This window comes from Cupressus sempervirens, chromosome 9, assembly GCF_028749045.1.
Source record: "Cupressus sempervirens isolate cs-2001-9-10 chromosome 9, ASM2874904v1, whole genome shotgun sequence".
In the NCBI taxonomy this organism is placed as follows: Eukaryota; Viridiplantae; Streptophyta; class Pinopsida; order Cupressales; family Cupressaceae; genus Cupressus; species Cupressus sempervirens.
In genome coordinates, this window is record NC_143126.1 from 740,126,876 (window position 1) to 740,198,964 (window position 72,089).

Here is a 72,089-nt window from a genome sequence, read left to right on the forward strand (position 1 = left end):
AAGCTCAGTTAACACTAAAAATTTTGCCAAATCCTTTGATGCCCGAGTAAACTCAATAAATACTGACTTTCCTTCATTAACCTTGTGAGCTTGATTAACACTGATTTCTATCACAAAATCCTTCGATGCTCGAGTGAGCTTAGTAGACACTATCTCCACAAAGTAATTTTCAGGAATGCTTGGTAGACTATAAAAATTTCTTTGCTAACCAACTAAGCTCGGTAAGCATTGTCTTCCAACTGATATGATATTTCTATAACATCAAAGACAACACATACTTAAACAATTGTATCCAAAAATCTCCCTCTTTGGAATTGATGGGAACAAAACATGTCATAGCACAATGAAATTTGAAAACAGTCTTTTTTTGATAGAATTTTCTCCCTCTTCGATTTTATGCCACAAACTTCTTCAATGCAATAATCTCCCTCTATGAAGGAGTTACATAGCTTCTTCTTCAAACAATGAACTCTCCCTCAAACAAATTCAAATTTTAGAAATATATTATAGTAAACTCTCCCTCTTTGACAACACATACCATAATGAGTAATAGTGTACCTTGAGTAGTGATTCATATGCAATGTTTTCATGACTATGCTGCACCAACTAATAGATTTTCAACTTGGTGCCTGTTGATGCATCACTAAAACTTTATTTTAGTGATCTTTAGATAGGGGAATGACCCCCAACTTACCTCTTAGATACAAGAATTCATCCTTGGGTAATGTCTTGGTGAATATGTCAACAATTTGTTCTTTTGTATGGACATATTCCAATCCAATCTCCTTATCCTACTCCAATTCTTTGACAAAGTGATACTTTATAGCAATTTGTTTAATTTTGGAATGCATCGCTAGATTCTTTGATATATTAATTGCACTTGTATTATTAAAAAACATAACAACTGGTTATTTGATCTCAACCTTCATGCCTTCTAATAACTATTTAAAACAAACAATATTATAGTAGTTCACTACTACTACAACATACTCTACTTCAGCTATGGATTGGGATGTACAATTTTTCTTTTTACTTGTCCAAGATACCAACCTCTTTCCAAGAAAGAATGCTCCACCACTTGTACTCTTCCTATCATCAATGTTTCTTGCCCAATCAACATCAGCAAACACTTTCAAATCCAAATTTCCTCCAAATTTATACCATAATCCATAATCTTCTGGGCCTTTCAAGTATCTTAAGATCCTCTTGATTGCCATTATGTGATTCTCTCTAGGTTTTGCTGAAAATCTTGCCAATATACCAACTGCAAAAGCAATATCAAGCCTTGTATGAACTATATATTGCAATTTTCCAATCATTGATCTAAATTAAGGTCTGATCTACCTCTTTTGAATCATCATCTTTGGTAAGATTTAGTCTAGTACAAATGGGAGTTCCAACTAGTTTTGAATCTACCATACCAAACTTTTTGAGTATTTACTTGATGTATTTAGGCCGAGTGATATAGATACCATTCTTGCTCTACTAAATCTGAAGACCAACAAAGAATTTAATTTCACCAAACATAGACATTTCAAATTCCTTGTTCATTTTCTCTGAAAATTAGTTGCATAGATCATCATTCCCTATAAACAAAGTATCATCCAAAAATATTTCTACCAAAACAATCTTGTTATCTGGTCCTTCCTTGATACACAAGCTACTGTTATCATTAGTTTTTTGAAAACCAATCTGAATAAGATAGTTATGCAATCTTTCATACCATTCTCTAGGGGCTTGTTTCAGACCATACAATGCTTTGTGTAATTTGTAGACCATATCCTTATTTTCTAGATAAAAAAAACTTTCAAGTTGTTCAATTTAAACTTTTTCATCTAGAATACCATTGAGAAATGCAGATTTGACATCCATCTAATATACCTTAAATCCTTTGTGTAGAGCATATGCAAGTAAGGTCTTGACACCTTCCAATCTTGTAACAGGAGCAAAAGTCTCTCCATAATCAATTCCTTCCTCTTGAAAATAGCCTTTACACACTAGTCTAGCTTCGTTCCTTGATACTTTACCATGTTCATTCAACTTATTCCTGAATACCCATTTAGTTCCAATCACATTTTTATCTTTAGGCCTAGGTACAAGAGTCCATATTTTTTTCTTCTCTATTTGTTCTATCTCTTCATTCATATCCTCAATCCAACACTCATTTTCCAATGCATCTTTGACATTTCTAGGTTCAAAATCAGCAAGTAAACAAGTACTTTTTAAAGCTTACTTCTTGTCATAATACCTTCAAATTTGTCTCCAATAATTTGATCTAGTGCATGATGTCTCTTGACATACTTGGCCAATACAAGTTCCTTTTCTTTTGAATGAATTGCATTGTCATCCTCTTGAATTTTAACTTCAAGTTCTGGTTGCTCAGACTTGGTAGGCATTAGTTCGGTAGCATCATAATGTGACTTGGGTTCCTGCAACTTGGTTTGAACTTCTTGCAACTTGGTGACTGATGAAGACTCGGGAGTAGAAGTATCTTGATTGATAGATGTATCTGGCACTATATCAAGTTCAATGAAATACAATCTCCTATAATATTCTAGTTCATTTTTGCTTTCTTCTTCAATCCTTTCGGAAAAATCATCAACTTTCACATGTGCACTTTCTATGATTTTGTGAGTAGACAAATTCAAGCATCTATATGCCTTACTTTTGCAAGAATATCCCAAAAATATACCTTCATCACCCTTCACATCAAATTTTCATTTTCTAGATTCTTTCAAGATGTAACATTTACTTCCAAATACTTTTAGGTTACTTACATTGGGTTTATAGCCATACCATAACTCATAGGGGGTTTTGAATGAGTCTTTCTTCAACTGTACTTGGTTCAAGGTATGAACTGCAGTGCTAATAGCTTCCTTCTGATATTTGATAGTAATATTCTTTTTAATCATTAAAGTCCTTGCACAATCCTTGATAGATCTATTTCTTCTTTTAGCTATTCCATTCTTCTCAGGAATTCCAAGGGTTGATACCTATCTCTTGATTCCTCTTTCAATGCAAAAGTTATTGAATTCATGGGAAATGAAGACACCACCTCTATCTAATCTCAAACATTTCAGTCTTTTCCCTATTTCCTCCTCTACTCTGGCCAAATACCATTTGAACTTCTCAAATGCTTCTGAGTTCTATCTTAGATAAATGATAGTCATCATTCTATAGTAGTCATCATAAAAAAGAATGAATAAATTTTCTCTAGTATAGCTCACAATTCCAATAGGTCCACACAAATTAGTATTCACAATTTTAAAAATTTCTTCAGATTGATATTTTTACTTTTGAAGCTAGTCTTTCCCATCTTACCAATTTGATAATTGTTGCATAGACCAACATCAGATTTCTTTATACTAGGAATGCCTCTTACTTTTCTGAATTTTTTTAATCTTTATGATGTTATCAAAATTTACATTACATAACCTTCTGTTCCATAACCAACTTTCTTCAACTTGAGCAATAAAACATGAGCATTCACCAAGTTCAAGATAAAACAAGTTACCTTTTGTTTGTATGCCAAATCCAGTTAGATTTCCTTTGTCATGTAGCAGTTTTTCCTTTCCATGCATGAATTCCACTTTGAATCCAATATTTATTAATTGTGCCACACTCAACAGATTATGTTTTAGTCCTTCAATCCAATACGCATTATCACAGACAAGCTCTTTGGTTAGTGAGATTCTTCCTCTTCCTTTTATGCAACAAGGTTCATTATTAGCAAACCTCACACTACCACCATCATAGTCTTCAAAGTGTTCAAACTTTGTTTTTTCACTAGTCATATGATGAGAACAACCACTATCTATGATCCATGTATCATTTTTTCTTACATGAGAGATAAGTGTCATCTTATCTTCCTCATGATTATCAAATTCATCTTTCATAGCAATGTAAACAATTTCATCTTCACTATTATTAGAATCCTTAGTGTCCTTAGCCATGAAATTTTTTTTCTTACCTTTGTCCTTGAATGATTTGAAATCTTTCTTGCCATTGCACTTGTGACCTTTCTTCTCATCCTTGTTTTGCTTGTTTGGGCACCTAGCAGTAATATGACCAATTTCCTCACATGAAAAATAGATTAGAGAAACCTTACTTTTGTATTTTCCTTTGCCTCTAGAATATTTCCTTGCAAGCAGAGCTTCAACTAACTCAAGATCACTATTAGAACTTTCTTCTAATTCTTCTTCACTTTCTAACTAAGAGTCTTTTATTTTCTTGCCCTTTTCTTTGAGTGAAAGCTTGGCTTCAAATGTTGATTCAATATTTTTATAAGCTGGAACATAATTATCATAGTTATCTAGCTCAAATGTAGCCAATCTTCCTACCATGGCCTCCAAATTTATCTTATGATTTGCTTCACATCTTATTTCTTGAATTGCATACATTCTAATTGCATAAATGAGAAGAAATGTTCTAAGAACATTACTTACAACTATTTCTTCTTATATATATCCTCCAATAGCCTTGATTGTAGTAACATTTGCTTTGACTTTTTCAACATATTTGGAAATGTTTTCACCCTCTCTCATCCTCATCTAATCAAATTTTCCTCTTAGACTTTTGCTTTGGCTCTCCTCACATTATCATAACTTCCATAGATTTCTTTCAACTTGTTCCACATTTCAAAGGTAGTTTTGTAATTCTTGATATCATCAAATTCTTTATAGCTTAGGGTAGATGCAATGTCTATCATCATGGTGTTATGAATTTTTTCTCAGAAATGTCATTAATAGACAATGTACTAGTAGGAGTTGTATATTCTTCATCAAGATATTTCAATTGTGTATGTCTAATGGAATCTAGATGGAGTCTCATGAGACCTTGCCATGCTCAAATTTTATCCCTATTAAGCCTTCGAATTTCCTTCTGGCAAGACATCCTAATCTTTAGCTGAGATGCTTGAAATCCTTCTTGCAAGCACCAAAGCCTCTAATACAAATTTTTGAAAATATAGATAGAGTAATTGAGCAGAAGGGGGGGGGGGGGGGGGGGCGCTTGAATTAGTTACCATAAAAAAAAAATGCATAGATCCCTTAGATGTCTTATAAAACTAGTTACTACAGTTACTTGGTAACCATATAGAAAAATGTTATAACTTGGTAGATGTAGTGTATCTTAACTTTAACAAATCTTTAAGCATTTATAGTAAAAACTACCAAGTAACACCAGATTTAATGTGGAAACACAATATGGAAAAAAAACTACCAAGTAACTAACTACTAATTTTAACTCTTATAAAGTGAGCCTTGTTAGGAGCCAACCCTGTTAAAGGTTACAAAACATACTATCAGGTGTGACCCTGTTAGAGGATTTAATCACCCTATTAGAAGTGGCCTTACAAAAGGCCTTTGGAACAATTCAATAGAACTGTCACCTTGTTGGAAGATTTACAAAATGGTTGTTAAACAACCCTATTAAGAGATTTAGGAATCATTGCTACAATGGTGAGAAAGTAACAATGAAGTGACCTGAATGAGATGTAACTGAATTGCTAATATAGATCTTTGTTCTACTTCAGTAGATCATCTCTGATCTAATAAATATTTGCTACTCCTTAAGGATATCTAATCCTCCTCCAAAGTTTGCTCACACTTTCCTCTTCACATAATCAATACACTTGCATGCTTGCTCATTACACTTTATAATTCACAACTTGACCTTTCATTTATACCTTACAAATTGTTAAGTTGCCTCATTTATAATTTACAATTACCAATAATAATAAAACTTTATTTCCAAAACAATAAAATCCTTCATTGGTCAACCCTGCATGGTAAACACTACTACAGAACTAATTTCCAGTGTTAACCAATCGAAGCTTAGTTAACATTACAAATTCTACAAAATCCTTTAATGCCCGAGTGAACTCAATAAATACTAACTTTCCTTCAGTAACTTTGTTAGCTCGATTAACAATGACTTTTTTCACAAAATCCTTTGATGCCCAAGTGAGCTCAATAGACACTATCTCCATAAAGTAATTTCTAGGAATGCTTAGTAGACTCTAAAATTTGCTTTGCTAACCAATTGAGCTTGGTAAGCACTATCTTCCAACTGATATAACATTTGTGTAACATCAAAGACAACACATAGTTAAACAATTGTATCCAACATTTATCTCCTGAAAACATAAAGTGATTCAAAAAATTGATGGAAAAATAACCACTTTTGATGCCAGATCTCAAATCAAGGCAAAGGTAAAAATCAATTAAATGGCCTCTAGAATCTAGTATAATCTTTTCAAAATTGTTTCCTCCACATTCATACTTCATAGGCTTTTATATCTGCCTCCTAGCTAATTTTGATGCTCCATGATGAAGTATGCTCATTTTGCTGAGAATGCCCCAAAAAATAGAAATTCACTTATAAACTAAACCGAAGAATAGTTGTGTAAAAACTAACTCCATATTCAGAAAGTTTGATTCCTCCCAGTTCAAATGGTAGACTAGAGTCCATATTTCAGATGAAAATTGCCACTATTATGCCCCTTTGAAAATTCAGGCTCCTGTTATGGCCTTGCACATTAAAAGAATGAATTTGAATTTTTTTAAAATTCCATAGTTAAAACTATAGAAATCCATTTTTTCAAACCAATTTTTTCAATCTTAGACTAAACATGGGACCCATTTAAAATTTAAAATTCTTTTATATCCCCTCAACCTCTCAAATGGCACCACTTGTCATCACGTTATTGATTCTCTAACTGTTGCAGGTCCTACACATCTTTCTCAACTCCTCGCTAGATTCTTTGATTTTTTGGCAATGTGGCATGTTGCATGACAGAAAAATCATCCCATTTTCTTGTGGCAACATGGGGACCACTAGAATCTAGTGACCTTTTCCAATGTCTTACCTCAAACCACTCACAGGGTGCCACTTGGTGGCTTCTGGTTTGTCCCCATTAACCTGACACATCACTACACCTGGTTCCACATCACTATGCCACCTAGGTAGTTGCTATGTCACCATGTTAATTTTCATGCATCTTTTCCTTGGTGACATAGCACCTACTATAGGATCATCCACATGACATCATCTAGTGCCTCTCGTTGTTCACACTTGCCATGTCAGCATCTTCAACTCGTGGATTTGCTTAAAATTTACCTCGATGTTTGTGCCAATTTCCTTGTCATCTGGCTAAGTCCACTCCTCCTCTTCCTTCATTTCCTTTCAAAAGGTTGTGCCTTGAAGAGAGTAAGCTTATTGCATGTTCTAGCATTTAAACATTTTAGAAACTGCCTCCACAATGAATGTGGGACAATTTTGTTATGACTATTTTTCTACCCTTTTCAATGGTACAAATTTTTTGTGGTTTACAAGCTCCCTTGCTCTGCCATTTGGACTATTTTTAGAATGCCCTTTAGTGTTCACTTTTTTAATTTTAGTGAATCCTTGGGTTTCACCTTTATATTGTTACTTTCAGATTAAAATACACTCTTACTAGGTGCCTTGACTTTTAGAACTCCTTTGTCATCTACTTTTGTGGTAGTTACAATATTTGGTTGTTTAGGAGGGTAGACAATGTCAGTTAGTCCTTGAGATTGAGAAGGTTTAGCCTTTTTGTTAGTTTTTGTAGGTAGTCTAGATTTTTCCTTTTTTGAGGCTTCACCTTGCTTTGCATATTGTATATACAATAAGGGGCCAAGGATCTCCTTGTGGAGTTTTCTTTTGATATTTCAAAGCATTCCATAAAAAATCCTATCTTCCACCCCTACACTTGCAGAACAACTTTTCCAAACCTTGCACATTTCCAGGCAAGTGCCCACCATATTATTGTGATACTTCCTCAATGAATGATAATGCTCTTTCCTCTACAAATACAATAATCCTTCTCTATATTAAGCCACTATGGGTGAGCATAACCCACCTTTCAATCTATTGAATAGTTTAGTCATGGAACTATTAAAATGAAATGCTTCTCCTCCAAGATGTTGATTTAATGTTTAATTGAATGATTGTCGACCCATATTAGGAAGATATGCTGCAAGATTTTACCTTTCCTCCTCCATCAAGACATCATTCCATGTATCCAAAGATAATATTTTCTTTAGGTCTAGGAAGTCAAATAGGTCATAGGGCACTAAACATGTCTAATCTCCAACCATACATAACTCAACACCTACTTCAACAACATCTGATTCATCTATAGTATCTGAATCTACACTAGAATCATCTTGATATAGATGGTTTCCTTTCAAATGAAGCTCATCATCAGTGGATGACCTCGACTATGTTTGAGAATGGTCGCTATTCCTAGAAAATTTCACACCACTCCTAATAAGGCCCAGTTGAAAGTGATAGCTTTTGTAAAATTGACCAAACTCGTCAGAGATTGAGGACAACCACTGCTTTCAAGTAGTGCAACTAATAATTCTCTAAAGTAACTATATTATTGTAGGAAACACATTTGTACTCTCTTTTCTGCCTCAAGCAATAAAAAAAGCCATCCTATGCCTTAATCATGGAATAGGTCACCTTATTGAGAGAATTGTTCTTGTATAGCACCTCATTGTTTTTTATTGATCCATGTGGTTCAACACACCACAAGAATGAACCATGTATTTTGAAGACTTCTATGACCATACAAAGCTTTATGGCAAATCAAGCTAAAATTTTTACAAATTTGATGGAATGATTAAAACCCAAATTAAAGATACACTTATTTTCTACACCCATAATCCAAGGGTTACAAGAAAAAAATAAGCATATGACTCTCATGAGTACATATATTTAGATGATTGAATGCCAACTCCATTAACATATCCATTCTATCTGTAACTTCATCCAAACTCTGCTTACCATCAGATGACTTTGCAAATTGAATACTTGCCTTGCTCCATGTCTGTCTACACATATCATTTATCTTCAACATATTTTGAATACATGATAAACTTTTCAAACTGACTTACTCATAACACTTTCTAGCTTGACATCTCCTTAGTCTAACAGAATTTAGTCAAGCCCCTAAAGTGGGTCCAGCTATTTATTTTGTCATTTTTGAAAAACTAAACTGTCAAACTAATCCATTGAACCTAACATTGACTGGATTCAAATTTGATCAGTTCTTTTCCATTAAAAACCCATTTCATCATTAATTTGCAAACTTGTGATTTTCAGCTAACAGGGCCTGTCAGCTAGCTTTAAAAATTGACCCAAATAGATAATTGTGCTCTAAAACCAGACACACTATTTCTCTATTGTAGACTCTTGCACCCTATCAAATCTCATCTCATGAATAATTCACAATCAAAAGATATTGATTGTCGAAGTTTCCCTTTCAGAATTACCTACAAGAAAACATGTCAGAAAACAATAAATCATGTTCAGATTTGGCTTCAACAACTAGGTAAATTGACACTTGGGGAAATGAAAATTGGTTCATTGGTTCACTATCACAAGGAAAATATAAATCTACAATTTGGGATCATGATGAATAATAGGGTGCAAATGGAAAGCAGTCCAAATAATGTACTTAGAATTTATAGACTAGGAACAATGGGAGAAAGCAATTTTTTCGAATAGAATGGACTTGGGAAAGTGTGCAGATGGATTCATCATGATTTAAAAATTGGTACATTTAAATTATTTTCAGAGTAAAAGATAGTGGTACAATCCATTTAATCTTATCTATAATGGATTTTAGGTTATGACATCATGAATAGGGATACTAACAAATCTGCAGTTCTTGACACAAGTAGAAAGTTAGAAATTATATTTGGAATCGCATTTGAAAACTGATCAGATAGATACTTCATAAGCTCAAAATTGAAACATAGCAAGTCTCTAACTTCTAAAATGTAACACAAAAGTAATTTTCTCATTTTGATCAACTGGGTCGAAGTTATAACAAGTCAAATAGGGCTTCCTATAATTCAGAATTAATTGCATTAGCATGACAAGATTAAATGACCAATTTTGAGGGATTCAAAACCTAGTCAAATGGATTCAAAATAACTCAAAATCTAAAACATAGGCTGTTTGGTATAGACACTAGACACTCCCAAAGTGATGAGTCATGAAATAGTACTTGGTGCAAGATATTCAATTGCAAACAGATCCTCCCGTCTCTGTTTGACATAGGTGAAAATGCAAAATTGTAAATTGCTCAAAACATGACTTCATGAAATGACTCATAATGACAATTTACCTTCATGGAACACATAGGCATACTAAATGTAAGGTTCTAGAAGCATTAAATATCTCTTCAGGCTCAAAATTATAGTTGGGTACATATGTATCAAAAGCATTTAAAAGGCTTGATTTTTCAATGGTACTCAAAGTTGGGGCTTTGATTTTGTATCCCAATAGTGGCTCTATTTGGGGATGCATGTCCCTTGTGGGCATGGAAAGAATTTAGATCTTTTGAAGAAGTAGACCACACTCCTAACAACAAAAACTTCCTCTTGAATAGCTTTATTGAAAACAAGAAAAGAACTACTCCTACTATGTACAAACAATGGCCCCAGGCCACTGAACTTCAACAAAAACTTTTGCCTCTATCATATATCTCATTTTTCTTTGAAATTTCAAGAGGAAATCTAAAAAAATTATTCATTTTAGTCTCACCAATCAGATTAGCATCATGAATGAACTCACTTGGCAAAACTGAATCTACAACTTGACTTTCACAATGCATATAAAAACTAGCTTCACTTTCAACTACTTGTTCATTATGAAAGTTCTGATCAGCATGCTTACAAATATTAGAGTCAAACTGAAAATTCCATTCATCAAATGAATCATGCATGCTATCAGTCTCGAATATGAAAACTTCATACTCAACTTGGGGAAAAGGATTACACATACCTTCATATTGTATATCCTTGTGCAGAACTAGATGGTACTCAAATGAGCAATTAGATTTGTACACACAAATATTGTCAATGTCAACATATGAAACTAATCCAAAATCTTCAAATGGTCCTTTGAAATCAAAAAATGGATAAGTCATTATATTAGAGCATTCATCATAAAACTTAGCACAAGGTGCATGCTGATTTTCAACAACAACTTCATCAAACACCTTGTCATCCATCTCATAAGATGCAATCTGATCAGATTCGCCATCATACTTAGAAGAAGAACAATCTAACCTCTTACAATATTAGGATAATGTATCATCATTAAGATCATCCTCAACTAAATCTGAACCTTCCATGTGCTCTTCAAAAAGTGGGTTGATAATTCCATGCAAAGCTCCTTTGTAGACATTATGACAAGTGATGTGTTGATCAACATCAAACTCCTCACCATAAAATGGATTAGTGAAAACTTTAAAATGATTTCTAACATCATTTTCATGGTCATTTTTAGCTTACAAAGAAGAAAAATCAGAACTATATGAAGACTCTCTTTCTACTCCATCAATGAGGCATGTAGAATATAAATCAAAGTTACTTTCATTGTCTTCATGAAGGTAATTCAAATGTCTTGCAAACCAATCATCATTAGGTGCTAATGCATTAACCTTAGAATCATTTGTATGTTTTTTATTACTAATGCATATATCTTCAAGACATTCATCTATACAATTAGGTAATCCATTTTCATAGATAATCTCTTTGTCTTCATATTGTGTAGATAACTCATTTTCACCACTTTTAGATTTAAGAAATAACTCATACTTCTACTAGCATAATAGTGACAACTTCCATCATTTCTTTCTTCTTCCCAATTTCAATCTGATTCATGTGAAGACAAACATGTACTAGCACTATTGTCTTCTTGACTCAAGCAAAAAATATGATCATTGTCTTCACATGATGCTTCTTCACAATACATTAGATCAGCAACTTCACGTTCATCACTTGATACATCACTTTTAGCTTCTTTGTCCTCATATTGAGATGAACACCTTTCAACTTCATGATTAGTTATGTTTTCAACATAGAGTGAATTATCGATAGTAGAATGAATGACTAAATTTACATCTTGCATGTATAACTTTTCAAATGAATCCACTTTATCATCTATTGTTGTGATATCACAAACATGTGTCCTATATTCAACAAGAATGGACTTAGCTCCTTTGTGCAACAAAGAGACTTCATGTTCACATGTTCTTACTTTTCAATTTTCAATGAAATTACTTGCAATGGTAGGGGTATCTATTTGCTAATTTGTGTAGACACCTAAAAACCTTTAGAAAATAAAGTATTTTTATTTTCTGAAAAAAATTTGATGACATCATCATTTATTAATTAATTTATTTATTTTTATGCCATTAAATCCCTTTCTCTTAATTAAAAATATTTAATTAAAGAATCCCTCCCAAAAATGTTTAAATCTTATTTAAACATTATTTCTTTATTTATTAATTATTTAATTAATAAATTGACCAAAAAACCCAAAATAAATAAAAAATTTATTTTTTGCCCAAAACTTGCCCAATTTCGTTAAGACCACTAACCTCTTCCAAAATCTTCTAATCCTTCTTTAATTTTGATTAAAGGCTAATCCCATCATTTCCTACCCCTAATCCCAACTCAAAATATTTAATTAAGATTAAATATTAATCCTCATGTTTATTAAAAAAGTTTTAATAAATATCTCCTCTATCCAAACCCTTGAAATAAATAAAACTTTATTTATTTCCTAAAAATCTAATTTATCCTCATCTTAAGAAGTTCTAGACTCTTCTAGAAAGTCTTCATCCTCATCCTAGGAAATTCTAGACTATTCTAGAAAGTCTTTATCCTCATCCAAACTCTAGACTCTTCTAGAAGATATCTTTAAAACTAATCCTAATCCCCTCCTAACCTTGTCACATTCCCTAAACATGAGTTAAAACTTCCTAACCCAAGCCAAAGTTAACAAATATCTCCTCCTTCACCCACCCTCATTAAATGCCATCCACTTGCCTATCCCTAAGCTAATCCTAAACCATCCTAATCCATCCTCTAATCATTTGCACAAGCCTAAGAAAGCTTAAAACCCTCCTAATCAAGCCCAAGTCAAAATTGCTCTCATCTCCCTCAAAATATCTCAACCATAAAACTTTATGAAGCCCACTAGGCCATAAATGACTCTTCCAACACTTGAGCCTCCTTTGTTGACTCATCCTTTCCCTTTCCTCCATCCTCTCACCCTCTGACATGTGCCACTCCCTGATTGGCTGTAAGGAAGCACAATCCATGTGCTCTCTTCTCATGCAATCTGAGCCCTCCATAAGCTTTTTCCCATCCTTGCATCCTAGCCCTTGATCCCTCAAGCCTCTTGCCTATAAATTGGATCCTTCCCCTTTGCAAAACAACACAATCCATGAAGTAAAATCATATGCCATTTTAAGAAGCCATTTTACATCAAAACCATACACTCACACCCAAATTCCAACTCCATTTGAAGCCTTTTTGAAGCATAAGCTTGAGCATACATCCTATCTATTTAGACAAAGCCATTCAACAAGAGAGCTTCTCATTGAGAGAGCCCATTAATGGCTCATATTCTGAATTGAGAGCTCATCTTAGTCTATCTTGAAGTTTATGAATTTTGTTTAGTTTGTAGAAGCTTTATTTAAATTTGGTTTCTATTAGCATACTAATATTTCTCATATACATTTTGGCATGCCTGGTGGGACCCTGCATGGGTCATCTTCATTAGCTTTTTTAGTCAAGTTTTGTATGTCATTTGCTAATTTTGGCTAATTTTTTTATTTTTGTGATTGGTAGGATTGTATAAATTGGTTTTGTAGGTTCACATGAGCATGAAGAAGACAAAGGAAGTCATAGTCTATCTCATAGTATTTGCAGATTTTTCAAGCTTATAGGTGGACAAAGCAGTTGGAATTCTTCTTCCTCTTCTTGTCTATATTCTTATTATTCCATCTACTTCTTCTTGTTCTTCTTGTGGGAGATGTTGACCATTTTTTTTTGAAGGAAGAAAAATCATACACACTTCTTTTTAGTGCTTAAAATGAACCCCTAAATCATACTTAAATCCATTAAAAACTAAAAATTTGCAAAAAAAAAAAAGCCTTTTAACAAGTGAAACTAAACCAATACAATCATTTGCATCCTTGCAACATCAAGGTTTTAGATGCATTCATGAAAAGTTAGGAAAACTTGATTTTTGGAAATTTAAAAAGAACTTCAATTTTCCATTTAAAAAGGTTCAAAATCAACGCTAAGTGCACACTAAAATCTAAATCAAACTCAAAGCATTAATCAAGGATAAAATGAACTTCATTTGCAAATATTTTAAAGTTCTTTTAAAAATCTCATGAAAACTAAGAGTCCTAAATGGTTGCCAAAAATTGTCTTAAAAGATTTGTTATTTGTTCCAAACAAATGTCTTGCTGCAAAATCTTGAATGTTTCTTAGGTTTTTCATGCATCAAAACAATCTAGGAATATCATTTTTGGGCTTAAAATATGCGAACTAGAACACAAAATCTTGAATGAAAACCAAAGTCCAAAGAGTAATTTTCACTTTTGAGTCCAAAAAAATCTTGAATGATCTAAAGTTAAAACAAAGCACTTCAAAGTTCTTAAAACAACACACAAAATCTCAATCTTGAATGCTCAAAGGAAAAAACTTGAATGTTTAATAACTTGTCTTTGAATGCATGTTGCTAAACACACTCTTGAATGCCATGGATTAAAATCAAATTTTTCTTGAATGCATGATTAAAACAAAAAATCCAATCTTGAATCCCAAGGATCAATTAACCATTGCAATATCAAACACTTCATTTGGAGCTTCTAAAATTGAACAAAACAAATCTCTTTTCCACATGCAATTTAGGTAAAGTTTGATTTTTGGACATTTAAGAAACTTTGTTAAGTTAAATACAAATTTTCAAAAATCAATTTGAGTAGTTCCTTGGACTCACCTCTTTTCTAATCACCCATCAATTCAACCATTGGTTGCAATCTCAGCGCCATTTATGGGGATGGGTCTACTTGAAAAAGGTATTAAATGTTCCACAATCTAACTCACTCACTTGGTCTTTGAACGTTTGCTTTAACTTTTTCAAAAATTTTAAATGACCAAAACTCCAGATTAAATCAATTACACTTCAAGTTTGGGCACTAAAATTGAACAACTATTGACGTGGAGGGCCTCCAGGCACGCGCTTGACAAATCGAGTCTGACACATCTTTTCTTTGGGCTTAAAAAAAATTCACACCAACTCTTGAATGCTTTAAAAGAAATTAATAGATACTTGACGTGGAGGGCCTCCAGGCATGTGAGTTTTCTTTTGTTGACCCTAACTCTTCTTCTTATTTGCATTCTTCAATCGATTTACTTTTGTTGGCACTTCAAGTTGGAATTGAACATTGTCTCTTAAACATGAGTGCTTGCAAAGTCTAGATTAGCACACATAAGAGTTAGTTGGTAAAAGAACAAGCGTGTTTTTTTTAGCCCAAGGTCATCCAAGTCTTCTCTCCCCTTGTCGTCTTTTGAGGCTATCTTGGGTGCATAAGATTAGGATCCAAACCCTTGTTTCTTTTTAGGAGGCTTTCTTGGGGATTTCATCACCCCTTGGATGACCTCAACTCCAGCATTTTGGCGAAGTATAAGAATTAGGAGGTGAATCGAAAGACACCTCTCTTGGAATCAAGATTTTTGTCACTCGGGCTAAGCCTCAAAGAACTTTATACCCTTGAGAAGTGAAAGAGGAGAAGTGGGTTACCGCTCCTCTCGACTATGTGACATCTTGTTGGTTTCATCTACAGATTCGGGCCTCACGTACCTTTGGGTATATCGAAGAATCCCTAGCTAAACCACATGTCAGCCTTGTAGACAACCATCTAGAATGTTAATGTGTTTGAAGTGATTGATCGAAACATTTGTAAAACATACACACTCCTTAGCGCAAGTATCACATTCTTAGAATCAAAAACTTCTATCTGGTTGTTCCTATCTATTGCTTGCTTTTTTATTTGTTGAATGAATGTTTGCCAAACTTGGTCAATCCTAGCTTAGGGTACACTTAGCGTAGTCACTATCTATTCCAGAAGTTGAACAAGTTGAAGCAAAATAATCGAGGTCTCTCAAAGCCAAGTAGATTCAAGAATTGATGTCAGAGCAACCCAAACCCAAACAAAAGTTTCACAAAATTAAACTCAAGCCATCTCAGGCATACCAAGAACTTTCATCCAAAAGAAAAGAAATAACACCAAGCCCGCGAATTTCCAAACTCCACAAAGTAGAGGACAAAGCTGCTAATGAAGCACTTCAAGAGGCTTGGTTAGAGCACACCATCAAATTTACCCAACATCCAAGAGTTAATCCTGCTTATGCCTTACCAACTAGGCATGATTTCTATGATTAGACACCCTTGTTTCTCCACATCTTCTTGGATAAGCTTCACTTTAGAGTCATCTTTGTAGACAAGACAACCATCTTAGGTTATCCCCTTAAGCATTATTATCTCATCCATCTCATTTAGAATCAAACCATCTAGCCAGCAATCCAAAAACTACACATCTAAGCTTTCAAAATTGTTGTCACCTTGCTAAAAGTTTGCCATTCCTAAAAACTTTCAAAACCACCAATCTCACCAAGGTTATCCCTTTTGACAAAGCTTTGTCTAGGGTAATCTAGCTTTGCCACTTGTTATCCCTCATCACCTTGAGCTAAAGGTTGGGATCTATAAGTGGCCAATCTCGTGTTCTTCCTAAAGGATCATTAGTCTATCCTTAAGTTGACACAATCACCACCAAGCTTGCACATAGGAAAGTAGACCTTTTGTGCTTTGGCAACATATCTTTGAAGTTAGAATCCCCAACCCAATCCTCCTTAGGTTTTGTCATATAGCTTTGTCTCAACCTAGGAAATCATTTGCATAGAAAAGCCTTCCTCCCTTTTGCATCCACTAGAATTTGTTGCATCTCATCCCTAGGAGCATTTTTCATGCCACTCGTCACTCACTAAGCCAAGAAGAAAGAAACAATGGAGCCCTATCATTTGGATCGAATAGCCTCACCCCCATTGAGCACTCAGCCATCCTTTAGCCCAAAGAAAGCTACGCCATCATCTACTGACATTGAAGCTTTCATGAACCAACCAAGAAATGTAATATTGGTAAATGTCATTATAGACAAGAACAAAGAGACAATAATGGCTAATTTTTGAAGGGACAATGTAGGAACCTTTGACTTTGGAAGACCCCCTCCATTATCAGATCCATCTCATCCATTTTTTGGGTAGCTACCACCACCCATAGGCTCTTATGATCCAAATTATCCTCAATATATGCCAAAAGAAGAGCCTCCAACCAATCCATATGATTCAATAAACCCAAACATACCATCATCCGCCCAAGTTGAAATCTCCATGTTGAAAGCCAACCCAGCCACCACCACTCCATCCTTGGTTCATACCTCTCCACTCCAAACCCCTTTTACCCAAAACACCTCACCATTCACCCCCTTCACTATTGTTGTTGCTGCTCCCCAACCTAGCCTTCCAAATCCACCCATCTCCCAAATCAGTGCTAGCATCTTTGGCCAATCTTAGCAATATACGACAAGGATGCCGCCCATGGGGCCAAGTAATCAGCCTTTCATCACCCCCAGCTTGTTCACCACAGCCCAAAGCACAATCCCATCATTTCCATTAGGTCTTGGAAGCTCAGTGCCATCAGCCACAAATCCACAAGCTACTACCCTCACTCCACAAAGCTATCAAACCCCACAAGCTACTACCAATGTTTTTCCTAGCTCTCAAGTGACCCAAGCTCTTGCCACCACTCTACCAAGCTTCCAAATCCAGCCACCAAGCTATCAAACCCCATCAATTCTATTTCCTAGCTTTCAATTCCAACCACCTCCACCACCAACTAATCTATTACCTCCTATTAGCAACTACTTTTCAATGCCACTTCTAGGAGGTAACCCACCAATCCAGCCAACCACCAATTATTTGCAGGTACCATCCCAAATGGGGGCGCAGCCCACATACCTTGGTCAAACCCCACAAGCCCCTCAATCCTTTCCCCAAGCTTCACAACCATCTTATACCTTACCTCCACAAAGAAATTCATTTATCCCACATCCAGCTTATGTTCCTCAATCCCAACCTCAAATCTCATATCAACAGCAAGCCTCACAACACATGCAACACTATGCGCCACCTCCCCCTTAGCAAACCGTCATCCACCATGCAGCTGCCCAAACAATGTACAATCCCTATGAGCAAATCCCTTATAGCCATCCATATTTAGTGGTCCCATCTAGTGCATACCTACCTCAAGGAATTCCTACATTGGGGGCACCCCAGCCATCACCCATTAATTCAGAATGGGAAGCCATGAAAATAGCTTTGAAGAACATCCAAGAGGGAAATGATCAAAAAAAATTTCAAGTTTGAGAATGTGTGCCTTTACCCATTTGATAGAGCCATTACCATGACACCATTCCCCAAGCATTTTGAGACACCCAAATTTGACAAATTTAGAGGAAAAGGAGACCCTGTCACACACATCAAAGAATTTTACATGCACTGCCAAGAAGTGGAATACGATGACATCTTCCTCTTGCATCTCTTTCCCATAAGCTTGGCCAGACTAGCTCTTGAATGGTTTTATAGAATCCCCTATGGCACAATTAAAAATTTTGCTAAATTATCTGAGGCATTTGTAGCCCAATATGCCCATCTTATTGAAATAGAGCTATCAATAGTTGATCTTGTCCACACCAAGTAAAAAGGTGGAGAAAGCCTTCCTGAATATCTACAAAGATGGAAAACCCTTACCGCCCGCATATCTTGCACCTTGCCAAAGCGCCATTTGGTGAAAATGTTTATTGATAATGCCCATCCTAGCTTGGCTCACCACATGACCATGAACTATTTGCAGACCTACAAAGATATCAAAGAGAAAGGAATGATCCTTGAGCAAGGACTCATTAAAGATGGTGTGGTCAAGATTTACAAGGAAGCCAACCAAAATCAATCACATTCCAATTACAAGTCTAGGTATTGGAAGAAAAACAAGCATGTTGCAACAGATGGCGTCACTAACACCAAACATGTGAATATTGTTGGTCCTTCTCACAACTAGTCCAACCCACACTATCAACCAAACAATCAGCAAGCTATCAACTACCAACGACAGAATAACCACAGCTATCAAAACCACAATCCAAGACCAAACTTTCAAGGATCTAGCAATCAAGCTAATGCCATCAATGTAGTTGCAGGACAAAAGCCCAGATTCCAACCTACACCTAGAAACTATACACCCCTTGGTGAGCCATTGGATGTCATTTTTGAGAAATTAGTCAAGGAAAACCTCATCAAATTTCCTCCTACCCAACAAATTGACCCAAGCCAATCCAAAGCTGCATGGTACAAAGACAATGAGCATTGCAAATTTCATAGGGTAAAAGGTCACACTACCCTCAGATGCATGAAACTAAAAGACTATGTGTAGGACCTCATTGATCAGAAGGAAATCACTGTTGGTGCCCAAACCTCTCCCAATGCAGGCTTACAGATCTATCAAAATGCTTTTCCTCCTCACAACAATCAAAATCCTAGAAAAGCACCTATCCAAACCAACAACAACAACACCAACAACTGTCAGCCAAACCAACAGCATGGGAAGAACAATGACCATACTTCATCCTATATAGACTATGGTAGCCTTATAGGTTGTGTATATGAGAAAGAGCCTTCTATCAATGTTATCAATATCTAAGGACCAAAAAATGAGTATGCAGTCACCACTCGAAGAGCCCAATTTAACATCATAGGCCCACCCATTTCACCAGCACCATCAGCTCCATCAAAAAGCCAGTACAATATCTTGGAACACCTTGGGAATATGCCAGCCAAAATCTCCATTTTAGACCTTCTTCACACTAGTCCTATGTACAAGAACATCCTTGATAGTGCTCTCATAGAATCCTGTGTCCCTTCTAATATCAATGCTACTGATTTTTGCAATCTTGTTGGACACCTTTCATCCTCATGTGCCCTATCGTTCAAACCCACCGACATACCCGTTGTCGAGCCAGATCACACCCTTCTGCTTCGCATAGCCATCATGGTATCCAATTTTTTCGTGATAAGAGTAATGATAGATAATGAATCATCCTTGAATATTTGCACCCTAAAATTCATAAAACAAGCTGGGTATATTGAGGCAGATATCATCAGTGAGGTTATCACCATCAAAGCTTATGACAACTTGGAAAGAACCACAGAAGGAACTATTTTGCTGCCAATCAAGGTTGGGCTAGTCATCAAGAAATAATCTCCCATGTTATTGATCTAAACCTACCATTCAACATCCTCCTCAGTCACCCATGGATTCATGCCATGAAAGCCGTTCCATCCACTTACCATTAGTGCATCAAATTTCTGCATCAAGGCACTAAGGTAACCATCCATGCCGATCCAAAACCCTTTGCTTACTGCAATGTGGTTGAAGCTTCATATACAAACCATTGCCCTGGAATTGATATCGGCACATCCATCACCAGCTCATCCCACACTTGTAATGACCCAGAAACCATCCTCGCCTCTACCCTGTCTACCGTGAAGATCAATAACAAGGGCTGTGGAGAGTATAGTCTGTCAGATGCATTTGTTGTCAGGGCACTCCCACCTGATCCACATGCCCATGGACAACCAATATAACACAAAGCTAAGGAGATTCCACCTCCTCGATACAAATAGTTTGGCCCAACAAATTTTGTATCCTCAAAAATCCCTCTTCATGAGGAGCTCACTCAAGATATCAACAATTCAAAGGAATTAGGAATGCCTTGATCACTTCAGCCAGAAGTATCCCCAAGAACATAAGCTCATCACTGAAAAATGGAACTATCAAGGTGGTGGTCTAGGACCAGAAGAAAGAGGCATGCAGTGCCCCATCGATGCACACAAGTGGGAATCGAAGTCAGGTCTTGGCTTTGGCATACCCACAATTGAGGGCACCAATACGGACAATCATGCTTTTTTGAACATTCACCGTGACCTTGTCGAAATTGAAGACATTCCTGAGGAAGTTGAAAAGAGAGCCTACGACAATATCCTAGACCAAATCTCACTCAGAGACTCTGTTCTCCAAGAACTATCCATCCACCTCATTGACCTACCACTCGCCCATCCAAAACTCATAGATTGGGACCAACCAAGCATCATACACATTGATGAGTTTACATCAGAGGAAACGCTTCTGAGATTCATGGGAGCTGAAACACCTCACAAGATAACAAAGCTAGATTCTGCCTATATCTACAAGCTAGATCCCAAGGGGTATTTTGGAGAAAATCCCCAACCCAGTTTCGATACACCCAAAACTGGAACTAAGGTGAATCTGAGACTAGCTAAGGTAGCGAAGAGAACCCCTCAATAAGAACATCTAGAGCCACAAGCAGAGCATGAGGATTTAGCATTACCTCCTCAAGATAATCAATCAGAGATATCTTCTATTCTAATTGAGGATACTAGGGAAGTCAACATCGGCTCTTCAGAGATCCCTAGGCTTGTTCACATTGTTGCATCCCTATCACAAGACTAAGCTGATCTTCTCTTTGAGGGCTTAAAAGGGAACATTGGCCGATTTGCATGGTCATATCAGGACATGCCAGGGTTGGATCCAAAGCTTGTAGTTCATCATCTTGTAGTCAATCCATAGATCAAGCCTGTCAGACAAAAGCTTAGAAAAGTGCACCGCAAGGTGGCATTACTTGTCAAAGCTGAGTTAGAAAGAATGTTAGCTACTAAGGTTATCTAACATATCGACTATTTAGAGTGGATCTCCAATATGGTCCTCGTCACTAAGCCTTCTGGTGACATTAGAATCTGCACTGATTTCAGAGATCTTAACAAAGCTTGTCCAAAAGATGATTTTCCCTTGCCCAACATAGATATGATTGTAGATCTTACAGATGGACATGAAATTTTGTCCCTCATGGATGGATTTTCTTGGTATAATCAAATCAATATTGTAGAAGAGGATCAACATAAGATAGCATTCACTACCCCTTGGGGAACCTTTTTCTACAACATGATGCATTTTGGCCTAAAGAATGCTGGGGCTACCTATCAAAGAGCTATGAAAACCATTTTTCATGATCTCATCCATAGAATTTTGGAGGATTATGTGGATGATATCTTGGTCAAGTGTCATACCTTCATGGATCATCTTACTGACTTGGAGAAAGTCTTTGATAGGTTAGCCAAATATCATCTCATGCTGAATCCCAAGAAATGTGTCTTTGGGGTCACATATGGCAAGCTTCTATGCTTTATAGTTTCTAAATGAGGTATAGAGATCGACCCCAAGAAGGTCAAGGCTATCTTAGACATGCCTCCTCCCCAGACACTGCAACAGCTTTGTTCTCTTCAGGGAAAGCTTCAATCTATTCGACACTTCATCTCCCAGCTTGCAGATAAGTGTACACCATTTTCACATTTACTAAAGAAGGATGAGAACTTCAAGTGGGATCCTTTATGTCAGCGTAGGTTTGACCATCTCAAGCAGTATCTCATCAATCCCCCTATCTTGGTTCCACCAGTTCCTGGCCGTCCCCTAATTTTGTATATATCAGCAACACCTACTGCTCTAGGGGCACTTCTAGCATAGCTTGATGACTACAGCAGAGAAAGAGCCATCTACTACATCAATAGAATCCTAGTTGGTTATGAACTCAATTACACTCCTATGGAAAAAGCTTTTTTGGCAGTTGTTTTTTGAACTCAAAAGCTTCGCCATTACATACTAAGTAATACCATCCAACTAGTCTCCAAGATTGACCCTCTCAAGTATATGCTCTCCAAAACAACACTTACAGGCCGTTTGGCCAAATGGGTTATGATCCTTAGTGAATTCTACATCCAGTATGTGGACAGAAAGGCAATCAAAGGGCAAGCTATAGCAGATCACCTAGCTGATGCACCTCTAATAGATGCTTATCCGTTGATCACAGAATTTCCAGATGAGCATATCTGTCTAATTGAAGAACAACCCCCATGGAAACTTTATTTTGGTGGCTCATACACATCTCATGGATCAGGGGTAAGAATATTGTTGGTCACACCTCAAGGAGATTACATTCCAAAAGCCTTCAAGCTAAAATTCCCTAGCACCAACAATATAGCTGAATATGAGGCCCTCATAGCAGGATTAAAGATAGCTGTAGAATGGAACATTGCTGAGTTACAAATCTTTGGCGATTCTTAGCTCATCATCAAGCAAGCCCTAAATGAATATCAAACCAAAGATGAAAAGCTATTACCCTACAAAGAGCTAATTGATCGGCTAACCCAACATTTTACAAAGCTTCAGTTTACACAAGTGCCTTGAATACAGAACAAAGCAGTAGATGCTATGGCTATTAGCTCGCTCTTGGAAATTCCCCAAGTAGCTACACAGTATGAGTTTTTAGTCGAGCAGTTCCTCACACCCGCCTATGCAAATGAGGATTCAAATCGTGTTTGTATCTTGGTTAGTCCCCAATCCCCTTGGTACCATGAGATTCATGCTTACCTTAGTGATAGTATCATATCCCCTCACCTCACATGTACCCAATGCCAGAACCTCAACCAAAAATCCTCCCGCTATGTTATCATAGCCAATACCCTATATCGTCAGGGTTATCACGATACTCTCTCTCAATGTTTAGACCAAAATAAGGCCGCATTGCTGTTAAAATAAGTACACTCTAGACTTTGTGGTGCCCACACGAGTGGTATTGTCCTAGCACGACAAATCCTTAGAGTAGGCTACTATTGGCCTACCATTGAAGAAGACTCTCGTGACTTTGTCAGAAAGTGTCTCCCATGTCAGCAGCATGCAAATCTTGTGCACGCTCCAACACAGAATCTACAGCCTATTGCACCACCTTGGCCTTTCGCTTGTTGGGGCCTTGATCTAGTTGGAACTATCACACCCCTCTCATTTGATGGACATAAATGGATAATAATAGCTACAAACTATTTCACTAAATGGGTGGAAGCAGTCCCTCTCATCTCAGCTACAGGAGTTCAGGTCTCCAAGTTCATCTTATACCACATTGTTTGTCGCTTCGGCATCCCATCCACCATCTTCACAGACCATGGAGGTAACTTTGAAAATATCAACATGGAAGAATTATGAACTTCCCTCCACATCCATCACCGCTTTTCTAGCCCATATTTCTCACAAGGTAACGACCAGGCAGAGGCAACTAACAAAACCCTCCTCAAAATCCTAAAGAAAGTTGTCAATGATTCCGGCTGTGATTGGCACCTACAAATAAATACAGCCCTGTGGGTCTATCAAACTTCCTTCCATACATCCACAGGCACAACTCCATACTCCCTAGTCTATGGTTCCAAAGTGGTACTAGCTATAGAGGTTGAACTTCCCTCCTTGCGCATATCTTTGCAAGGGAAAATATCAGATGAAGAATACAGAGTAGCTCGGCTCACCCAGCTAGATCTCTTAGACAAGAAGCGACAACAAGCCTATGATCATCTCATAGTCTATCAAACTCATCTCAAAAGGAATTTCAACAAGAAGGTGCTTCCACGACACTTTCAGCCAGGTGACATGGTCCTCAAAGAAAACATGAAAGTCCAAGCAGATCGAGAAAAGAAAGGCAGGTTTGAACCTACATGGCTTGGTCCTTATGTTGTCACTACTTCCTTTGGCTCTGGAGCCTATTAGCTATCTACACTAGAAGGAGAACTCTTGAATGATCCTACTAACATCATTCATCTCAAGAAGTTCTATGCCTGAAGATCCTTGGTATACCCAGCTTTTGAAAAATACAAAAGAAAAAAATAGTAAAGAGAAATAAGCATCCAATGGTGAAAACTTGGCAATTCAAGTGCCTTGGATAGGTACCTTGGTGAAAACCTAGTAATTTAGGCACCTTGTGTACTAAGACTAATCCACTATCTATCACTATCCTATCCCTCATCCATTCACCCACCATCCCATAAAACACCAGCTTGTTCCCTTGGTGTTCCAACGAAATATCCAAAATCTAATGGAGCTTGTAAATACCTCCTATATAGCTTGTAAAATCTTGTACCTCAGCTTGTAAAATATTGTACCAAAGCTTTTATTATACCTTTTAAATCTTGTACCATACCTTGTATATTTGAATCTTGTCCAAAGTTTGTACCATATTCTAGCCTATAAATAATCTTGTATCCTAGCTTGTATACTATCACGTGCACACACAAAACCCCATTTTCACTTAAGCTTTGCACAAACCATCTACCTATCCACCTATCACCTATTATAGACATCCCATCCTTCACAAACATTTCCATCTCACAAAAACCAAAACATGAACAAACTTGTACATTTGTAACATATCTTGGTCCATTAGCTTGTACATCCTCTTTAGCTTAGTACCATTGTATCTATCCAGCATTCGTGTCAGTTCATCCTTGATCAGCAACTTGCACCCATCGCACATCTTGGTTGGCTATTCCAATGCATCCTTTAGCTAGATTTCCTATCACCAAAGTGTTATCTTTCTTAGTTCAGCTTGCCAGATGCATCACTCATCCAAATCCACCAGCTTAGGTGCTCTCCGATAGGTCCTTGCAGGATATAGCTTTCCTCATGTCTGATCTTGGTCCGTTAGTACCTCGTCCTACCCATCTCATTGGCAAACGGTTCTCTTTTGGATTTTTTCTTTCTTTCGATTTGGACTCTTCCCTATTGGGTCCTTAAATATCTTTTCCAAGCAATCTCCTTGTTCCCTCCTCAAAGTTGCCACGATCTTCCACATCATGGTATACTGTGAATGGGGCAATCAGAGCGTAAGGTCTTGATCATGTCCTTTGCTTGTTTTCTTTTCTTCTTGTGGGTTACCTAGTGTTGTTTCCATAGTGCTTCCTCTGCGATTCATGTGTGATACTGGGGCAATCCTTGCGTGTTTGTTTTGAGTCAGTTCCTCAGTCCTATGGATAGTTGGTGAAAAGGCCTTGATGTTCTTGGTAACCTTGGTAATTAACCAATAGTCCTATAGCAAATCTAGTGCTCAACTACATGGTGGTACTTCTCTTTGAAGTATCCCCCTGCTCAAAAAGCTTCAATTGTTTTCCTTCATCTCTATTATCCCCCATCCATATCTAGCATCCATCTCTCCTACCCCAGCTTATGCATCATTATCTCTTTGAATCACTCCTCACCTTTAGCTTTAGGGATCCACAATCCTAGTCTTAGGGATCCACCAATCCAAATCAATCCGCCAAGCCTCATCTTTCGCGATCCACAATCCTAGTCCTAAGGATCTCCAAAACCCATCTTCTACCAATCTGACTCTTTGAAATCCTATTGCATCAGCTTTATAATCCCCTCATCCATCTCCCTATCCTGGATTCCCTTTTATAGCACTCCGCTCCTTCATCCTCCACCTTCCCTAAAGTCTTAAGCTTGCTTCCTCTTGTGCATCTAATTCTCCTTTATCATTCTACCATAGTGAGAGTTTGAGCTAATTCAACCCCTTCTCTTTGCCAATCTGAGTTTCTTTGCTCATCTGAGATTCTTGTACTTTTTAAGAAACCATCAAGCCTCACTTTCTCTCCCTGCCGCCTTCTTGAGGGGGCATCTCACAGTCCATTCTCTCCTCTTCTGCTCTAGCCTTAGGCATATTATTTTCTTATCTTTGATGCCATGCCATTGCGGCATCACATCAAAGAGGGGCAAAATGTAGACACCTAAAAACCTTTAGAAAATAAAGTATTTTTATTTTCTGAAAAATTCCTGATGACATCATAATTTATTAATTTATTAATTTATTTATTTTTATGCCATTAAATCCCTTTCTCTTAATTAAAAATATTTAATTAAGGAATCCCTCCCAAAAATGTTTAAATCTTATTTAAACATTATTTCCTTATTTATTAATTATTTAATTAATAAATTGACCAAAAAACTCAAAATAAATAAAAAATTTATTTTTTGCCTAAAACTTGGCCAGTTTCCTTAAGACCACTAAACTCTTCCAAAATCTTCTAATCCTTCTTTAATTTTGATTAAAGGCTAGTCCCATCATTTCCTACCCCTAATCCCAACTCAAAATATTTAATTAAGATTAAATATCAATCCTCATGTTTATTAAATTTTTTTTAATAAATATCTCCTCAACCCAAAACCTTGAAATAAATAAAACTTTATTTATTTCCTAAAAATCTAATTTATCCTCATCCTAAGAAGTTCTAGACTCTTCTAGAAAGTCTTCATCCTCATCCTAGGAAATTCTAGACTATTCTAGAAAGTCTTTATCCTCATCCAAACTCTAGACTCTTCTAGAAGATGTCTTTAAAACTAATCCTAATCCCCTCCTAACCTTGTCACATTCCATAAACATGAGTTAAAACTTCCTAACCCAAGCCAGAGTTAACAAATATCTCCTCCTTCACCCACCCTCATTAAATGCCATCCACTTGCATATCCCTAAGCTAATCCTAAACCATCCTAATCCATCCTCTAATCATTTGCACAAGCCTAAGGAAGCTTAAAACCCTCCTAATCAAGCCCAAGTTGAAATTGCTCTCATCTCCCTCAAAATATGTCAACCATAAAACGTTATGAAGCCCACTAGGCCATAAATGACTCTTCCAAGCCCTTTTACTGCTCTTACAAGTCATTATAAGGGTCTTTATGAATATTTTATCCCTTGAGCCTCTTTTTTTGACTCATCCTTCCCCTTTCCTCCATCCTCTCACCCTGTGACATGTGTCACTCTTTGATTGGCTGTAAGGAAGCACAATCCATGTGCTCTCTTCTCATGCAATCTGAGCCCTCCATAAGCTTTTTCCCATCCTTGCATCCTAGCCCTTGATCCCTCAAGCCTCTTGCCTATAAATTGGATCCTTCCCCTTTGCAAAAAAACACAATCCATGAAGTAAAGTCATAATGCCATTTTAAGAAGCCATTTTACATCAAAACCATACACTCACACCCAAATTCTAACTCCATTTGAAGCCCTTTTTGAAGCATAAGCTTGAGCATACATCCTATCTATTTAGACAAAGCCACTCAACAAGAGAGCTTCTCATTGAGAGAGCCCATTAATGGCTCATATTCTGAATTGAGAGCTCATCTTAGTCTATCTTGAAGTTTATGAATTTTGTTTAGTTTGTAGAAGCTTTATTTAAATTTTGTTTCTATTAGCATACTAACATTGCTCATATACAATCTGAAATTAAACACTCTTTATGGCATTGATTCTTCCTCTGAACCTCATCTTGGTAGCAAACACTTTTAGAGAAGTGACTCTTAGTTATTCCATACTTTATATATTTTTCAATCTCCATTGATGTCATGAATGCCTGATGCAAAATCTCAAGTTCCTTAACTCTCAATAGGTAACTCATATTTTTATCAAATGTGTCAAGATAAACCACTAGACACACTTGGATAGGTACCTTGGTGAAAACCTAGTAATTCAGGCACCTTGTGTACTAAGACTAATCCACTATCTATCACTATCCTATCCCTCATCCATTCACCCACCATCCCATAAAACACCAGCTTGTTCCCTTGGTGTTCCAACGAAATATCCAAAATCTAATGGAGCTTGTAAATACCTCCTATATAGCTTGTAAAATCTTGTACCTCAGCTTGTAAAATATTGTACCAAAGCTTTTATTATACCTTTTAAATCTTGTACCATACCTTGTATATTTGAATCTTGTCCAAAGTTTGTACCATATTCTAGCCTATAAATAATCTTGTATCCTAGCTTGTATACTATCACGTGCACACACAAAACCCCATTTTCACTTAAGCTTTGCACAAACCATCTACCTATCCACCTATCACCTATTATAGACATCCCATCCTTCACAAACATTTCCATCTCACAAAAACCAAAACATGAACAAACTTGTACATTTGTAACATATCTTGGTCCATTAGCTTGTACATCCTCTTTAGCTTAGTACCATTGTATCTATCCAGCATTCGTGTCAGTTCATCCTTGATCAGCAACTTGCACCCATCGCACATCTTGGTTGGCTATTCCAATGCATCCTTTAGCTAGATTTCCTATCACCAAAGTGTTATCTTTCTTAGTTCAGCTTGCCAGATGCATCACTCATCCAAATCCACCAGCTTAGGTGCTCTCCGATAGGTCCTTGCAGGATATAGCTTTCCTCATGTCTGATCTTGGTCCGTTAGTACCTCGTCCTACCCATCTCATTGGCAAACGGTTCTCTTTTGGATTTTTTCTTTCTTTCGATTTGGACTCTTCCCTATTGGGTCCTTAAATATCTTTTCCAAGCAATCTCCTTGTTCCCTCCTCAAAGTTGCCACGATCTTCCACATCATGGTATACTGTGAATGGGGCAATCAGAGCGTAAGGTCTTGATCATGTCCTTTGCTTGTTTTCTTTTCTTCTTGTGGGTTACCTAGTGTTGTTTCCATAGTGCTTCCTCTGCGATTCATGTGTGATACTGGGGCAATCCTTGCGTGTTTGTTTTGAGTCAGTTCCTCAGTCCTATGGATAGTTGGTGAAAAGGCCTTGATGTTCTTGGTAACCTTGGTAATTAACCAATAGTCCTATAGCAAATCTAGTGCTCAACTACATGGTGGTACTTCTCTTTGAAGTATCCCCCTGCTCAAAAAGCTTCAATTGTTTTCCTTCATCTCTATTATCCCCCATCCATATCTAGCATCCATCTCTCCTACCCCAGCTTATGCATCATTATCTCTTTGAATCACTCCTCACCTTTAGCTTTAGGGATCCACAATCCTAGTCTTAGGGATCCACCAATCCAAATCAATCCGCCAAGCCTCATCTTTCGCGATCCACAATCCTAGTCTTAAGGATCTCCAAAACCCATCTTCTACCAATCTGACTCTTTGAAATCCTATTGCATCAGCTTTATAATCCCCTCATCCATCTCCCTATCCTGGATTCCCTTTTATAGCACTCCGCTCCTTCATCCTCCACCTTCCCTAAAGTCTTAAGCTTGCTTCCTCTTGTGCATCTAATTCTCCTTTATCATTCTACCATAGTGAGAGTTTGAGCTAATTCAACCCCTTCTCTTTGCCAATCTGAGTTTCTTTGCTCATCTGAGATTCTTGTACTTTTTAAGAAACCATCAAGCCTCACTTTCTCTCCCTGCCGCCTTCTTGAGGGGGCATCTCACAGTCCATTCTCTCCTCTTCTGCTCTAGCCTTAGGCATATTATTTTCTTATCTTTGATGCCATGCCATTGCGGCATCACATCAAAGAGGGGCAAAATGTAGACACCTAAAAACCTTTAGAAAATAAAGTATTTTTATTTTCTGAAAAATTCCTGATGACATCATAATTTATTAATTTATTAATTTATTTATTTTTATGCCATTAAAACCCTTTCTCTTAATTAAAAATATTTAATTAAGGAATCCCTCCCAAAAATGTTTAAATCTTATTTAAACATTATTTCCTTATTTATTAATTATTTAATTAATAAATTGACCAAAAAACTCAAAATAAATAAAAAATTTATTTTTTGCCTAAAACTTGGCCAGTTTCCTTAAGACCACTAAACTCTTCGAAAATCTTCTAATCCTTCTTTAATTTTGATTAAAGGCTAGTCCCATCATTTCCTACCCCTAATCCCAACTCAAAATATTTAATTAAGATTAAATATCAATCCTCATGTTTATTAAATTTTTTTTAATAAATATCTCCTCAACCCAAAACCTTGAAATAAATAAAACTTTATTTATTTCCTAAAAATCTAATTTATCCTCATCCTAAGAAGTTCTAGACTCTTCTAGAAAGTCTTCATCCTCATCCTAGGAAATTCTAGACTATTCTAGAAAGTCTTTATCCTCATCCAAACTCTAGACTCTTCTAGAAGATGTCTTTAAAACTAATCCTAATCCCCTCCTAACCTTGTCACATTCCATAAACATGAGTTAAAACTTCCTAACCCAAGCCAGAGTTAACAAATATCTCCTCCTTCACCCACCCTCATTAAATGCCATCCACTTGCATATCCCTAAGCTAATCCTAAACCATCCTAATCCATCCTCTAATCATTTGCACAAGCCTAAGGAAGCTTAAAACCCTCCTAATCAAGCCCAAGTTGAAATTGCTCTCATCTCCCTCAAAATATGTCAACCATAAAACGTTATGAAGCCCACTAGGCCATAAATGACTCTTCCAAGCCCTTTTACTGCTCTTACAAGTCATTATAAGGGTCTTTATGAATATTTTATCCCTTGAGCCTCTTTTTTTGACTCATCCTTCCCCTTTCCTCCATCCTCTCACCCTGTGACATGTGTCACTCCTTGATTGGCTGTAAGGAAGCACAATCCATGTGCTCTCTTCTCATGCAATCTGAGCCCTCCATAAGCTTTTTCCCATCCTTGCATCCTAGCCCTTGATCCCTCAAGCCTCTTGCCTATAAATTGGATCCTTCCCCTTTGCAAAAAAACACAATCCATGAAGTAAAGTCATAATGCCATTTTAAGAAGCCATTTTACATCAAAACCATACACTCACACCCAAATTCTAACTCCATTTGAAGCCCTTTTTGAAGCATAAGCTTGAGCATACATCCTATCTATTTAGACAAAGCCACTCAACAAGAGAGCTTCTCATTGAGAGAGCCCATTAATGGCTCATATTCTGAATTGAGAGCTCATCTTAGTCTATCTTGAAGTTTATGAATTTTGTTTAGTTTGTAGAAGCTTTATTTAAATTTTGTTTCTATTAGCATACTAACATTGCTCATATACAATCTGAAATTAAACACTCTTTATGGCATTGATTCTTCCTCTGAACCTCATCTTGGTAGCAAACACTTTTAGAGAAGTGACTCTTAGTTATTCCATACTTTATATATTTTTCAATCTCCATTGATGTCATGAATGCCTGATGCAAAATCTCAAGTTCCTTAACTCTCAATAGGTAACTCATATTTTTATCAAATGTGTCAAGATAAACCACTAGACACACTTGGATAGGTACCTTGGTGAAAACCTAGTAATTCAGGCACCTTGTGTACTAAGACTAATCCACTATCTATCACTATCCTATCCCTCATCCATTCACCCACCATCCCATAAAACACCAGCTTGTTCCCTTGGTGTTCCAACGAAATATCCAAAATCTAATGGAGCTTGTAAATACCTCCTATATAGCTTGTAAAATCTTGTACCTCAGCTTGTAAAATATTGTACCAAAGCTTTTATTATACCTTTTAAATCTTGTACCATACCTTGTATATTTGAATCTTGTCCAAAGTTTGTACCATATTCTAGCCTATAAATAATCTTGTATCCTAGCTTGTATACTATCACGTGCACACACAAAACCCCATTTTCACTTAAGCTTTGCACAAACCATCTACCTATCCACCTATCACCTATTATAGACATCCCATCCTTCACAAACATTTCCATCTCACAAAAACCAAAACATGAACAAACTTGTACATTTGTAACATATCTTGGTCCATTAGCTTGTACATCCTCTTTAGCTTAGTACCATTGTATCTATCCAGCATTCGTGTCAGTTCATCCTTGATCAGCAACTTGCACCCATCGCACATCTTGGTTGGCTATTCCAATGCATCCTTTAGCTAGATTTCCTATCACCAAAGTGTTATCTTTCTTAGTTCAGCTTGCCAGATGCATCACTCATCCAAATCCACCAGCTTAGGTGCTCTCCGATAGGTCCTTGCAGGATATAGCTTTCCTCATGTCTGATCTTGGTCCGTTAGTACCTCGTCCTACCCATCTCATTGGCAAACGGTTCTCTTTTGGATTTTTTCTTTCTTTCGATTTGGACTCTTCCCTATTGGGTCCTTAAATATCTTTTCCAAGCAATCTCCTTGTTCCCTCCTCAAAGTTGCCACGATCTTCCACATCATGGTATACTGTGAATGGGGCAATCAGAGCGTAAGGTCTTGATCATGTCCTTTGCTTGTTTTCTTTTCTTCTTGTGGGTTACCTAGTGTTGTTTCCATAGTGCTTCCTCTGCGATTCATGTGTGATACTGGGGCAATCCTTGCGTGTTTGTTTTGAGTCAGTTCCTCAGTCCTATGGATAGTTGGTGAAAAGGCCTTGATGTTCTTGGTAACCTTGGTAATTAACCAATAGTCCTATAGCAAATCTAGTGCTCAACTACATGGTGGTACTTCTCTTTGAAGTATCCCCCTGCTCAAAAAGCTTCAATGGTTTTCCTTCATCTCTATTATCCCCCATCCATATCTAGCATCCATCTCTCCTACCCCAGCTTATGCATCATTATCTCTTTGAATCACTCCTCACCTTTAGCTTTAGGGATCCACAATCCTAGTCTTAGGGATCCACCAATCCAAATCAATCCGCCAAGCCTCATCTTTCGCGATCCACAATCCTAGTCTTAAGGATCTCCAAAACCCATCTTCTACCAATCTGACTCTTTGAAATCCTATTGCATCAGCTTTATAATCCCCTCATCCATCTCCCTATCCTGGATTCCCTTTTATAGCACTCCGCTCCTTCATCCTCCACCTTCCCTAAAGTCTTAAGCTTGCTTCCTCTTGTGCATCTAATTCTCCTTTATCATTCTACCATAGTGAGAGTTTGAGCTAATTCAACCCCTTCTCTTTGCCAATCTGAGTTTCTTTGCTCATCTGAGATTCTTGTACTTTTTAAGAAACCATCAAGCCTCACTTTCTCTCCCTGCCGCCTTCTTGAGGGGGCATCTCACAGTCCATTCTCTCCTCTTCTGCTCTAGCCTTAGGCATATTATTTTCTTATCTTTGATGCCATGCCATTGCGGCATCACATCAAAGAGGGGCAAAATGTAGACACCTAAAAACCTTTAGAAAATAAAGTATTTTTATTTTCTGAAAAATTCCTGATGACATCATAATTTATTAATTTATTAATTTATTTATTTTTATGCCATTAAAACCCTTTCTCTTAATTAAAAATATTTAATTAAGGAATCCCTCCCAAAAATGTTTAAATCTTATTTAAACATTATTTCCTTATTTATTAATTATTTAATTAATAAATTGACCAAAAAACTCAAAATAAATAAAAAATTTATTTTTTGCCTAAAACTTGGCCAGTTTCCTTAAGACCACTAAACTCTTCGAAAATCTTCTAATCCTTCTTTAATTTTGATTAAAGGCTAGTCCCATCATTTCCTACCCCTAATCCCAACTCAAAATATTTAATTAAGATTAAATATCAATCCTCATGTTTATTAAATTTTTTTTAATAAATATCTCCTCAACCCAAAACCTTGAAATAAATAAAACTTTATTTATTTCCTAAAAATCTAATTTATCCTCATCCTAAGAAGTTCTAGACTCTTCTAGAAAGTCTTCATCCTCATCCTAGGAAATTCTAGACTATTCTAGAAAGTCTTTATCCTCATCCAAACTCTAGACTCTTCTAGAAGATGTCTTTAAAACTAATCCTAATCCCCTCCTAACCTTGTCACATTCCATAAACATGAGTTAAAACTTCCTAACCCAAGCCAGAGTTAACAAATATCTCCTCCTTCACCCACCCTCATTAAATGCCATCCACTTGCATATCCCTAAGCTAATCCTAAACCATCCTAATCCATCCTCTAATCATTTGCACAAGCCTAAGGAAGCTTAAAACCCTCCTAATCAAGCCCAAGTTGAAATTGCTCTCATCTCCCTCAAAATATGTCAACCATAAAACGTTATGAAGCCCACTAGGCCATAAATGACTCTTCCAAGCCCTTTTACTGCTCTTACAAGTCATTATAAGGGTCTTTATGAATATTTTATCCCTTGAGCCTCTTTTTTTGACTCATCCTTCCCCTTTCCTCCATCCTCTCACCCTGTGAAATGTGTCACTCCTTGATTGGCTGTAAGGAAGCACAATCCATGTGCTCTCTTCTCATGCAATCTGAGCCCTCCATAAGCTTTTTCCCATCCTTGCATCCTAGCCCTTGATCCCTCAAGCCTCTTGCCTATAAATTGGATCCTTCCCCTTTGCAAAAAAACACAATCCATGAAGTAAAGTCATAATGCCATTTTAAGAAGCCATTTTACATCAAAACCATACACTCACACCCAAATTCTAACTCCATTTGAAGCCCTTTTTGAAGCATAAGCTTGAGCATACATCCTATCTATTTAGACAAAGCCACTCAACAAGAGAGCTTCTCATTGAGAGAGCCCATTAATGGCTCATATTCTGAATTGAGAGCTCATCTTAGTCTATCTTGAAGTTTATGAATTTTGTTTAGTTTGTAGAAGCTTTATTTAAATTTTGTTTCTATTAGCATACTAACATTGCTCATATACAATCTGAAATTAAACACTCTTTATGGCATTGATTCTTCCTCTGAACCTCATCTTGGTAGCAAACACTTTTAGAGAAGTGACTCTTAGTTATTCCATACTTTATATATTTTTCAATCTCCATTGATGTCATGAATGCCTGATGCAAAATCTCAAGTTCCTTAACTCTCAATAGGTAACTCATATTTTTATCAAATGTGTCAAGATAAACCACTAGACACACTTGATCATCTAGCTTATGACTTTCAGGAATTTCTTTTAAAACTTTTGCAAATCTGATATTAAATTCAGGAACTAGTTCATCTTTCTTGATTTGAATCTTAAAAAACTTATCAAAATAATCAGAGATGCTTACTCTTTCCCCAAACTGCTTCATGAAGGCTGAAAGAAACTCATCCCAAGATGAAATTGAATATGCTGGTAGAAAGGAAAACCAATCCCTAGCATCACCTTCTAAAGTTTGAACAAACAACTTCATATGCATGTCTTCATGAGAAATTTCAAAATCACCAACCAAGTCACTAAACATTTGAACATGATGATTGGTTGAATCTTCATGGTTCCCATTAAATTTAGGTAAATACTTTTTGAGATTTTAAGGCACAAGGTTTGGAAAACCATGAATTCCATCAAAAACTAATGGCATGCATCTCTTGGTAGAAACAAATCTATAATTCTTATCCATGGACTGCACTCTAGGTGAAAAGAAAATTAATATTTCTCACAAACTTAAAACTCATTCACCATAAATACTTTCAAAATTCATTAATTGCAACAAATCTGGAAATAGTTTCTACCAATTTCAACTCCAAGCATAGTTCAAAATATGAAACACTTTTGCTGAAACTATTCTTCACAAAGTATGTTGAGATACATCAAACTATTCTCCCACTTAGTGCTAGAAAAAAAACTTGATGGAGAAACTTTTGTAAAGCTTACTTTCACATTAATGAAATTACATGAAAGTATAAAATACCTCTAGTGTTGTTGAATGAAAACATTGATCTGCTGATTGGCATAGGTGTTGATTTCAAATCTTCACACCACTAATTAAATCCTTGTAGAGTTTCCATCTCCTTGAGGAGAACAAAATGAAATCACTGCTATGATTCATTTTTACATTTGAATTTCTTATGACAATAGATCAACACAACACTTTAAAACTCATTAGTCAAGAATTCATATATTCTCTCTTCTTCCTTACAAGTTATCATTAACTTTTAGATCTGCACAATTCAGTTGAAATGTTCTAGAATTAATTATATGTAACCAACCTACACTAGTACAAAGATCCTTTAGAGAGTCACCACTCATGATTGTGAGAGAGATTTAAAACATGATTCATAACATGGAAAATCTGAATTGAAATTTCAACTTATGGGAATTGCAAATCTTTAAACAATTTGAAGAGAGAAACCACTTTGATAAATTCTAACTGTAAAATTGCAGTAGTACTTTGAAAACCAAACTGAGTGAATTGATTGAAAATAAAACTTAATAGCAACACAATCTACATTTAATCCTTCAAAGCTACCATTGTTTTGAACAAAGCATCACTTGGGTGCATGATATTTGATTAAGAAAACTAGAAAACACATCAGAGAACTTACTACTACAAAAGATTTCCATGCACACCTTCAACTATATTAAATCTCCTTCTTTCAAATTCTCAAGGTATGTCTACCATTTAGATTCAATATAGTCCCCAATAGAGTCACCATTTTTTTGGTGTTTTGAAATGTTACGGGTTTCAAATTATCCCAATGAGAATAAGACACATCTAGGGGTAGCTAACTCCCATCCTTAACATGCCATTTCAGACACGGATCCAACTATAAGGCAAGACCCTTCTTCTACTTTATGCTCTACAAAACCTAGGTGGGTGGACCTCAGATTCAATTATATGGTAGAAGTGAAAAAACATATTCCTAAATCTATTAAGCAGATAAAACCCTTATGTCTCCTATTAACTCATGCAATGACATAGATCTACATTAGCAATGTGCAAGATAATGTAATTCATAAGTTGAGTGAGGGCATCACATTTAGGTTCTTCAACATGAAAGGGAAATACAATTGATTAATGATGTTGAATTTCCTAAAACCCCAAATATGTAATAGTAAGAACTAATTGATCCTATAACTGATTAGTTCCTAATCCATTGGGCAATTCTTTGAATCAAATACATACATATGGATACCTGAGACATATTCGCATATTTAGATATTTGATCTATCTATTCACCTTGTAAATAGACATCTATATTCATAAATATCTCACTACTTACTAAATATCCTCTTGATGAAACCTATAACCCTACAAAGGTAAATAAGAATTTACTTGGCTCTTTGTTTCAATAGAAAACTTATCCAGACATACAACCTTAAGAGATTGCAAATGAGTTTAAGCTCTTCATTCTTAAACACAAAACATTGTAGATAACAAAGTAAGGAGACAAGAATTAGAATGAAACTAAATAGATTTTTGCTAAACCATATTCATTTCCTTGAAATTATACATTCATATGCATGAAATCAAACATAGAAAACCTAATAGATATGAACTTTCTCTATAATCTTCACTATTGTTGTTCATACAAGAGGCAAATGCTAAATAATGTGGTGTCATAGTAGGGAAAACATATAAAAAATTGGAACCCCTAATGGTATCACATGAATGAAACTTTTTCTTCCACAAAAATTGGAATGCTTATAATGAGAAAGAAAGAGAATTATATAGAGGAAAGAATTTTTGGATCTATTCTACATTTGACATGCGTCCACTTCAAAAGCCTCCTCAAGAAGTGAAAAGAATCTCTCTAATCTCTCTATAACTAGATATCAAATCCTTGATGATTTTCCCTCCCAAAAGTATAAAGTGATTCAAAAACTTGATGGAAAAAATAACCGCTTTTGATGCCACATCTCAAATCAAGGCAAAGGCAAAAATTAGTTAAATGGCCTCTAGAATGCAATATAATATTTTCAAAATTGTTTTTTTCACATTCAGGCTTCACAAGCTTTTATATCTACCCCCTAGCCAATTTTGATGCTCCATGATGAAATCTGCCCATTCTATTGAGAATGCCCTAGAAAATACAAATTCACTTATAGACTGAAGCAGTGAATAGCTATGTAAAAACTAACTACATATTCAAAAAATTCGTTTCCTCCTACTTCCAATGGTATATTGAAGTCCATATTTTGGATAAAAATTGCCCCAATTATGCCCCTTTAAAAATCCAGGCTCCTACTATGGCCTTGTACATTAAAAATAATGAATTTTTAAAGTTTTAAAAATTCCATAGTTTAAACTATAGAAATCCATTTTTTGAAACCAAATTTTTCAATCTTAGACTGAACTTGAGAATTATTTTAAATTTAAAATTCCTTTATATCCCCTTAACCTTTCAATTTGCAACTTTTGTCCTCACGTTAGTGGTTCTCTAACCACTACAAGTCACACTCATCTTTCTCAACTCCTTGCCGAATTCTTGGATTTTCTCGCAAGGTACCATGTCACATGCTGGAAAATCCTCCCATTTTCTTGTGGTGACATTGTGACCACTAAAATTTGGTAACCTTTTCTAGTGTCTTACCTCAGACCACTCATAGGGTGCCACTTGGTAGCTTTTGGTTAATCCTTATCAGCTTGACACAACACTGCACCTAGTTCCACGTCACTATGCCACCTAGGTAGTCACTATGTCACCATGTGAATTTTTTTGCATCTTTCCCTTGGTGACATAGTGCCTACCATAGGATCATCCATGTGTCATCATCTAGTGCCTCTAGTTGTTCATGCTTGCCATGTCAACATCTTTGACTCGCAGATTTGTTTAAAATTTACCTTAGTATTTTTACCAATGTCCTTGTCATCTGGCTAGGTGGGCCCCTACTCTTCCTTTACTATCTTTCAAAAGGCCATGCCTTGAAGATAGTAAGCTTATTGCATGCTCTAGCATTTAAAAAATTTAGAAACTACCTCCACAGTGAATGTGGGACAATTTTGTTATGACTATTTTTCTACCCTTTTAAATGCTATGACTTTTTTGTGGTCTATGAGCTCCCTTCCTCTACCATAGGCTATCCATCTCAAAATGTGGGTGGCATAACCCTGATCTATTTGCAAACATCATGCCCCAATCTATATCAACACCCTTAGTGAGAACTCCCTACAAGTGTGACCCAAATTTGATAATGTTGCTAGCAGACTATCATGCAATAGATAACTTTGTTGTAATGTAAACATGGAACACAACAAAATTATTCACACAATTTGATATAGGGATTTAATGTGAAACCTAATTTGGGAGAAACCACCTCTAACATTCTACCAATTTTCACTCTTCTAAAGTGATCTTTGCGAGGAGCCAACCCTATTAAAGATTACAATGCACACTATTAAATGTAACCTTTATTAAAGGATTTCAATCATGCTATCAAGAGTGAGCCTTGTTAGAGGACTTCAAAACATTCCATTAGAATGTCAGCTAGTAAAAGGATTTACAAATGACTATTAGTTCAAACTTAATCCAAAGGATTTATCTAGAATGATACAATGGTTAGAAAGTAGAAGTAGGACTTGATCTACTAAAACAACACAACTCACTTACAAATTACAAATCTCTACTTCATTCATCCATTCTGCTTAGCATTCATACTCTTCATCTTTGTTTACTTCTTCTCCCTTCAAGCCTTCACCTCCTTAAGCCTTCTAGCTCACTATGTTGATTGCATATTCATCTCTTCAGTCACTATATTAAGCATTGCATCATTTCCTTTAACAATAGTAGTTACTTCTAGCCTTATATTCCCTTATAAAGAGAATTATAATCTTTTCCTACTTAATTCACAATTTTCCAATTCAGGGTTGGGTAAAATTTATTGAATACTCTCTCTTTCCATTAGCCTCCCTCAAAAAAATGCTCTTACAATCTTCCTTAGATTTACCTCAAAATGGTTTACCTTGAATTCTATGCCACCAACTTATCATACATATCTTCCACATGCTTCACATAATTTAGGAAAATAACTATGTCATCTCAAATTCATCAAATCCTAGATTAAAATCTTTTTGTTGTTACTTAGCATCCATACTATTGACACATGAATAATAGTCTTCTTATTCTCAAACAACACTAAGTTTCTCAACATCAACTATGTCCACCTTACTTACCACTATTATTTTTGTGACACTTGGCACTTACAATATTTTAGAAACACTAAACATGTACTAATTTTTTGATATTCAACACGTGTGGAATTTTTCTCATCCTCCACTTAATTTTCTTGACTTCCACTATTTTCTTAGCCAAGCCTTGTAGACACTTTTTGTGTATATAATTCTTCTTAAGTTAGCTTAAGTAACCATTAACTTTAGCCTTGAGTAGATCAAAAATACATCATATCATAAATATCTTACTTGGTCTTAGTGCTACTTTTATATACCATATAACTCAACCTATCTCTAGGTAATCTTACTATCCTATCATTTAAAATCCTATTAATCAATCAATTAAATGATATCAATAAAACCAAAAAAAAATGTATCTTACCAATAAGTAGTAGGTTTTACATCATTGACAAAATATTGATTATTCCATGATAGGTTCCACACTTCAAACAATCTCTTTTCAATGAGGAAACCTATACTTCATTGTTATCTTGTTAATAGCTCAATAATTAGTATACATTCTCCATTCTCCATTCTTTTTAGTTTCCAATACAATAGGTATATCACATGGACTCAGTGTTTCTTTGATCAAACCTTTGTACAAAAAGTTATGCTCTAGTCTATTAATTTCTTCATTCTTTGTAGGTGTCAACCTATATGGTTCTTTATTAGGTAAAATAGCTCAAGGAATTGGATCCATACGATGAGTTATACTTCTTATTGGTGGTAAACCATCAAGTATATCTTTAGTAACAATTACCTTGTACTCCTTAAACAACCTTTTAATTTTCATTGGCACTTAGACAACATGGTTTCCTAGTGTTGTCACTCGACCTTTACTATAGTCTATCACTCAAGAATTACTATCCTTTGTTTCTTGGCCATTATGATTTTTTATCACTTAGTCATTACTAAAACAAGTCAGCCCTCTAGAAATTACAATAGAATGAACTTGGTTCTTTTTCATCTCCTTCTAAAATTGTTTCCTATTGAAAATATAAATTCTAATAGTAGTACAATCTAGCACTTATAGAAATTTGATCAAAGGAAATAATATTTTTTCACTCCATTAAAACCCAAAGTATATATTTAGTCAATCTACCATCATGTACAACATATCTATCATACTGTCAAGGTCTACCCAATAGAATATGACAACTATCTGTTGGCATAATATCATACAAAACTTCACCAAAATATTTTCCAATCTTGATTTTTACAACATATTGCACACTTAGCAATAATTTATGATAGTCCTTGACCAATAAAACATGATAGGAGTTCATGTGTCTCAACCTCTGTAAGTGAAACTTTGTAACTCTCTCATCTAATGCCATATGTGTTGACCTTCCATTGTTAACAATCATATTGCAAAATTTTCCTCTCATCTTACATCTAGTGAACCACCAAGATCTCCTTGAATCACAACATTTCTATTACCTTATTAATTTTCACCAACGTATCTACACTCAAAGTATTTATGCCCTTCTTTGTCCCATCTGAAAAAATTACCATGTAAAACACTTCTAGTATAAGAATTATCTCTTCCTTAATAAGATCTAGTACCTCCTCGATAAGAACTGCCACCTCTCCACTTGCCCTTGCCTTTATCCTCACTATTACATTTAGATTTTTCTAAATCTTGAACATAATTGTCAGATCTTCCACTATCTCCATAAGATCTACCTATACCTCTTTGGAATCTACTATATCTACCTCTCTATCTCATGCTTCTTTGTTAGGATATCCTCAACTTTCTTGTGATATTGATATGCTTCTTCCACATTTTCCAATTTCATATAACTTATTTGATCTTGAATTTTAGCTCTCAATATATTCAAGTACCTTGCAAAATTTTCAACCTCCTCATCCACATGTTTGGATCTGATGTCCAATCTATAGAATTTTCCCCAATGTACTCCTTTATAGTTATTTCCTTTTGTCTCAAATTTCACATTTTTCTCAACAAGCTAACCTAGTAATTAGAAGGAAGGAACTTCTTTACCTTTTTCATCATCTTCACCCATGTTCTAATCTATTCATTTCCTCTTTCTTATCTATCAATTTACAAATGTTCCTACCATAGGGATGCATGGCCTTTCAACCTAGTGAGTGCAAACTTCACCTTCTTATTATTAGGAGTGCCTTCAAACTCAAACAAATTTTCCATATCAAAGATCTAATTGAACACCACATTTGTTTCTAATTTTCCATCACAAGGAACAACTTCCACAACAAGATTTTAATATGCCCGAGACAACACTCTCAAATATATTGCCTCATCTTAATCTTCTTCAGGTTCTAGATTAGGGTTTGGTGACATTGCTTTGTCATCACTTACATCATCAATATGAAATACTCTCCTTTGGGTTGTCTCCATATTAGCTAATTTAGGTGCAATATATCTCAAGATATTCATTATAGAAATTTCAAAACTTCCTCTGCCTTGAACCATCTTTGACAAATAGGTTCCTCCAAGATCGTAACCCTCTAAAAATTATAGGTCAAATTTGCAGATCTTCCACTTTGCAACTAGATCCAATTTAGGGTTCTACATGATCCAATCTCCTAAAGGATGACCTTAAAGCTCTAATACCACCTGACATAGGTATGGATGAGAAAGTTAGATCCAAAGACTCTTCTAATAGTTAAAACACCCTACAAAGTAAGTGCAATAGAAGTGCACAACAAAGAACAACACCAAGGCAAAAGAGACCATAATAACTTTATTGATTCATCAACTTATCACCATACATGCCAAACTTTAAGGCCTTCTATGTTATGACCAATAAAAATATTAAAGCTTCAAGGTCCATGATCTCTATAAATATAACTCTAAACTTGCTCCTCTAGGATCATCTACTAGCAAATCTCCAGGTCGTCTTTAACCTAAACCTAAATATCTTTACTTATATTTACCAAAAATATTTACAAAATATTCTAGATAATTATATAATAGAAGGCTAACCTCAAAATGATCTAGACACATCCCAAAACCATATCCTTAAATTATATTCACAACATAAATTAAATGCATAAGTTACCTCACATTACAAACCAATAATATACAAACTCAATCAAATAAGGTATTGAGCATCATCAAACATTAGGTTGACTTAGCACATGAAGGAATAATTAAATACCAAAGAAATTAGTCAATACTAAAAAACTTGGCCAATACTAAACAACTCAACCAACACTAAACAATTGTAACTCAAATGCACTAGAAATCAACACTAACTCCAACTTAGCACTAATAGGTAGAATGAAAAAAGATGAGCAACATAGCAAGGAAATTAAGGATGCTCCTGTATCCATATAGATTTCTCTAGCACATTTTTCATTGACTAATTAATTACACCCATTCTTTATTTACTTCTCTTGGAGAATTATTTATCTCTTATTATAATAGTAGAGTTATAAAATACTCAAATTCCTTGGTTGTTTAATGGAATCTTTGTCTCCTTGGCCATGGTAAGATTATTTCATACATTATGCTCTACTTTATCAAGAGTCTTGATTGAGTCCATACTCTCACTAAAGTGAGGGCTAACTATACCATATTAAGTTTGAATAAATTTAATTTAATGATTATTTAGAGCCTATTTAATGAGATTTAATACTATACTTGCATTTAACTTACATTTGTCTATTTTCCCTTATCTCTCTTTATTCCCCATAGAATAAGGGCACAACCTAATAGATCATCCATATTATTCATGATCTACAACAAAAATATTGAGGTAGAATTTATCCATTTGTATCCTCTCGTTTCTCTTTCTTATCACTCAAAATATCTTTTATGCATGAAAATTGGGTTTTCTTAGGATCTGTACCTAATCTCTAGAAATCAAGACATGTTTCTAGACCTCAAGGGAAACTTGATTATTTGTAGACCTAGTTAAAAAGGATGTAGTGCATCACTAATTAATCAAGAACATGATTCATTGCTAGATGGCTAATTAAGGATGCAATACATCCCTACTTGGGTCCCATTTTTGTTCTCCTTCATAGGACCTATTTATGGGTTTATCTCAAGTATTATATTTAAGGCTCACTTTATAGATGAAACACATTTTATTCTAATTCCAAATTTTGCATCCATAATATATGCTAGTATCCAAGCATCTGCCAACAAGTATTTCACATCTCACATACAATTAAGTGCTCAATCACCCTTGAATTCAACAACTAAGAGGTTCAAGCTTTTAAAACATCTTGGAAGGAGATCCTTTAACAAGTCATTAGAGAGGTGATTTGAAGTAGTCAAGGTTCTTTCAACAATCTTCAAGTATTTCACTTGAGGGCTTCACCATCTCTTCTATTTGCATAAGTCAACCTTTCAAGATCCAACTTTCTTCGTTGATGATAGTAGAGATCGTTATCAAAGAAGGTCTTTTTACATTCATCATTCTTCTACATTCACATCCTCATGATCCATTCAATATTTAAAGTGAGGTTACTACATTTGATTTGATAAATCCTACTACTTTAAGGTGAATTTGTACATCTAATTACATTTCCAACATTTCAATTTCAAGGTTAATTCCTAAAGTAGGTTTTGACAAAGGAAAACACTCCAACATTTTTTTGGAAAAACATACAAATTTAAAAAAAAAAAAAAAAACTTTTGTTGTATGTTAAAGATATCAAAAGAAAAAAAAACTATGGATTTGGATACTCTTTAAATTACACAACTTCAAATATCCAAAATCTATGTTATGATCATACACTATTTTGTAGGGATGCAATATAGCACTTCCATGTGCACCCTAAAACCTCAGGTCAACCCTGCTACCTCATTTATACTTTATTAGATAATTGAAATATTTTTAGGATTAAAGCATCTCACTATTTCATTTTTGAAAACATATTTTCTCACTAATTGGAGTTGTGTAGACTTTTTTTTTTTTGATAAATTATACCTCTTAATTCTCAAGGTATGTCCCTTAATTTATTTGTTTTATTTTCGTATATATAGTCTTAAATTCACTTAATAGTTTTTTTTTAGATTAGGGTTTTAGATCTTTTTTTCTTTCACCAACACTTGTTTAGTGGGTCTATTTGTCCACTAGTGCCCCCTCATCACTTGATTACTACTAATTTCCGTACATCTAGTCACCTTATAGTTTAAATTGCATCAATCTCCTTAACTTGTCTTTGAGGTAAGAAAGAGATGGCTAGAGCAGGAGGGGGAGTAGGTCATCAGATAGGTGTAGTAGGAGGTGTAGGTCTAGTAGCAAGCATAGGTTACCACAAATTTGACTTAGATCATCATATACGAGGTATTTTAGGGTCTTCACCTAATATTTGGTCAAAACATCAACCGGTTTTCCACCTATTCAAAAACACCCACCATTGCATGAAGACTATCTAGTAAATATAACATCTTTTTAGTTGTAGCATTTGACATCCCTTACTACCAAAGTACTATGCTAATTTTCATTAAATGTCAATCCAAGAGTGTGAACATGAGATGATGTCTGCAAAGCATATGCTCTAGTTTTCGCTAAATGTCAATACTACCTTGAATACAATAATCATTAAGGAAATCTAGTTTATCCAAAGGAAAGACAACTATCAAATACTTGGAAGGAAATTCTAATTATTTAACCATACATCTATGCACCGACTGCTATAGGAATAGTGACTAGTTCTGTTTCTAGTGGCTGCAGGAACAATAGTTCTAATCTTAACTTAGAAAGATGAGTCTAACTCCTACTTACTAAAGTAAACTCCACCTTCCACGTGGGCCCCCACAAAAGAATGAAGGAAAGATAAGCTTAGATAAAAGTGTAGAAACTTAGCAAAGTCATGTATTCATTCAAATATGTAGTATTACAATAACTTGGGAAAAACAACAAGATGTCTATCAACTCTGTCTGTCTACTCACTACTTAACCTCATAGATATACATGAGGTCTTATTTAAATGAAAGGAATAACAACAAACTCCTATAACTATGAATTCCTCATCAAGGAAATTTAGTTACAACTTAAGACTACAAGCATGTAATTGTAAAGATATTAATTATCCCTTAAATTCCCCACAAATATAGATAATAGCAAATGCTAGATCTGTTCTTTTATTTGACTTTAAATAGCTTCTAGGAATCTAGGTATCATGTGTTGCATGTTTAACTAATCACTTTGATGCTTGCTTCCTTGCTCAACTACTTTATTAGGTCTCACTTTTTTATACTTTAAAACAGGTCCCTTCTGACTTTGCCACCAAGTCTTCTAGCTGCAATGGTGTCATAATGCTTCTCTTTAATACCATCAATGTCCTAGTGCTATTCCTTTGTAGTTTGTTTTTTATTAACTCCCGCTCAGCTTGTATTCCTACAATCAACATTTAATACACACAAGACTTCCTGCAAACATTTATTTACTTTTATTAGTTTATAAAGAAAAGGCATTAATTATTCAACTAATATTTTTTGCAATCTCTTCAGTTGTAGGAAGATCTACCCATATCAAACATTCATGAAGAAAGATTTTTACCACAAAATGAACTTCTTTTTAGATATAATTCTGATTATCATTTTTATGCCCTATGTCCATACTTTATACATCAAAAGTTCAAAACAATTATACTAAAAGATGATAAAGTTCATTATATTATAGAAAAATGTTCACAAAAAGGGCCAATAAGACTTCTATTTCTTCATGTCATCATTTTCCCCCCCAGCGGTCTTAAGGCTAATCCCTTTAGCATCTATAGGTTTTTGATCCTCATCCACAACCTAAGATCATTGGTAATTTTTTCCCATGAGTCATGAGCTATGTAATTAAAATATCCATGATTTTGTTTCAACCTTTCCCATTTATGTTCTTCAGTAATCATGTTATATTCAGCAAACGAATCATACTTTCCAAGCATAGGATGCAAGAGTATTGGCAGTTTGAAACAAAGAGGTACCCAATAATTTTTTTGACTTCTACCTAACATCATATACCTGGGCAACTTGCTAATGGCCAACTCCAGATTTTGTGGAGAGTGCAACTCCTTTATTTTTAGATCTCCTAGAAATTAGATCCATCATTGAAGGGAGGTTTATATAGCATCAGAGGCATTTGCAAAACAATGTTGTGCCAAATCCAAAAATGCCTATTCGCTGACAGGGTGAATTTTTGCAGTAGCACTTGATTATTGTTAATATAAAGCCAATGAAAGAATACTCTATGAGTGGTTTGTACCTCTGGCCAAATATACAATGGTTCAAACATTTCCTTTTCCCTATAAGAAGCAGCCTGATTCTCTCGAGTAATCTCATTCTGCATCCATGACATAGCGACCCTAAACTATACATCTCCCACATATAATAATAAATTCCAATATTTATCATCTGGAACAACAAGATTATGAACTTATAACTCATAGAGAAGATTTTTTAAAGTCATCAAAAATAATTTGAATGCTACATAGAATTCCTAGGGAGTGTTTAAGGAAGGGTTCAACCCCAGATTAATTTGAGACAATTGAAAATTAATCATTTCCTCCTTTAGGAACAGTGTGTAAAATAGAGATGGTGACCTACAATTTACAAGCTTTGGAATGAGCTCTATAATCTTTGTGACACATTTCTATAGGAGCATAATTTCACTATCCTTCTCTTCAATTTTTTGTGCTTGTTCCATGATAGTTTTGAGCAATTGCTTCCTTTCTAGCTCCCAATTTTCTTTTTCTCATTGAAACTGTTGGTACAAACTAAAGTTGGCTATTAAGGGAGTAGAAATGTCTAGTGGTGTATGATGATAGAAAATAGGTCTATAATATTCAAGGCGGTGCTCAAGACGATGGTGGTTAGTAGTGTTGTCATCCTAAGAATGCTAACATTCAATAGAGCTATTATTTTTATAGGCAACAGTGTTATCACCTTTTTCTAAAGGGGAAACAACTGTAGGATAGGGTGCAGTAGTCGTTTTAACTTGAAATGTTTCAATAATTTCCTAAACCATTTCTTGTGCAATAGATGGATATTCTTCTGGTGGTAAATTATCAGTTTCCTCCACTGGCTATTCAAACCCAAACACTATTTTCTCTAAGGATTTAATGTCACTATCAACATTAATAGGGCTACTTGGCTTTGCAAGAATTTTCTCAAGATCATTTTTATGTTCAGTAGTAGGTGTTGTGTACTCTGGTGACTATGTAGGTGTAGGCAATAGAGTTTCAACATCAATCAATAGTATAGGAGGCTTAGGAGGTGGCACAAGAGGTTCAGTTCTCAAATTTACCCTAGACATTCTGGTGACTCATTGTGGAGTAGAATTTGGGGTAGAAATTGGTTTCTTTCCCTTATCGACAGATTTCCCCTTATTCGGGTTGAGTGCAGGTTCTTTTGATACTGGAGATACTTCTTCTAAACCTTCCTCTATGACAATTGTGTGTGATTTTCTCTTTCTAGAAGTTGAGGCTTCTGCATCCAGAATTTTCCTTTTTCCAGTTTTAGGTATAGAGGCAGAAGCCGAAGCTTATTGAGCCATTCTATATACTACTTTCCTAACTCCTATAGTAGTTTTCTCTCATGTCCCCATAACTTGCCCTTTAGATCCACCCCTTTTAGGTCCCTCTGTCCTTAGTTTTACAAAATCCTCCCATGTTCCCAAGTGCTAGATAATCAACTCCCTTCCAATTATAGCCCTAATTAAGAAATGGTGGGATATCGACTAGGTTTTTCCTAGCTGTACATAGGTAGCTTGGATTTTGATAATATTATAAAGGAAACTTGGGAGATTTACAAAACAATCACCATGCCACTAAGGTTCTCCACCCATATTTTTTGAAAAAAATGCTATTACAAGAAAATTCACTGGAAGTGATTTTGAGAGTATGGGCGGTGATAGCTACAAGGGTTTCAACAAAAGGAAATTGAAATACTTCAATACTTTCCAAACATCACATCCTCTGATGGTATTTTAATCACACAACCATAATGAGGTTTATAAAGATCATGCTAAAAAACATACGCCGTATTAATGAGGGGTTATGTGAAATCATGATTTAATGGTTAGCCTTCTTTACATTATTTCACACATTTCAAAAGTACCAAGGAGTGCTAGCTCATTACTGAAATGACCCTTCTTTGTACATCCTACATGCCAACTTAAGTTTTCCTTGATTTGCATTCATGATTTCAATTTTCCCATCCCACAACCTAGCAAAGATTGGGTCCCACTAGACCATAAAGATTGCAAATTCTGAAAATTGAAATAACATGTTTTTCTAAATAAATAATAAATTAAATAAATGCAAAAGGGTCGAGTGTGACTGACCTAAGGTGCGATAGAAAGGATGGTCTGGGTAGTTCCATATGAAAGAAAGAAAGTGAGATGTCATGATGATGGAAAGATAAGAAGGTGGGATGGAATGAGGTGGAAAAGGAATGAATTTTTGCATGAGTGAAAAATGTTTATGATGAAGGCCTTGAAAATAAATTCAAGGGGCTATAGGCATCTGAGTGGGAGACTTAGATGAGGTGGCTAGAGGAAGAGATGTTTCTATCGTGGTGAACTGTTGAAGAAATTCTTCCTAGGTTACTAGTTTATGATATAACGTAAGGCGATGCTCATTAACCAGAAGTTTGAATTTGATTGGACCAATTGTTGACAGTTGAACCACTCCATTGTTAAAAATTGTAATGATTTCATAGGGACCAAGCCATTGAGTCTGAAATTTGCCTTGGTGATGCTGATATCATGAATCATATAGGAGTACCCAATCACCAATACAAAATTCTCTATCTTTAATGAATTTGTCATGCCATTATTTTCTTTGAATTTGAATTAATTTTTTGTTATCAAGAGCTGATTTTTTCCATTCATCCAATTCATTGAGATGCAAAATGCGATCCTATTATGCTACAAGAAGGGTAATATCAAGTTCCAAAGCTATCTGCAGAGTTTTATGTTCAAATTCAATGGGCATAACAGTTGTCTTCCCATATAGGAGTTGAAAAGGCATAAACCTAGTAGTGGATTTCCATGTTGTTCTCTACACCCATAAGCCTTTAGGAAGTCTAGTTGCCCAATATTTCCAATGCAAAGACACTGTTTTAGTGAGAATATGTTCCAACTATTTATTTGTCACTTCTACCTGTCCATTGGCTTGTGGATGATACAGAGATGATTTGCCATGCCAAATTTTATACTCCTCCATGAATGCTGCTATCAGATTAGATGTGAAACCAGGCCCTTGATCAAATTGTAATTCTCTTGGGACACCAAATTTGTTAAAGATACATTCATACAGAAACTTTGCAACATTATTGTTACGAGGATGCTTCATGGGTTTTGCTTCAGCCCACTTAGTAACATAATTAGTGCAAACTAGTATGTAACTTTTCCCTTCTGATGGTGGCTCAATAAGGCCAAAAAAATCAATTCTCCCTTTATCAAATGGTTCTAGTACTATTTGTGGCTGCAGGGGCATTTCACCCATTTTTGTTGATCGACCCATTTTTTGACATTTATCACCTTTTTTTTGTATACTAAGCCGCATCTTTGTGAAGTGTAGGCCAATAATAACCTATATTCAAAATCTTTAATGCAGTCCATTTGTTAGAAAAGTGACCACCACAGGCCTCATCATGATAAGCATGAAGAACATCATATGTTTCATCCTCTCTGAGACATCTTCATGTTACTTGGTTTGGTCCAATGTAAAACATGAATCCTGAGATCCATGAGAAATTAAAACTCTTTTCTGCTAGTAATCATTTTTATTTTGTAGAGAAATGTGGGTGAGTTTTGCTAGTATTTAGATAGTTGGCAATGTCAGCATACCAAGGGTTTTGTGCTAACAAAAGAAAGAGATGTTCCCTGGCAATAGTGCCAAAAATATGTCTAATCAATATAACACCTTTTTAGTTGCAGGATTGGACATCCCTTACTACCAAAGTACTATGCTAGTTTTCATTAAATTTCAATCTAGGAAAGCTATCTTCTATGGCTACAAGATCATTAGGTGTTTGAAGATTAGACAAGAAATTAGCTACAACATTTTCTTTACCTAGCTTGTCAATAATGGTGATGTCAAATTCTTGCATTAGCAACAACCATCGAGCCAATCATCCAGAGATTGCTAGCTTGTTCATTAGGTATTTGATAGCAAAGTGATCTGTGTGTATAAATATTTGGTATCCTGTAATGTAATGTCTAAATTTATTTAGAGCATAAATTACAACAAGTAGTTCTTTCTCTGTCATAGTGTAGTTATACTCAGCTCCTTGAATATTTTTGTTGATATAGTAAATTGCATGTTCTCCTGAATCTATCTTTTGGCCAAGTATAGCTCCAATGGAATTATCTAAAGCATCTATGTGTATATGAAAATATAACTCCCAATTTGGTCCTAAGAGCACTAGTTCTATTGAGAGGACCTCCTTAAGCTATAGGAAAGATTTTGTACACTTTGAATCCCATACAAACTCTACATTTTTTCGAAGCAATTTATATAAAGGTGCTGCAATTTGACTGAAATCTTTGATAAAACACCAATAATATCCCACATGTCCTAGAAAACTCTTGACTTCTTTCAATTTAGCTAGCACGACCAATGTGTGTATGACTTCTATTTTTGCTGGATCTACTTCAATTCCTTTAGGGGAAATAAAGTGTCCCAACACCACTCCTTCCTGCATCATCATAGATCACTTTCCACTATTTAAAGAAAAATTGTAGTCTTTGCATCTTTGTAAAACCTTGTCCAACTTTCCCTTGGCTTCTTCAAATGTTTATCCATATGTGGTGAAGTCATCCACATACACTTCCAAACAATCTACAGATATGTCAAAAAAAATGCTAATAACAGCTCTTTGGAAAGTTGCAGGTGCATTGCACAAACCAAATGGTAGGAAAACATAACCAAATGTTCCCCATGGACACACAAATGTGGTCTTGTCCTAATCCTCTAGTGCTATCTAGATTTGATTGTAGCCACTGAACCCAACCAAGAATGAAAAGTATTTTTTTCCTGCAAGATTGTCAAGAACTTGATCAACAAAAGACAATGGAAAATGATCCTTCTTGGTAGCCAAGTTAAGTTCTCTATAATCTATGTAGACTCGCCATTTCCCCCCCTTTTTGGGAACAATAACCAATGGAAACACCCATTGGCTATCTAAAATAGGATATATGAAGCCAGCATTGTGTAGCTTTTGCAATTCATTTTTGACAATATCCCTTAATGCTGGGTTTATCCTATGCTGAGGTTGTCTCATAGGTTTGTAATCTGGACTGATATAAATCCTATGGGTATAGAGTACAAGATCCAAACCTTTCATATCTGTATACTCCCAAGCAAAAGCATCCTGGTGCTTTTGTAACAACTACATGGTATTATGATGTTGTGCTTGAGATAAGGACTTGCTTATATTTAATTCTCTTCCTAGAATGATTGTTGTTTTGACTACTTTTTCAGCCATTGAAATTTGCACAATTAGTTATGAATCTATCTCATGTGGTAGGAGTGAATGCATAAGCTATGTAGACTCAGAATAATGAAGTTCAACAAATAAAGGTAGAATGCTTTCTAAGACACACTTTTGTTTAGAAGATGTCTCAGGTTGTGTTCCATACTCATTCAGTATGATAGAAGAAATGACATCACCTTCTTCTTTAATGTTTATAAATGAGTCCCGTGAGATCATCATCAATTCTTGAATAGAATCTATGTCTATATCAAAGTCATCCATATTTTGCTAGACAACTTGATCATCCTACAGAAAAGGCTGAGTAGGAGAATACAATGTTAAATTTTAAGTGTTTGTTCCATCTAAAATAGTTATTTTCCCTGTTTGGCATGCAATATAAGAATTTTTTGTTGCTAACCAGGGTCATCCTAAAATGATAGGGTATCCCCCAATACTTTTTTTTGGAGAGGGTATGAAAAAATCAACTACATACTCCCATGAATGTAATGTGATAGTGACATCTTCTAGCATACCATCAGGAATGATGGTAGAAGTATCTGCTAGTTGCAAGATTGTTGGTGTTTTCCTGAGACCAATGATGCTTAATTTGGACACTACTTCCTTGGTCATTACATTGATGGATGCTCCTAGGTCTATTAAGACATTCTACACTTGCACTCCTTGAATGGTGAGGGTCACTACTGGGCTTCTAGGGTCTGCATACTTAGGCATTTTGTAGTTATCAAGCATAAGACCAGAAAGCTACCCAAGGAAATGGATAGTCTTTGGGTCTTTCTTTCTACTTCCTAGCTTTTTAGCACAGGCTTCTTTGATGGCTTTTGAATCTATAGGTAATTCCTTTATTGCATCAAGCAAGAGAATTTTTACCATCATTTTCTTGAGTTGCTCAAGCAAATCTAGTGCAGCTTGTTTTTCACTTGGCAGGATTTTCTCTATTAACCTACTAGGAAATAGTGGTGTCTTGGTTGTAGGAGAAACAGTGGTGGTAGGTTCTTGAACTGACTCAACATTTGTATCATCTATTTCTATTATAATGGGTTGTTGAGGTGAGGCAAGCATTTTTCTAGATCGTAGATGGGTGTCATTCAGGGTGATGGAATAAATTTTGTTATTGGGCTAAAGGTTTTGCACTATTAGGATTAGGTGAAGGTTGTGCAAGTAACTGTGGCTATTTTGGAGGGGTTGTATTGGCTGTAGGAGGCATTAAGGCTTGCTATTGAGGAGGTTGAGTCAAGGCTAGTTGATGCTGGTGTTGTTGCCAGTTCTCGGTTTGCTGCCAACCCTGCTGAGGTTGTTGCCAACCCTGCTGAGCTTTGTGCCAACCTTGGTTAGGCTATTGCGACCCTTGGTTAGGCTCCTGCCAAACTTGGTTAGGTTTCTTCCACCCTTGGTTAGGTTGCTGCCAACCTTGGTTAGGCTACTACCAACCTTGGTTAGGTTGCTGCCAATTATTATAATTACCATGTTATTTTTGCCATTGACTATTACCACCATAATTATGGAGTGGGTGTTAAGGAATACCTGATCTTGGAGCCCATAGCCTTCTTTGAGCAACATATAGGAATTCCCTATCTTCATCAATTGCCTTGAACTCAGTAGGCACATGTTGTGATTCCAAGCTAGCAATAGGCTTACATCGGCAGTTGCATTTCTTTTCTCTGCAATGGGGGCAATATTCTGCCAACATACTATCAGCGTCCTCCTTCTTCCTTCATTCTTGCATGGTATCCAATTGTGTAGCAACATCATTAATGATGTCTTGCTTGAAATTTGACAAGAGGTTTGATAGTTCTGTCTTAGATAATCCTGCCCTAGGAGTATTTTGGAGTAAGTCCCTCAAACCTCATCCTTTTTTTGTTGTTGCACTAGAATAGTTCAAAAAAATATTCTGAATTTCAGCCTGCATCTTCTATGTAATGTGACCTCTAGCCATTAAGTCTAAAGCTTCCATACTGCTATCATGCACTCATTTCAGATAGAGATGCTTTTGGGACTCCTTGTTCAGTTGATGTTGTGTGTTTCACTATAGGTTAAACATGAATTGGGCAACATAGTCCTCCAAAGTCTCATCCTCCTTTTGTCACATTTAAAAAATGTCATCTCCTTTCAAATCATGGCCTCTACAATATCCTTATATTTATTAAGGAATAGTTTACTCATAGTTGGCCAATCTGTCATAGCATTAGCACCTAGACTCATGAACCATTTCAAAGTGGCTTCTTTGAGAGTTTATGGAAACAATTTCAGCTTATGGGCATCAGTTGTGTAGTCATAACTTCTACAAAGGATGTCAAATTCAAAGAGAAAAGTTTTTGGATCTTTATTAATAAGGCCATAGAATTTAGGCAAGGTAGCTAAGGGTATATTTTTCAAATTTTGATTACCCTACTGAGGAGGAATTGGAAAGGGAAAGGTAGGTTGAGTTTCTACCATTTGTGGACATCCTAGTGGTGGCTGATAAATGACTAGAGCTAATGGATTATCTTGATATTCTAGCTCAATAAAAAGATTATTCAAATGGAAGGATTCTTTAGATGTGGTTAGTGATTGTACTTGTTCCAGTACTTCGACAAATACATTATCAAATAATTCTTCTTCTATTTCTTTAGGGTTAGGATAAAAATGATCTTCTTGATTGAAGTTGGGAAGAAATCTCCCAAGGTGGTCTTTTCTTCTATGCATGCAAGAATGCTAAAAATGAAACTAAATGACTCAATAGTGAATACTAGACTGACAGCATCCTCGAATATAGTGCCAAAAATATTTCTAATCAATATAACACCTTTTTAGTTGTAGGATTGTACATTCCTTACTACCAAAGTACTATGCTAATTTTCATTAAATGTCAATCCAGGAGTGTGAACTTGAGATGATGTCTGCGAAGTATATGCTTTAGTTTTTGCTAAAAGTCACGACTACCTTGAATGTAATAACCATTAAGGAAATCTAGTTTATCCAAAATAATGAAAACTATCAAATACTTGGAAGGAAATTCTAATTATTTAACTATACATCTATGCACCTATTGGTATAGGAACAATGACTGGTTCTATTTCCAGTGGCTGTAGGAACAACAGTTCTAGTCTTAACTTAGAAAAATGAGTCTAACTTCTACTTGCTAAAGTAAACTCCACCTTCTACATGGGCTCCCACGGAAGAATGAAGGAAAGATAAGCCTAGATAAAAGTGTAGAAACTCAACAAATTCATGTATTCATTCAAATGTGTAGTATTACAATAACTTGGGAAAAACAACAAGATGTCCATCAACTTTGTCTATCTACTCACTACTTAACCTCATAGATATAGACAAGGTCTTATTTAAAAGAAAGGAAAAACAACAAACTCCTATAACTATGTCTTCCTCATGAAGTAAAATCAGTTACAACTTAAGACTGCAAGCATGCAATTGTAAAGACATTAATTATCCCTTAAATTCCCCACAAATATAGATCATAGCAAATGCTAGATCTGCTCTTTTATCTGACTTTAAATAGCTTCTAGGAATCCAGGTATTGTGTGTTGCACATTTAACTAATCGCTTTGATGCTTGCTTCCTTGCTCAGTCGCTTTATTAGATCTCGCTTTGTTATTAATTAAAATAGGTTGCTTCTAGCTTTGCCACCAAGTCTTCCAGCTGCAACGGTGTCATAACACTTCTCTTTAATACCATCAATGCCTTAGTGCTATTCCTTCACACTTTTTTTTTTATTAACTCCTACTCAGCTTGTATTCCTATGATCAACATTTAATACACACAACACTTCCCGCAAACATTTATTTACTTTTATTAGTTTATAAAGAAAAGACATTAATTATTCAACTAACAATTTTTTCAATCTCTTCAGCTACAGGAAGATCTACCCATATCAAAAATTCATGAAGATAGATTTTTACCACAAAATAAACCCCTTTTTAGATATAATTTTGATTATCATTTTTATGCCCTATGTCCATACTTTATACATCAAAAGTTCAAAAAAATTATACTAAAAGATGATAAAGTTCAGTATGTTATAGACAAATGTTCACAAAAAGGGGCAATAAGACTTCTATTTCTTCATGTCATCATAGACTTTGCATAGATGTTCTCATCAAAAAATATTATTTAGTGGATAGAGAAATTTTAGTGTGATCACAAGTTTTAGAACATCCTATTTGTTGAAAAAAGTATCCATCACATTAGCAAGAAGTTAATCTTCAGTGGTAAAGCTATAATACAATCTACAAAACCCTTTTTTGCAAATCCATGATTTCATGATCATCATAGATTTGCTAAGCCGGCTAGGAATCTACCAAACATAGGGGTATAAGTACAAAGTTGTGTCACCTTTCACCTGGCTAACTTATCAAAATGATTGACTTTGAGTATTTCTATCTAAAAATTAATTTTGTCCAAGCATATGATCTAGCTAAATTCATTCTAACTAAGTTATATATGGTCTCACACTTTTCCAATTGGAAATGTCTATTAAATACATATTTTATAGTAATTTGTATCTAATTACTAAAGAAATATAATTAGTTTAGAAAAGTGGCATTTCACTAACTCTTACTATTTTTTATGATATTTTTTTAATAACATATAAACAACATTTTATAGAGCTCAAAGTCAATAAGATTCTAATATATAGTTTATAGTGTTTTTATTAGATATAGTAAATTGTAACTAAAAAATTCTACAAGTATGTATTTTAACATTCGAAAAGATGTCAATTTTGAGAAAGAAAAAAATTATCAAATCACATAATTTAAAAAAAATATATATATGACATTCTAGAGGAGAGATTTCTCTTTTATAATGTATAATTTTTCTCTTGGTTAGAATAGATTTGTCTCAAAAAATGTGGTGGGAGATGAAAACTATTGATTTTAGGTGAGTTAAAATTTGAATCATTATAAAAGAGAAAATATAGATCTAAAGCTGATTTTTATTTTTTATTTTTCTAGCTATATATGTTATCTATAACATAGTCTGAGATCAAAGGGAAATAACTTTATTTCCATCTAGTTTTGTGGTGGGAACTAGACCCCTAATTTTTAGCATTTTTCAGTAGCTAAAAAATTATCTATAAAAATTAGGAAAATATATCAATTCTTATTCCAAATAATTATTAAAAATTATAATCCTAGACTTCATCCATTTCTACACATTTCATTAGTTTACTTTATTTTCAAATTCAAAGTTATACTTTTGTTAGCCTTTTCCTTTACAAAAGGGTGACAAAGGTTTGTGCTTTAATCCATAGACATTATGAGACACTGGAATGGTCCATCAATATTCAAATTTGGAGAATCCTCACATCAAGCCTTTGCTCATCCCATACAGACTTAGCTTTTCAAAAAATATTTTTGGTAGAATTTTAACATTTCTAGATATCCACCTCATACTCAAAAGTGGAATTTTAGAGGCCTAAATCACTTCAATAATAGTAAGAAATATGTTCAATTCACTAACCATCTTCGTCGAGTGAGCCAAAAGAAACCTATCTTTAATGTTTGTGAGGGCACTTCACTTGGACCCCTGGTAAATGGTCTAGAGAAAGAGATAGATCTCCCACCCATAGTGGAAAATTGCTCTAACACATGATCTTATTTAGAGAAAATCCATATTGCCCCTAATTCTAAAGAAATTACTTCAAATATTTCTAGGCCCTCCATCAAATCTACAAAGACTTCCCAAATTTGGCTAAAGAAATTGTCCTCAACTTCCACCTCAAATCAAATGACTATTACACTTCCAAGTCATTTATTGTAGCACTCTATTGGTCTTCTCTATATTTCTTCTCTCATCAATAAGTTTTCTTACCCATCATTATCATTTTATAGTATCAAAGATTGGGTATTCCATTTCTGGCTAGCATTAAAGGATATCCTTTTATTAGAACTATATTACAATTTCTTTGTTGCCATTTTTAAATCTAAAGAGGACATAGACATTATTCATAGGAAAAAAGGCTGGTTTTGCCAGGGCTTAGGGCTTTTTGCCATGATTTGGACCCCAAACTTCCAGTCACAACCTTTAGTTGTTCACTTTCTCCCTCACTGGATCTCATTCCCCCTCTTTCCACTTGAATGCAAAGATCTTGAAATTATTGAAATTCTGGCTAACTAGCTTTGTATTTTTTTCAAGCATGATCTTATCCCTTTTGACTACCCTTATTTGGAGGTCAAATTTTTCTTCTTGATATGTTCAAACCTCTTGTGAGGCCTCACCCTAACCCATCATAGCATAGATATTTTATTTACATTTTGATAGTTGAGACTTAGATGGATAGTGGATTATTTTATCTATTGATTTGGATATTTTAGTATTGTTTTACATTTATGATATGCACTAAGGACCTAATATTGTCTATGAAATGATTGAACACACATGGATGCAATTTTATGACATGACACTATTAGATTATAATGAGATGCAAATGTTAATTAGAATGTGATAATTTATGATATACAAATAAATGTTAAATTGATTATGATGATTTATTAAATGAAGATGGATGTTAAATTTATTATGATGGTTTATGACATTCAGATTTGAGATTCTTACATCTTGAATGATTTAATTGAAATGATTAGATAAGGGAATTTAATTTGAATTATGTTAATATGGATTTCATAAAATTTAAAATTATGCATTTATGATATACATTTTATATGACCCCCTTGGACTACTGATGCTCAAGTTTAATGTGCAAGAAGTGGAACCATGGAAATTCTTAGGGGAAATAGGTTCCAAACCTTTGTGAACACAATTTAACCAAGGCAAATCTTTGGAAGACTCAAAAGCCACATTGTGAAAGTATTTTTCTTTGTAAATGTGAGTTTTCTTATATGTGGAAATGTTTAATCATAAATATGCATTAGGGACATGTCATGGTGATGTGAAATGTGTTTTTATGTGTCACTTGACACTTGTGTACTTTGTGTACAAATTGACACATCATTTAGGGTTTTCATCATGGTGGCAATTTACCCTAAAATTAATTACCCTATTAATGAGTAAGTAAACCCATTGTACAAGGGGTAGGATGGGTCACATTCAAAGGATAATTGAATTTGGAGTTATCACATGTGTATTCTCCCATGTTCCCACTAAGACTAATATAGAAAATTTAGAGGAGACAAGTTTGTAAGAGGAAGTGGCTAGGTGTCTTTGCTAAAATAGTTAGTGAGAAGGCCATATTAGAGAGTCTTGGTCAAATTAGTGGGTTGTTCACCCACTCTCTAAGTTTAGAGATAGTTAGGTTTTTTGGAGGGAGATTACGGGAGCTCTACTACAACTATCATTTCCTTTAGTGTGGACATAGGTTGGTCATCTCAAAAACATGATTTTAGAATGGTAAAAGAACTCTGCACATAAGGAGGATTTGTCAATGGAGCATGCATGGTATTGTGAATGTTACATTTTGGAATTTGGTTTTATGTTGTGGTAATTTGAATGCATATTGTGTTCTTGAAGATTTCTTTGTTTTTTCCTTCTTGGTTTTCTTGTTGGATTTGAATGTTGAATGTAATCATGGGTGTGAAGGCTTCACTCACCCTTGGGAGGGAAGATAAATCTTTGGTAAAGGGATTAGTTGGGCTCAAAATTTTAGTTGAGAAGCTTTACCTCATGATGAGGAGTTTTTTTAATTTCATGGAGTATTGGATCCATTGAAGCTATATACATTTATTTTTTAGGAGATATAAGGGGTTTTGTGTGTAAGAAGGAAGAGATTTTTATGATGGCCTTAAGAGGAAAAATGCAATTCCAATATGATGTTTATGTTGGTTATGGAATCTCCTCTTTGAAGAGCCCATCTTCACCCAATGTTAAATGATTCCAATGGTGAATCAATGTGAAAGCCATGGGAGGGATTTGTTTGGTGTTATGTGTTGTTTTCATGCAATAGCAAGTGATGTATGTGAGCAACACATTTGGATTTTTTTCCCCTACTTAGTGGGTGGCTTCATTGAAGCCTAGAATGGGAGGTGAGACTCCATGGTTCCTAGTTTGTGTGTGTGTGTGTAGGTTTTGTGAAGATGGTTCCCTTGAATATATTAGGGTTTTAGACTTGACAAAGTTAAACAAAATCAAGTTTGTAAAGAGAGGTCAATGTTCCATGTCAACTCAAAAGTATTTTGATACCAAGCCTCCATTGTTAATTCATTGTGATGCTAAAGAAAATTTATATCATTTTTTATCATATGAAATTGTGGAAGGAAAGATTGAAAAATTGTGTGTGTGTGTGTGTGTGTGTCTATATATATGTGTGTGTGTGTGTGTGTTACATGTAAGGAAATATTCATTCTGAAATTTGATGTGTTATGAAAAGATTAGTATGATTGCCTTCTCCTCATGTTATTTGTAAATTATTTGGTAGATATATTTCATAAATGATATGTGGGAGAATATTATGGGTAGAGTTGGTCAATTTAAAACAGACATGTTGCATTGCAAATTTATATGTTATGCATTTCATAACTTTTAAGAAAATCGTCATGTTTGATAGCTCATTGTATATGCAAGATCATTAATTCATTTGGTTTTCAAGTTCAAAATTTTTTTCTAAGATAATACCATCCTATCATCAAATATATTCACTTAAATTTTATGGTACAATAAGCAAACACAAAAAAATATAGTTTGACAAAAGTAAACACTTAGATGAAATCTATGATAAGATTTATTGTAGGTCCACATTTCCTCTATGGAAAGTGTATGAGGAACGGAAAATTAACCTTCCCCTATTATAGTCTCTTGCAATATTTAGGAGAATATTCTCATAATCAAACAATAATAATAATAATAATGCACTAAAGCTAAACCCAACATACTTAGACTCATATAGATCATGTGACCTTAGGTCGTCCTTTGTTAAAAACAACACAAATATATATATATATATATATATATATACACACACACACACACATACATACATATATATATACATACATACATACATATATGTATATATATACATATATATATATATATATATGTATGTATATGTATATATATACATATACATATCTATATATATATATAGATATATATATGTATATATATACATATGTGTATATATATGTATATATATATGTATATATATGTAAATATATATATATACATATATATGTTTATGTATATGTAACTTAACATTATAACAATTTTAAAATTATGCTAAGACTAGACACCTAATGATTTAACTTGGAAGTACTTAAGAGTAGTCCCGATGAAATAATAAACAAATAAAAATAAAAATAAAAAATGTAAATATATAAAATAAGAAAAAACTAAACTAACATTCCCCAACACACATGTTCATAAAAGAGCATAATAAAAAGATAGAAAAGACCTTGGGAGATTACCCAAGGCTGACCACCTTGGGAGCCTCCCCATCCTTCCCTCCCTCCTCATATGTATGAGGACCAATCTCCAAGGTGCGATATGCTGACAAATAGATTTTAGAAAAAGTAAAAAGTTTAAAGGGAATAAGGACAATGTATTATCTTTCCCTGTTTCATACCATCTGCAAGAACCTAGGGGAATGCACTTGAAAGAAAGTAATCCCATTAAGCTCCCTTGTCATGTGAACCTAGGGGAGGTGGGGCATGTTAATTGTAAGTAGGGTGTCCTGGAGGTTGGCAGGCTAGGGTCTAGATTTCGTGGGGTATGGGGGGATGAATTAATATGCTAATAGGAAGTTAGGGGTAGTTGCAAGTTGGGATTGGTTAATATTTTATTTTTTTCTATGATGTTTGGGGTTAGTAAAGTAGTGATATTTAAAAAAAAAATAAACAATATAGAATTAGAATGTTAATTAGTATCAACCATTAAGGGTAGTGTGTAGGAGAAACACATGCTAGGTTGTTTGGGTAGGAAGTTATGGTCGGGTTATATTTTATTTTATTTTGATTATTATGGTTGGGTTTATATTTTATTTTTATTTTGGGATGAAGGGATGTGAAAAAAAGTGCATGTAAGATATTGTTAAGAAGAATTTAGATAAAGATGGTAAATCATGTATTTAAGAATTTGAACTAAATCACAAGTTATTAAATCACATTTAAGATATTAAAACATATTTAAGCTATGGAATCATATTTAAATTTATTAAACCATGTATTAAAGAACTAGTGTGTGGTAAAGAGGAAGATAATTAGATGTAGGCTTCGAGCTATTTGGTGGTATCTAATTGTTTTAATTGATCATCACTTTGTTATGGCAGAATGGTAAAGCAAGATGAAAGGAGCAACTAGAAAAGAGGTGAATAATGTTTATTTGGAGGTTCCATATTTTCTCAAATTATTTACCCATTTAATTGAAAATGGTAAGAACCTTAGACAAGATATAACTAAGAAGAAAACAAACATTAGAACATAATGAATTATAATTATGAATGCATGTATGACACGAGGACATGAAGAAAACAAAACATCTAGAGAAATCACAAAACTTCTTCACATTCATCTACAAAAGATATTAATTTCTAGGGATAGGGTATGATGTTCAAAGTGACACATCACCATCTACCTCTTAGGCTTTCAATGAATGTTAGTTACTAATTTGTTTCCACTTTGAAACATGAGATACAATATTGGGATGAAATAAAACTTTTCCATGTGAATCAATAATAATGACCTGTTAAAGTAATAATCCAATGATCGTAAAGATCATTCATAGCTTGTGTTGACTTCCATATTCTATCTTTAAGTTCATCTATAAAAAATTGTTGGTCCTTTTTTTTCCATGTCAATTTAGGGCATGACATTTTTCTATTAGACAAATTGGTTACAACACTAGAGCCTAACTGATTATGTTTAACTCATTAAAATTGAAACTTGTGTGTAGGATGCTTGTCATTACCCATAATGGTCATTGAAGCACTAGAGGCCCTAGAGTTGCACGAGTGCCATCTAGAGGGCTAGGAGATGGAATTTCTAAACCTCCACTCAAACAACCTAAAAATGTCAATCAATACCTTATAGCCATTTAGAACCTTATTGAAGTAGTGTAGTAGAGGATGACACCTATATTTCCATAGCTTGAATACCAAGGAGTAGGGAAACAAAGAGTTGATAATAGGGAAAGAAGCAATAGTACCCTACCTAAAGATGCAAAGGGACAAGGTGGCTAGGAAGAGGCCTCAATTCATCAAATTGATCCACCACTATTCATAGAGCTACTAGTAGTACTGAGTGCACCTAGAGACATATGAAATGAGATTATGGATTTAATCTGACTCAAGCCACCTCTTTTAAATAGAACCATAGATGGTACATAGGTAAAGGCATGGTTACAAAGCTTAGAGAGGTGCTTTAGGTTGTGGCCATATGAGAGCAATTTGAAGGCCTAACTTGCTATACATTTATTATGGGACAATACTTCCAATTGGTGGAAATGGGAGAAGACCATAAGTGGAGTCAAAGTAGGCACACTTGCCTGGGAGACATTTGTTCCCAAGTTGAGAGATAGGTATCTTTTAGAGAATTTTAGATAGAGTTAGATTAAGGAGTTCCATGATCTCTAGTAGAGGGGTCTTACTATAGCATAATATGAGAGCATATTCTTAAATCTCCTTCCTTATGTTGAGTACATGAACAATGAGAAGTTATAGGTCTATCGATTTACAAAGGGTTTGAACTTGTCTCTTCAAAATTTGGTATGCCTAGCTTTTTCAAGCACTTTTAGGGAGGCAGTCAAGACAAGGCAGTCAAGACAACATTGGTTGTGAAAGATCTCTATAAAAAATAGGAATCTTGAGATCTATCCCACAACCAAAATTATTCTTAGTAGTTAGGAAAACATAAACCCTCATGGAAGGGTAATCAAGGGAAGTTAGTAGGGTCCTCTAAGGCTCCATAGGTACAATAAAATTCACAACAGGATAATAGGTAGAAGTCAACACAAGGGTATTAGGGCTCTAAACCCAAGTAGTGTCAACCATAGGGGTCCCGATGAGATCATAGGTCACAAGCTCCATATGTATAGCCATCTAGGACTTAGGAGTCCTTCTGTGGTGGGTATAGTAGATACAATAAGATTGGTGGTCAACAGTAACCTAGGTAATAGGGCTTTCAAATTCAGACTCATGGGCCTTATTATGCTTGCAGTGGTATGGGTCATATAGCCAAAGAGTGCCCATAGGGGCTAGCAGCCAATAATTAGTGGGGACCCACTTTAGAGCCTATGGTAGGAGACATGGGTAGATCCCATGAGGTATTTGCAGCAATTGATAATCACCAAGCAAAGCATCAAGTTATAGTTATTGAGGCTATAGGTATGATCCAAAGTATTAAGGTTTCTATATTGTTTGATTTCAAAGCCATCGATTCTTTTGTATCCCCTTTCATAGTGGAGCATTGTGAGCTAGTGGAAGCTAGGTAAAATTATAATTGGGAAGTTGAATTGGCATCTAGGACTAAGGTGAGAATTAATTCCTATATCCATGATTGTCCAATTCAAATTGGAGACATGAACATGAACTTAGATCTTCAAGTTACCCCCCTAGGATCATATGATGTAGTCCTTGGCATGGATTGGCTATGTGCTCACAATGCTAAGATGGACTATAGATAGAAGAAGGTTGAGTGTTTTGATGATTGTGGTAATCCTATGGTGATTTTAGGGGTGCAAATGCTAGTTTCTGTTAGTATGGTCTCCACCATTTAGCTTAAGCAGTCTCTATGAAGGGGATGTTAGTTGTTTGTAGTAACTATTAGTTATAAAGAGGAAGATCATTAGAATGCACCTTCTCTAGATGACTATCTGATATAATAGGAATTCAAATATGTGTTTTTCTCATAGCTTTTGGGTATGCCACCACCTAGGGCAATTGATTTCCACATAGATCTAGTGCTAGGAGATGAGCCCATTTTGAGATCTTCATTTAGGATGGCTACACATGAACTTAATGAACTTAAGATTTAGTTGTAGGAACTCTTGGAGAAGGGACATATCTATCCTAGTGTATCACATTTGGGTGTGCTAGTGATCTTTGTGAAGAAGAAATATGGATCACTTAGATTGTGTACCAACTACTAACAATTGAATAAGGTAATGATTAAGAAGCGACACCCATTCTATAGAATCAATGATTTGTTTGGCCAATTTCCTAAGAATTCTCCAAGATAGATTTGAAGTTAGGATATCATCAATTGTGGATTGTTGAAAGTGACATTCATAAGACTACATTCTGCACAAGGTGTGGTCACTATGAGTTCATGATGGTACCATTTGGTCTTACAAATGCCCTAGCTATATTCATGAGTCTTATGAATGGGGTGTTTCATACATTTTTGGATAAGGTTAAAACAGTGTTCCTTTAGGATATATTGATATATTTACATGATGAGAAGGAACATAAAGAACAATTGTGGCAGCTATTACAATGTTTAATAGAAAATCAGCTATATGGCAGTTTATCCTTGAGTGTGCCTTCTTTAGGAATGAAGTGAACTATTTAAGCCATGTGATATTAGGAGATGGAATAATAGTGGATCCATCAAAGATCCAAGCCATCATGGATTGGCCAGTATCGACTAATGTTTTAGAAGTTAGAAGCTTCATGGGATAAGTAGAGTATTATAGGTTGTTTGGGACAGGATTTTCCAAAGTAGCTCACCCTATCACCTCCCTTCAGAGAAAAGGGAGGAGGTTTGAATGGAAAAATAGGTGCAAGAGGGCCTTCCAAGAACTCAAGAGGGCACTCACTAGTGCACCAATCTTAGCAGTGCATGATCCTTCATAAATTTTTGTGGTATGCATAGATGCTTCACTAGATGGTATTAGAGCCATTCCCATATAGAATGGTTGTGTCATTACATATGAGTCTAGGAAACTCAAGAGTTACAAGATCAACTACCCCTCCCATGATTTGGATCTTGCAATACTAATTCATGCCTTGGCAAGATGGCACCACTTTCTTCGAGGATGTCACTTCAAGCTTCATTCAAATCACTAAAGTTTGTAGTATATTTTCACATAGCCAAACTTGAATGCCTAGTAGAGGAGGTGGATGGAGTTCTTATGCAAATATGATTTTGATGTACATTACATTAAGGGAAAGGAAAATGTAGTCATAGATGCCTTGAGTAGGAGATGGCACAAGATATCTTCTATGATTACTAAGATAGATTTGAGAAAGTGCATACTTCACCACCTTCTTGAAGATGTAGTTTATGCAAAAGTTTATCAGTTATCCACTCTTAGAGACCCTTAGAAGTAAGATTTTCTAATTTTTCATTAGGTCCAGATAGATTACTATACAAAAAAGGGTGCATTTATGTACTATCCTCAGGTGACTTATGAGAGTTCATCATTTTGGAGGACACAAAGCACCTTATGCAACACATACAGGTGTCAAGAAGCTTCATGTAGATTTAAGGTAGTTATATTATTGGCTGAGAATGAGAATGCAGATTTCCAACATCATAGCCAAATGTCTACAGTCTCAAAAAATCAAGGTAGACCATGGACATCTAGGTGGGCTCTTGTAGCCACATGAGATACCTAACTGGAAGTGGGACACTATCTCTATGGATTTCATTGTTCTTCTTCTAATGTCTTCTCGTCATCATGATGCCATCATGATGATGGTTGAAACTTTGACCAAATTTGCTCACTTTTCACCTATTTGCACCACCTTCACAACACCCTTTGTGGTACAGGTATTCTTGTGAGATATTGTTAAATGCTATAGAATTCCTTGTAAGATAATATTAGATAGAGACTCCCTATTTACTGCCTCATTTGGAGGGAACTGTAGACATCACTGGGTGCCAAGCTTAACTTTAACATAGCCTATCATCATTAGAAAGATGGGCAAACAAAGAGAGTTAACTATATCCTAGAGGATATACTATGGATGTATGTGATGGACCACCAGTCCAAGTGGGAAGAGTACCTCAATCTTGTAGAGTTCACATATAACAATGGGCATCACACTTCCATAGACATTCCACCCTATGAAGCCTTATATGTTAGGTCTTGCAGGACACCCCTAAGTTGGGATAGGATTGGAGATATGATATCTATAGGGCCTTAGTTAGTCAAGGACATGGAGTAGTAGGTTGTATTGATCAAATAATGACTTAGAGAAGCCCAAGATAGATAGAAGAAATATGCAGATTGTGAGGAGGGTGGATAGAGAGTACATGGTTGGTTAAAGAGTATTTATGTGGGTGTGACTAAATAAGAGCCCAATCCATTCTAGAAAAGGATCTAAGTTAGAACCTCACTTGGTGGGTCCCTTTGAGATTTTGGAGCAAATAGCACTAGTTTGTTATCATTTAGCCCTACCTCCTAGCTTGTCGTGCATTAACAATGTATTTCATGTATTTGTATTAAGGAAGTATATATATAATGAGTCTTACATCATAGATTGGGATGCTTTTTAGGTGGAGTTATATGTACTAAAATCATTGGAGCCCATTCACATTTTGGCTCGACTGACCCTCACTCTTCATGGAAAAGAGCTAAACTAGGATAGAGTCTAATGAGATTGTTATGATAAGTTCATGGTTTTATGATAAGTTCATGGTTTCATCAGATGACACAGCTCAGATGAAGACTTAGTACCCATATCTTTTTTATGAACTCTAGGAGGAAGTTCATGTCTAGGGGGGGAGGATGTGAGGCCTCACCCCGAGCTATAATAGAATAGATATTATGTTTACATTTTGATATTAGAGACTTTGATATTTTGATAGCTATTCAAGACATAAATGGATCGTGGATTGTTTTATCTATTTATTTTGATATTTCAGTAGTGTTTTACATTTATGATATACACTAAGTGTATACACTAATATGTTAGCAAGAAACACTAATCTATTTAAAAACAAAAGCATTACCTAACAAAACTAGTATAAACTTTAGATGAGACAAATTGGGTTTGTCAAATAAGAATATGATACATGGATAGGCTCTCTTAATGACGATGACCACTTGATTAGTATATGTGTCCTTTGATATGGATTTGAGATGTATGCTCAAGCTTCAAAATGCTTCAATGGAGATGGATTTGGGATTTTTGGTGTGGATATGTGAAAACGGTATGAACTTGGCTTCTCAAATTGACATGGTAACTTTAGCTTAAGGATTGTGATTGAAATAGCTTGGGAGGGGATTCCTTAAATAGGAAAAGGGCTTGAGTGATGGAGGGGTAGGATGCAAGGATGGCAAGATGGTGAGGGAAGGCTAGGATGCACTCAAAGGGGAGCACATGGATTGTGCTTTTTTAGCACCAATCAAAGAGTGACACATGTCATAGGGAGAGTTGATGGAGGAAAGGGCATGGATGAGTCAACAAAGGAATCTCAAGGCTTTAAATGGCCCTCATAAGTGCTTGTAAGAGTCATTCATGGCCTTGTAAGAGCTTTTATCGCTTGGTGGTTGGGATATTTTGAGGGGAGACTTTGGTTTGGATTAGGAAAGTCTTAAGCTCATTTAGGATTGTGAAAATGATTAGGGGATGGGTTAGGCTTGGGTTAGGATTAGATTAGGGATGTTTAAGATGTGAAAGTGGATAACATTTATGAGGATGGGTGAGTTAGTGGCTAATCTTAGTTAGTATGGGTGGATGGGGTGGATTAGGCTAAATGGAGGATTAAGGATAGGTTAGGGGCTATTAGATTTGAGGGTTTTATTTATTAAAGTGATTTTAATAAATTTGCATTTTGGAATTCGATAAGAGAATGGGATTTAATTGATAAATGATGGGTTATTTGATTTATCAATTATGACTATAGATGATTAATAAAATTAATTAGCTAGGGGATGGCAAAGGTTAATTAAATAGGAATTTAATTAATGATGCCTTTAGAGATAGCTAAATAGGATTACCAAAGTAGTGTAATCAAATTTAGGTGTCTACATTCTGCCCCTCTTTGACATAGTGTTTGAGAAAAAAACTATTTCAAAGAAGTTTGAACGGAGATGACACGAGGAAGATGTTTTAGCAACAAGGTTGCCCCAGTCTCAGATAAGAAGAGGAGAGACTAGAATTAGAGATGCCCCCTCAAGAAGGTGGCAGAGAGAGAGAAGACAAGGCTTGATGACTTCTTGAAAAGCATAAGAATTTGAGATAAGAAAAGACATAGATTGGCAAAGAGAAGGGGCTCAATTAGCTCAAACTCTCACTACAGGAGAATGATAACGAGAGGTCAGATGCACAAGAGGAAGTAAGCTTAAGATGATCTAGGATTAGGGGGTGGACAAAGGAGTGGAGCACTATAAAAGGAAACTAGGAGGAGGGGAGGGATGATGGGAAGATAAAGCTGATACAATAGGGTTTCAAAGAGTCAGATTGGTGAAAGATGGGTTTTGAAGATCCCTAGGACTAGGATTGTGGATCTCGAAAGATGAGGCTTGGTGGATTGATTGGATTGGTGGATCCCTAAGACTAGGATTATGGATCCCTAAAGCTAAAAGTAAATATTGATTCAAAGAGATATCGATGCATAAGCTGGGGTAGGAGAGATAGATGCTAGATATGGATGGGGGATAATGGAGATGAAGGGAATTCATTGAAGCTTTTTGAGCAGGGGGATACTTCAAAGAGAAGTACCACCATTTAGTTGAGCACTAAATTTGTTATAGGACTATTGGTTAATTGCCAAGGTTACCAAGAACATCAAGGCCATTTCACCAACCATCTAGAGGACTGATGAACTAACTCAAAAAAAAAATGCAAGGGTTGCCCCAGCATCGCACATGAATCCTAGGAAAATCAGAGTGGGAACGATATTGGGTAACCCACAAGCAAAAGAGAAAAAAAAACAAAAGACCTGATCCAAACCTTGCACTTGAATTGCCCCATTTGTAGCACGCCATGATATAAAAGATCATGGCAACCATGAGGAGGGAAGAACCCAAATCACTTGGAAGAGAGACGTTAAGAACCAAACTTGAAATCTTGAAAAGAAAATAAATCGAAAGAAAATGTAAATCCATAAAAAGAAGTTAACCTTTTTCCAAAGAGATCGATAGGACTGGATACTAATGGACCAAGATCAGATGAGAGGAAGAATGCATCCTACAAGGATCTATTGGTAATATCGAGGAATAGGATGAGCTGGGCATTCAAAACTCTTTAGGACAACATTTTGATGACAAGGGATCTCGTATAGGGATTTACTAAAGCACCTAACCAAGAGAATTGCAAGTGACAATCAAGTAGGAACTGACATGAAGAGATGAGAGGCATACAATGGTACCAAGATAAGGACTAATGGGCAAGGAAAAGATAGCTAATAGATCCAAGGATGTACAAGGTATTATGATACAAAAGCTCAGCATGATAGGATAGCGGCAGGAAAGATAAAGATGAAGAGATAGTGGATGAAAGGTTTGGGATGAGAATATAGTGGATGAAAAGCTTGAGATGGGGAGGTAGAGGAAAAGCATGGGATAAGGAGATAGAGGGGAAAATCTCAAAAGGAGAAGATGGTTTGTGAAAAGCTTAAGATAGTGGGAGTAAAAAGCTCAGGATGAGGAGATAGCAGATGAAAGGCTTAAGATGAGAGGATAGCAAATGGAAGCTTAGGATGAGGGATAGCTGAGGGCAAGATACTAATGACAAGGGATATACCATGTGATGGAAAGATGGAGGTAATATTGGGAGATGCAAGGATAGATGAAAAAGGGAATAATGGATAGAGGGAATTGGGTAGAGGAATGCCAAAAAGATAAGGATTGAGGGAAAGATGGACACGACATAGTCTCCAAGGAATAGAGTGCCCCCAGTTATAATATGCTATTCAAGATGATTTTTTATAAGGAATGTGTAGGATTGAATATTGGTCAACAAGAGGATGAGGGAGATAGATGGAAGCTAGGATGTGAAAGGTTAATGAGGTAGAGGATAAGGAGGATGGGTGGATGAGGCCAATGGAGAGATTGGATGGACGAAAGAATGGGTAGATAAAGGATAGGTGGATACAAACTTTGATTGAAAAGGGATGTCAAAGAGATGACCAAAAGCATGTATCTAGTGGTGGACTTCATTTCTATCATGATCCAAAGGAGGATGGTGGGTGAAATGGATAAGATGTGGTGGGTATGGTGGGATGAGATGGGGATGATGGGTGATGGAACATGCCCCCAAGTGTATAGAGAATTTGGATGGAGGGATTATGCATGGCACTTGTTTGCCAAGTTTTCACCATGGTACTTGTCCAAGGTGCCTGAATGGCCAAATTTTCACCAGTGGATGCTTTATTTTTTTATTTTTTGACTTTTTTGATGCATTTTTACTCATAGATCTTGGTAGGATGGATATAAAAGG